A 72,089-nucleotide genomic window follows, 5' to 3' on the forward strand; every position below is an offset into this window, starting at 1 on the left:
TCTTCAGTAGTTGGTTCTTGAGGTGGCTCTCCTTTGTAAGGCTTTAATAGGCTCACATGGAAAACATTGTGTATGAGCCAATGATTGGGCAACTTGAGTTGATAGGCCATCTCATTGATTGGCCTAACAATCTCGAAGGGACCATAGTACCTTTTTGCTAGTTTAGCATAGAACTTTTGGTGTCCCGTAGGATTCTTGTCCGTCGTGTGCCTTAATCAAGCCTTGGGAAATTTTATTAAGACCCAATCATTTTCTTTAAAGGCTTGGGCTCTTCTGTGCTTGTCAGCAGCAGCCTTTTGCCTTTGTTGTGAGATAGAGATAGCATCCTTAATCTTTTGAAAAGATTCTTGTAGGTCTCTGCTATACTCATCTGCAGCGAAGATCTTCCCATGTACCTTAAGTAGCAAGGGACGTTTTGATCTTCCATAAATTACCTCCAAAGGTGCTTTTCCTGTGGAAGTATGTACAGTGTTATTGTAAGCATACTCCACTAAGGGTAAGTACTTCTCCCATTGGGATCTTTGATCTACTTCCGTTACATAGGCTTTTAGTAGATCGAGAATTGTTAGGTTAGCTATTTCACTTTGGCCATCCGTTTGTGGATGATAGGCCGAAGAGAAGTTTAGCCTTGTCCCTAAATTCTCAAAGAGACCCTTCCAGAAATTACTGGTCATTCTAGGATCTCTATCCGACACTATGGACATTGGCAAGCCATGGTACTTGAAAATTTGTGAAATGAAGAGGGTTGCCATTTGATGGGCTTTGATAGTCATTTTGACAAGTATAAAATGAGCTTGTTTACTGAACCTCTCTACTATCGTCCATATTCACGTATTCCCATGGATAGACTTAGGCAATCCAAAGATAAAATCCATGGATATGCTCTCCCATGGTGAATTAGGGATTGGCAAGGGTTGAAGCAATCCAGGTTGCTTCCCTCTATCAAATTTTGTCTTTTGGCATACCACACATTTAGAAACATACTCTTGTATGTTCACTTTCATGGTAGGCCAATAAAAATATGTTTCAATTCCCTTTAGGGTAGACTGAATCCCTCTATGCCCCGCGTAAGGAGGAGCATGAGATTCATACATTACTTTCTCACGTAGTGAGTTAGTAACGCATAGTCTATTGCCATAGAGAAGATAACCATCTTGTAAAGTAAATGGTTCTTCTTTCTTCCCTAATGCAAGGGTTGAAATCACATCTCTAAAATCGGCATCAATAGCATACTCATCTATCATTGAAGATAGATCATTGTGAGTTGCTATGGAAACCACATTCACTCTCGGCCGTCTTGAGAGTGCATCTACTACTTGATTATGCTTGCCAGCAATGTGAACAATATGAAAATGAAATTGCAAAAGGGAATTTTCCCACCTCATTTGTTTGTCAGAGAGCTTGATCTGCGTCATGAACTACTTAAGACTTTGGTGATCCGTTCGCAGAATGAAAGGAGTCCCCAATAAATAGTGCTTCCATGAGTCTAAGGCATGTAGAACTGCAAGGAGTTCCTTTTCATATATGCCTAGAGCTTGCTCAACAGGGTCGAGCCTTCAACTTTCATAGCCTATGGCGTGCCCTTCTTGAAGCAAAACAGCTCCAAGGCAATCACCACAAGCATCACATTGGACCTCAAATGGTTTGTAGTGTAAGCACAGGTTGAGAGATAAGCTTTTCTTTAAGCTTTTCGAAAGCATTGTTCTCCTTAGCAGACCATGTACACCTAACGCTTTTCTTTGTTAGGTCATGTAATGGTCCCGCAATTTGTGAGAACTTTTCTATGAAGCGTCTATAGTATGCATACATACCTATAAAGCTTCTTAGTTCATGAAGATTCTTTGGTTTAGGCCATCCTCTTATTACCTCTAACTTTGATGGATCCATTTGGATGCCATCTTGAGAGATAATGTGACCTAAATACTGAAATTCACTTTTCTTTTTATTAACATAAAGTTTATTCTCTCTTAAAACTTGAAATTTTATCTGGAGGTGTTGCTTGTGTTCGTCTAATGAATTAGAGTAGAAGATAATATCATCAAACAACACTCCATTGAAGGTTCGATGAGGCCTGAACAGCTTCTCCATCAAGCGGTTGAATGTGGCCGGTGCATTGGTCAAGCCAAAAGGCATGACAATGTATTCGTAAAGACCAAACGTGGTGCAAAATGCGGTCTTTACAATGTCTTGATCAACTATCCTTATTTGGTGATAGCCACTTTCTAGGTCAATCCTATTGAAGTAGGTTGATCCTTGTAGGTTGGTGATAGCCACTTTCTAGGTCAATCCTATTGAAGTAGGTTGATCCTTGTAGCTTATCAAAAAGGTCTTCTACCCGTGGAACGGGAAACCTATTCTTGATAGTAATCCTATTTAGTGCTCTATAGTCGACACACATACGATATGTGTCGTCTTTCTTTTGCACTAATAGCACTCGTGAGCAAAATGGAGATGAGCTAGGCCTAACCATGCCCTTCTCAACTAACTCATGCACTTGCCGCATAATCTCCTCTTGCTGAGCTTGAGAAACTCTATAAGGAGGTTTGTTAGGCGGTGAACTTCCTGGAAGAAGTTCAATTGCATGGTCATCATTACCTCGTTTAGGAGGTAGCTCACAAGGGATGTCATGAATAAAAACATCTTGAAACCCCTTGAGAAAATTGGATAACTCTAATTTCTTTTGGTTGCTTTTATTTTCTTTTGCTAAAGCATTAGGTTCATTTTGAGAATCTTTAACAAAAATCATGTACACGGAAATAGAGCTCTTTATTGACTTGCTAAAAGCTGGTGTATGTACAATGGGAATAGTGTTACCCATTTCCTTAGCATCTATATACATATCTTTTTCCCTGAACTTAAAGGAGATTCTCCTTTCAGGGAATTTAACATTGCTCTCATGTCCTCCATGTATAAGATCTTTTCTAGCATGATCAGCATGCTAAAACCCTTTATGCTCGATCTCATCAATGCTTAGACAGTTTTTGTACAGGATTGTTGTATTTTGGATAACATCTTCACTTTCTATGAAGGCAATTGAATGGGCTCATGAGACAGATCAGTCTACAGTGTTCATGCTTCTTGATTTTGAGAGAGCTTACGATTGGGGCTTCTCGGAGGGCACTATTCAAAGGATGGGATTCCCCTTGCGGTGGATCAGAGGTGTATCTGCATTATATTGTACTATTTCTAGCGTTGTCACCATTAAAGGCCACATTGGACGACGCTTTCCTCTATCTCGTTCAGCTTGATAGGGATGTCCCCTGGTAGCCTATTTCTTTCTGTTTTTTTATGAGGCCATGTCTCTCTTCTTGCACAAAAGAACACCATAGTTAAGAGGTCTTGCTATGGCTTTGGCAAACTGGCTAGATTTGAAAGTGTATCGATGATACTATGCTCTTTGTAAGATATGACACATCCACTTTGAATTGTCCATGGGATGCTCGTGCTACCTTTTGCTTGGCCAGTGGTGATCTCATAAATCGACACAAGTTTTTTGGTTTTCTTGTAGGAGTGGATGCGGATTGTCAGGGGGTACACATGAGAATTTCACTTGGCTACCTAGAGGGCAAACTTGCAGATATTTGGGTTTTCATGTCGGTATTGATATGTCAGTTGAGCAACAGTTTTCACCCGTGCTGCAATCTATCAAGACGAAACTTTGTCAATGGTCATCTTTGCATTTATCTATGGCCGACAAAGCCCTTGTGGTGAATCAGGTTCTTCTTGCAACGGCTTGGTTCACCACATCCTGCATGACTCTTCACTCATGCATCGTGGCACGTTTGAAGCGCCTTGTACGCAACTTCTTGTGAGGTGGCCTAGATGGCGCTACCGACAAGACTCCATTGTTGCACATTCATTTGGTCTACATAGGGGGGAGGACTATGGATTATTGATCTAGAGATGCAAAGCACGGCATTGCTTGTTGCAAAGATGATAGTTCGTTGATTGTTTCTAGGGGCATAGCCTTGAAAACAATTTCTGCGCCATGCTTTGTCTCCTCGTTTTTTTGGATATCATTTATGTGATGCTTGTTACCTATTTGGAAGGAATTACGTCTTGCTTTGATTTGCCACCCCCCCTTTGTGTGTCGAGGAGGTAGCGAGGTAGCCACTTGTATGGAGTTCATATGTGACATATTCATAGGGTCATGAGCTAGGGGATTAATTAGTCTAGATGGGATGATTGGCCAACGGGCTCTTTACAGCATTGGTCAGATGCCTCCTTAGTTGGGGCACAGGTGATTGGAGCTACCTATGGGATCCGCACAAGGGTTGCTACCCATATGTGAGAGATCAATGGGCTCTTTACAGCATTGGTCAGATGCCTCCTTGGTTGGGGCAAAGGTGATTGGAGCTACCTGTGGGATCTACAGAGGGGTTGATACCCATATGAGAGAGATTAATGAGGCTATTCCACTAAATTGGCACGTCCTTATCAGACGATAGACTCTTTTACCTTCTCGTCACGGATGGTGGTGTACTTTGATCCCCACTCAAAAGACCCGATTGTTGCTCAACAAGAGAATCTCGTCTTTAGCATTGCAAAAACTTGGCATCATGGATGTCACACTCAAATGGAGTTTCAGGGTAAAGTTTCACCTGATCAGCAGCAGTTGACTATGCATTCGCAGCCTATTAGAGTGGTAGGTTCTTTCCAGACGAGGTCCTGTGTTTACCCTGTTTTCACTATACTGAGGAGGCACCACTTTGAAGACTGTGGATTTGGTAGGGAAAGCCAGTGGTTCAGTTGAGGTGGGATCCTTGAGAGAGGGAGTGGCCTTCGTTGAGTGATGTCGGAGCCCCTTGGGAGGAGAGTTCTTTTGCAGATTCGGCACCCTCCTCACCATCCATGTTAGTCAGAGAAATGGAAGGATCAGCACGTCCTCCAAGCTTTCCAAAGATAGTTTTGGTCATGCATTTCGATCGTCCGGATGAGTGGCGGGTTTTTTTTTTTCATGTGGATGATAGCACATGCAAGATTGATTGTTGGTACTTGGTCGACAGTCACTGAACATGACCTAACTTGTCAAAGATGCACTTCAAAGCATGAGTCTTTGAGGCGCGGATGCCCGCTCTAATCAACAAACAACAAACTACCATCCAAAACTTTTTTCAAGGCTTGCCGACAGATCCAATCTTCCTGCTTACTCCCTTGGGTTATAGAGTAGGCACTCTATAGATGATTCCGCCGGTCATGTATGAGAGAGAGAGAGAGAGAGAGAGAGAGTCTGTGTGGAGAGACCAAGAGTGACCGGGGGAGAGAGAGAGAGAGAGAGAGGAGGTGGTTGGGGTGGCAGTAGGCAAGCATGGCCGACAGCAACGAGAGGCCGTGAGAGGAGCTACCAACCTAAATAAAAACTGGCTTCAAAGAACTCGTTCCATTGCCATCCCCGCCTTTGTTGAGGTGAAAACTTTCCAGCCTCTCTCCAGTCACTATCTGGTTGAACTTCTAAGTCTCATTGCCTTGTAATTATGTATGTCTAACCTCTTGTTTCATGATCATGAGCATCCTAAGCACATAGCCTCCTCGGTAGGAAAGGTACCAAAGGGGTCACTGGCATTCGTAGGTCTCACTTGAAGTTGGCACCTTTATGAACCTATCACTATTTTTGGGCCCAAAGTTAATAAATTGAATACATGCAAGACGATCACTATCTTTGGGCCCAAAGTTAATAAATTGAATACATGCAAGAGGAAAATGCGTGTACTTCTGATGAGGGAAGATTGTATTGAGAGCACAATGCTCATCTTGTCTTTGTTTGCCTCTATTTGTCACAATATTTCTCCTCCTCTCTTGTACAGAAATACTCCTCTACATGCTTGCACACCAATCCGCACGATCAACTTGCTTCTCCTGCAGTTTTGTAGAGGACAAGTGACAAGACAAGGGAAGCCAAGAGTTCTTACAGTGTGTTCGTGAGTCATGATCATATTTTAATGAATAAGTTGGGCTCATTCAACTTCATGTATTGATTGTAAAGAGATAGAGAAGGATCAAGCTTGAGCTCTTGCAAGAACGTATGCACACAACCAAGAGAGCACACGGAGACACAAACTTATTTCTTTTTCTGCACTACTCAAAATGATAATAAGATCTACAAAACATAAGTGAGAAATGCAACATATTAAGTACTATATACAACGATCAATGTGAACTCGCTAATGAGTGAGCTAGCAAGATAATTTGCCATCACTATTGGTAGGTAGACCGTGCCGATGAAGTTGTAGTACCACTAAGGCAATCCTCGTGTCTGCTACCTCATGCGAATGATAAATGTACACAAGTAGTCACATGAACGTGCCATGTGTTGGGCTTAACAACTCAACAGTCCCCCTCAAGCTCAACGTCGTCTCTTGTACGAGCATAGCTTGAAATTACCTTAGCATCTCTGCTTAACGGGACTTTGTGAAGACATCTGCAACTTGCTAACTATCCTCACGCACCTAAGACCGATGTCGCTAGCCAATACCATGTCTTTGATGAAGTGGTAGTGCACCTCAATGTGCTTTGTCCTTGCATGGAACCCTAGGTATTGTGTGAGTTGTGTGTTGCTTTTAACCTCACATGCTGCCACTGCAGCACCGCTATACTCAACATCTATGCTCGACACTTGTTGTGGCATGTGATAGCAGCACTCATAAGTGAGAACATGAACCCGCTAACCTCAAGTCATACTGAGCTCCAATCTTTTCATCACTCAGGCTCAACTCTTTCCTTCTCCTTAAGCCTAGTGTGAGATCATGCCCCATCACACAATCGTGCCATACATCCTATCGAAAGAAGGGTAATCGCACCCAATTAACCTACATCGGATCCAATCCTTGAGTAGTCATTGATTTCATGCACACGTAAAAATTACCCTCCCCATTACACTGCATTCTACAGAATCCAATTTTGTAAGCACTACAAATATCCTAATCTATCTAGTCGTTTCATATTTTTGGAACTCCTGATGCACTAGAGAAACCCCTCATTTTGTTTCTACATCTCATCCTTTTGGAGCTTTTATGCACTAAATAGTCTTTTTAAGTAAAATTTCCAAAAATGATGCATCCACGAATGCAATGTAGTTCACAAAGTATCCTTATATGAAAAACAGAGGGTTTAAAGGCAAGCTCAAGTAGATGAGCTCTTTGTCAATTTGATTCGAAGGGTGATTGCTTTTCTATCCTGTTGGAGTGTAAAAAAGGTCCTTGTCTCTGCCTATTTGGCAGGATGTTGCTCGGCTTGTAGTTAACTCTTAACACAAGTGTTAGGAGTTATATGCTTCCAAAACATATTCCTTCATGTTTTAGAGTTTCTCTTTGCTTCGGAGTGAGTAAAGGACGACGTGGTTGAAGGCTTTAGTGTTTTCGAGCTCAAAAACTAGACTACCACTCCTTAGCTTTAACCAATTACTGCAAGTTCTTGCATTGTGGTGACCTATTGTGAAAGGAAACAGTCTTATAGTGGTGAAGGCAACCCAATAGTGTATACTTCGCATTGATCTTCCATTGCTAAGATTTTAAAGAATGAAACTGTCACACATCCCAGAATCTTTGATAGTAACCATCTAGTGTCAATGGGAACCATCACACAAATTTCCGAAATCAAGAAGTTGTGCTTCGAGATAGACGCGAGTTAACTCCAAGGAAAGCTATTCTTTAGATTCTTCAATACAATTGACAGAGAGAATATGTATCAAATTCATGTATCAAGAAACAAAACTAAAACCTCTACAGAATTTCGGGCACATCCACTCCGCTCGCCAAGCGTGCACCTTCATACCCTACAATTAACCCCATAGTACTACTCACATACTCGCCTATAGGCTACTCACGTACTCGCCTATAGGGACATACTCACTCCAATCTAAAGAAAATCTAATATCCTCAAAGATACCCTTGTTATAAGATTCCCTCTCCCCTGGCCTCTTATCGCCTACGGCCCTGCACTCTGCTCATTACGGTAGCACGCCCAGCTGGTTGGCAAACTTTGCCTGCAGCCTCGGGGCATTCTTCACATCCGGTCTTCACATCCGGTCGAGATTGCCAATCTGCCCCAGATCGTGAGAGAGAGAGAGAGAGAGAGAGAGAGAGAGAGATTCCTGTGACGGCAGCTCACCACACACTTGCACAACGGCTGCAGTCCCATAATTGCACAAGCGAGCAAGGCAGCCTGAAAGAAACCTCTGATGCCTCTTGGTTGGGGGGGGGGAGAGAGAGAGAGAGAGAGAGAGATTTGCTTGAGAGACTTCGATGGGTTGGCGCCTGTTCAGAGAGACATGCCAACTCCCAGTTTAGCAAAAGTAGACTACAATGCTGAACCGTTAATTTTAATGATCTCCAGAGTTTGCAGGAGGGAAAAGATGTGGGGTAAAAGTATCTCAATAGATTCGTACTAATAAGGATTTTTTGAAATCGTGGCCACATGCTCACGTGTACAGGGAAATTGATGTATTACTACAGCTCCATTAAAGTCTTACCAAATTCAATTTTTCCATTAGGGAGCCTACATTGAAGACCTTCCTCAACCATAGAATAACACTTCAACAACATAAAAACTACCCCTGCTATTGGAGGTACGCATGCATCTTCAACCAACCTAAAAGACTATCAATTCACAAGGTCGAAACCAACCGTCCTTTCCATACACCTTAAAGATTGTAGTACTTGGCAATATTAGCTGCACAATATTGGGTTACCAGCAATTTCCAGTAGAGTACCTCCACAGAACGAGTTTAAATTCCTTCAAATTGTTGGCCCATTAGTAGTGAGGAAACAAAGGAAGTGATATCAAACAGGCAGTGGTGAGATAAGTGCAGGTGGGCGGCAGACATGGGCCATCCCTGTCCGCCAGCCAAGGGACAATAGCCCTTGGAGTGTCCCACCATACACCAAATTAAGCCAATAGCGAGAACACCTCACACAAATAAATTGCACAATTGTGGTCAGAAATATTACCAAGGCGCAAAACCACCACAGATGTATGAGCAGCAAGAAGTAATAGATATCAAGAATACATATACAACATTTGCAGCATACGAATTTCGAATACTGCCTCCTCCAGTAGCTGACACCATCAACTGGAACAAACAAAAAGTGCCAATATGAAGAAGTCTCTTAGGGCTCTTCTTTTTCTGAGGAAACCTAAAAAAAATCTCTTTATCAGTAGAAACGAAAGTCTCTGCTATTGCTGTACAAAATCCGCTCCCGATTTCAAAGGGAATAATGCTTCATGACAAAACGAAGTTTACAGCTTGTCAAAATTCATCATCCTGACTTTGCTCAGGTGCTGTTCTTAGCCATTGTAACCATCTATAAACATCCCTAAGAGCCTGCAAAAACAAACGGAAGTAAAGAGTAAAAACCCGAGTTCAGGTTATGACATCCCAACTGTCCATGCCTGCATACCCCTTAAAATGTGCAAGCACATTGCATGCGTGCATGCCTCTGTGTGTGTGTGTGTGTGTGTGTGTGTGTGTGTGTGTGTGTGTGTGTGAGAGAGAGAGAGAGAGAGAGAGAGAGAGAGAGAGAGACCTTGTCCCTGCCTAAAGTGGGACCATTGACATCGTCCTGCCACTTGTAAAACGCAGCCTCGGATATCACCTGTAGAAGGTTCAACCAAGTTAGAATTAAGCACATCAATGGATACCACTGATTTAAGCTGACATACCTCTTCCTCGTAGAAAGAGGTAAACAAGTTGGTCATTAAGCCGGCTGGATGACCAATATCATGTGCATACAGTTGCATGGCAACAATATCTGCGGCACACGCACCACCAAACAGAATATTAGTACTGACGAAATCAATTTAAAAACCACAAAAGTCTTATCCTTCTGCTACTCAGATCTCTTCAGACAAGCGTGAAGATGAGTACCAAGAACAGTACCTAGGGTAAGAGATAAACTAACAGCATTGCAAGACAATTTCCAAAACCATGCCAAAACTTTACATGGCGATGCCTCACAGGCATGACCAGTGGAGTGATTTCACATTTAAGGGAAACTCTACCGATGCTTTCATGGACAAAGCCTGCCCAACAATGGGTGCAGAAGCAGGTATCTCCCGGACATGATACATGGGCGAAAAGAACTGATACAGCTAGCTCACATGGGCTTAAAGGTGATTTTGTTGAGAGCTCTATAATCGATGCACATTCTCCAAGATCCGTCTTTCTTCAAAACCAACAACATTGGAGAGCAGTACGGTGAAGTACTAGGCTAGACAAGACCCTTTTCCAAGAGGTCTTCCACTTGGTTCATAATCTCTTCATTCTAGGCTCGGCTCACACGGTAAGGTCGCCGGTTCGGTGGTGTGCTTCCAGGTATCAGATCAATGGTATGATCTTCAGGACGAGTGGGTGGTAAGTCGCCTGGCAGGCCCTCTGAGAAGCAATCGGCATGAGTGGAGAAAATCTTGGTGTTCTTTATCAAGTTCAGACATATTTGTCCTATCCTCATCACTCAACTCTTTTAAAAAGATCGAGTAAACAAACAAACTGGATTTCATTAATTTAGAAATGGCCGAAGCCGATACAATAGGACAGACTCGCCATTAAGCTTTAAATCGAGTACAATGGTTTGCCCTTCTCTGTGGTCAAGCCGCTTTCCTCGCCCGATAATCGACCACAACGTTGTTCTTGTGGTACCAGAATATTCCCAAGAGGACATCACAACCTTCCAAAGGCATTATGTAAAAGTCCTCATGCCACAAATACCCCTGACAATGCAACCGAAGGTTGCCAATGACAGGTGCAATGGCTACGTCCCTGCCGGGTGCCGCTAAAACTGCCTCAGCAAGTGGTCCCATCTGGTCTTCGCTCAAGTCAAATGAGCTAGAAGAACTGTCAAAAGAAGAAGAAGAAGAAGAAGAAGAAGAACTAGGTACTCCTTCAAATCGAACACGCTTCTTCTGCTTTCTTGCCGATTCGAAAGTAGATTGACGACCCAATTAACCCGGGAAGTCAGCGCCTTTCTTCTGCTTTTCGTCGTGCCTTTTAGCTTTGTTCTGCGCGGCAAAAAGCTGAGCAATTCGTTCATCAACCACCTCTTCTAATTCTTGCTCTGTGTACATTCTGGGCGTAGGAGGTTTCTTGAGAGCCGGTTTGAGGGGTGGTTCTGTGGTCCACTTAAAGGATCCGATTTCCCGTAGAAGAGAAATCGGTTGTGCTTTGATACCACTATAACAAACTTGGACACTCCAAGTCGAGAATCTACCATGGCACCACAAATAATTACTTCAAAACAATTCACAGTTCGCAATTGATTTGACACTGGCCCGGCGGAGTTTCGTGCCTAGAGATATTGGCCCCAAAGACTGGCGCCCCTTTCAGTATTTCTTTTTGTATTAATCTGCAACTCAAAGTACAAGCAAGTCGCCAGGACTCACTCTCAAATTCTGCATCGAGATGCTCTGAGAAGTGAGAGCCCAAAGACTCTTTTAAAGATTTACAAGGGATGCCAAAAGCAGAGCCCAAAAGCTGAAAATCAAAAGCTCTGTAAAAAATAAAGCATGTTCCATCTTTTCTCTCTCAAGCCATAATTGGCACAATAAAGCAAAGCTTTTTAAATAAAAACTCTCTCTCTCTAACTCCTGATTGCATAGAGTAAAGCAACAAAACTGTTGCAAATATGGCCGCAAAAAATGCTGCAAAAAGCGGGTGTCCTTACAGCTTGCCATTTTCGCAATTGGCGCCACAATTTTCGGGGCTGCCGTACAACCAGCCTCGTCAACATTTCCGGCATGTCGATTGTGTATACCGGGCAACCACGTCACCAGTTTAGGTCGTCCGAGAAGCTGTCTTGTAGACATCTCTTGACGCGATTTGGATCTCATGATATCCGCTCTTCAAATCGATCCTGCTAAAACAAGAGGATCCTTGTAGTCGTCAAGAATATCATTGATCCTCAGAATCGAAAATCTGTTCTTGATGGTGATTTTATTGAGAGCTCTATAGTCAATGCACATTCTCCAAGATTCGTCTTTCTTCAAAACCAACAACACCGGAGAGAAGTAAGATGAAGTACTCGGCTGGATAAGACCCTTTTCCAAGAGGTCTTTCACTGGGTTCATAATCTCTTCATTCCGGGCTCGGCTCACACAATAAGGTGGCTAAAACCGGCCCGTGGGGCGATAGGCGTTGGCTTTCACCCGAAATTCTTTACTTTAGACACACAGAACACTTTGCAAAGGTAACCTGTAACTAGGATTAACACCTAAGTACACACACGGCTCGGAAGCTAGAATGCTCCAAGCAGACGCAAACAAACTGTAGGCCCCAAAATTGGCGCCCCTTTCGGTATTTCTTTATTCTTTAACAGAGGGAATAAAACCTGTGATCTCCTACTACCCCGCACAATCTAGGCCAAGAGACACCTGTTCTGGCTCGATTTCGGCAACATAACTGTAGGACGCTTCACAACCAGTATCCCCACACAATAGAGTATCCCCACACAATAGATGACTTTCTCGACCCATACGACACTTTGCAAAACCTGGCGAGAATCTGTAGCACGCTGAATTCTCTGTTTTCTGCCTAGAAAATGCCCAGATCACCTGTACAACGGTCCCCTCGCGTCCCCGAACCTCCTGGAGGTATTAGGCTCCTGGGGCCAAAACCCTAAACCTGCAAAAATACACAACAGGCTGTAATTCCCTGTTTGGGCTCCGTTTCGCGTGCCGGTCGTATCTGTAGCAAGACCTCGAGCTTTCGCACCTGTAGGGCTACTTGCCCTTTGAATCGGACGAGATTTCTCACGTTAAACCTCTCCGAATTCACCTGTACCTGCAAGGGATTAGCCGCTAGCTAATCCAGTACATGTGCAAGAGGTTCTTGCCTTGGCAATCGCGCATGAACCCACACAATTGTACATCAGTCAAATGAAAAGCCCTCTTGTGGGGCATCACATAACTGCACAGTGTGTAGCGTGCAAGGCATCACTCCTAGCACCACACTATACATAGAGAGAAAGGAAGCACTCCATAGCTCTTAACCTTGGCAAAGAACAAAGTGAGGCTCTTCCTAGCTTAAAAATTCAGCGCCAATTTTTCTAGAAGGGACAAGTTCATGAAATTTTGCCACTTGGCACGTTTACAAGCATTTTCCCGTTTTGGGTTTGCCGCCTAAAAATCTCCCGACTTGCTCAGTTGACTTCGCGGCAAAGTTGTAAAATGTTCCCCTAATCATACCGGAGGTAATGACACGAACACATTTCACGGCCCAAAATAGCAGTTCCCTAAATTTTAGGAAATGATTCTGTTGGGCTCCATGTGGTCATCTGACTATCTATCCTCATTGGGACCGAATCCAAAAATGCAATGTGGCCCAACTGTCGGATACTTTCTGATGGTAGTCACACCTTGACTTAGGCCTTTATTGAGTTCACTTCCTAGTATCCACCCACTTGCTAAGTGCGACGGGGGGACCTATATGATCTTGCTCTGAGCCTAGACATCCTCTTACCATACGAATTCCAGTGCCGACCACTACCCATCTGCGAATGAAACTACCGTTCACATTGGCCATACAATGTCCAATCGTTTGCTACTTCAAGAAGAGGGTCTCAAAAATAAAATAAAACCCATTGGAAAGAAACCAACAACTAAAGTTAGCAGTTGCCACGTCCTCGTGACATAGTTAACAGCTACCACGTCCCCGTGACATACCCCCCTCTTGAAATCGCACACGTCCTCGATTGCATACCATAAAGACACGCAATGATGATCTTGTGCTATCAACACTCTTTTATCATCGCATGTATCCGCAAGAAAGGTCGTAACACATAGATACAAATGACTTAATGAGACCTTCATACTTTTGTCATTTCCATCTATTACACTGAATTCATATGTACATTTGATGTACTAGCTCTATCATTACCCCTCCTTTGCACACCTTGGGTTGGGGCATAAGTAGGCTGTAACCCAAAGGCTTCAAGGTAAAGCTGCAATACATTTGGTGACTCTGACAGTTCATGCTCTTCCATCCACTTTGCATCCATAGGCGGATAGTTCTTAAACTTCACCAAATAGCATCTTGCAACTTGTCCTTTAAGTTTTATGTCCTTATGTACCAAAACTTGCTCAGGTACCAGGATCTCATCAACTTCTAGCTGATCCTCATCTAGCATATCTTCTCCCACATCACCCACGAAGGGTCTTAGAAGACTCACGTGAAACGCATTATGAATCTTCCATGCATCAGGCAATTTCAGCCTGTAAGCCACATCGCTGATCTTGTCAAGCACTTGGAAAGGCCCATAGTAACGCATGCTGAGCTTAGGAAACAATCGTTCCTTGCCCTTCATCTTCTTTAACCTTATATACCTTCATAAGTTCAAAATAGTCTGAACTCACGAATTATAAGAGGGAATAAAGCACTCACAAAACTATAAAAGCAAGGGACACAAGAAAAGAAAAACAAAAACAAACAAATAAACAAACTAAATCACTTTGTTTGCTACGAAACAAAACTAGATAAAACAAAACATTATTAACTTAAAAATGTTTTTAGAAAAGGCATGTGTAAAATAAGTTGACGCAACTTACTTGGCTTAAAACAAGTACTCAACTTTAAGCAAAAAAAGGATAAGACATCTTAAAAACTTAATCCTAGAAATCAAACTTCACACAGCAACTTCTAACGGAACACATTCTTAAGTCCTCAGGTAAGCTAAATACGAAATCGAAAAATGAATACTACTACAAACCTACGAAGAGCAAAGAACCAAACTTGACAATATGTGATCTCAACTTCATTGCTTGTCCAAACAGGAAGAATAAGATTATCACCTTTATAATGCATAGCTTGGACAACAGCTATGACATCTTCTTTAACCTTGCCTTTTCGAACCTTAACGAACCCAATCACCAAGTGATAACAACAGTTCACAACGATGACGATCAGCAGCCTTTTTCTGCTTTGCCTGAGTCTTCTCCAAGGCAATTTTAATTTTCTTATACATCTCATCCATGTTCTCAACATATCGATCTGCCTCAAAGATCTTGTCCTTTGTATACAAAATGGGAGAAACCTTTTTGCCGCCTTCAATAATTTCAAAAGATGCTTTGCCAATAGACGAATGCACCGTATTATTGTACGCATACTCAAGCATAGACAAATATTGTTCCCACTTGCTCTTATTATCTGACACATAGCATTTCAACAGATCTAAGACAGTAGAATTAGCCTCTTTTGACTGTCCATCAGTTTGTGGATGAAACGAAGACGAGAACTTGAGCGTAGTGCCTATGTTCTCCAACAATCCTCTCCAGAACAAACTGGTCATGCCAGGATCACGATCACTGATAATCGATTGTGGCATACCATGGTACTTAAACACATTGTGCATGAACAAGCGTGCCATCTGATCAGATTTTATCTTCTTCCTGACATGGATAAAACAGGCCTGCTTGCGGAACCTACAGATAAATATCCATATACCATCATTCCCTGTTGGCGTTCTTGAAAGATCAAAGATAAAATCCATAGCAATGCTTTCCCATGGCTTATCCGGAATCGGCAGTGGTTGTAACAACCCTGGTGCCTTTTGCCAATCAAACTTGCCACATGCATAATCTGGAAGTGGCATGGAAAGAATGTTTGCCCATCGCATATGCTTTTCGGATAACTTTGACTGTGTCAAGAAGTATGGACAACAAAATCAGCACCTAAGAGGTAGTGCTTCCAACTAGAAAGCCCATGAATCACGGCCAAGAGCTCTTTCTCATAGACTTGAATAGTCCTCTCTGGCCCTTGCAAAATTCGGCTTTCATAAGCTACTACCGTCCATCTTGCATTAGCACTGCTCCGATGCTACTGCCACACGTGCCACACTCGACAACAAATGACTTCCTAAGATCTGGTAAAACAATTATTAGATCTGAAGTCAACTTTTCCTTTAAGAGACTAAAAGCTGAAATCTCTTTTTGAGTCTATATGAAAGTGAACTCTTTCTTTCGCAAAGCGTGAAGAGGCGATGCTATCTCTGCAAAATTTCTGATAAACCTTCTATAGTAGGAACACAATCCCAAGAAGCTTCTGACATCGTGCACCGTCTTCAAGTCTGGCCATGTCTTGATAGCTTCGACCTTTGCGGAATCCATTCTAACACCATCCTTTGAGACTATGTGGCCAAGAGAGTGGATCTCTTCGAGGAAGAATTCACTTTTCTTAGGATTGACAAGTAACATGTGATTGTGCAGCTCTTCGAACACAATGGTCAAGTGACGCCTATGCTTCTCTTCATTCTTCGAATACACTATCATGTCATCAAAGAACGTCCCAACAAACTGTTGATGCGAGCGGAAAATCCGGTCCATCATTCTGTTGAACCTGGCAGGAGCATTTGTTAGCCCAAACGGCATCACAAGAAACTCATAAAGACCAAATGTCATTCTAAACGCAGTCTTGTGCACATCCTCTGGCCTTATACGAATCTTATGGTACCCACTCTTAAGGTCTATCCTGCTGAAAATTGCAACACCCTCTAAACGATCGAGAATATCATCAATTCTAGGAATAGGAAACCTATTCTTGATGGTATTCTTATTCAACGCACGGTAATCAATACACATGCGCCATGAGCCATCCTTCTTTTGCACTAGGAGCACTGGGGTGAGAAAGGGTGAAGAACTAGGCTGAATCAGCCCATTCTCTAATAACTCCTCAACCTGGCCCATAATCTCTTTCGACTGCGCCGCACTAGCCCAGTAGGCAGGTCTATTTGGTGGGCTACACCCTAGCACCAACTCTATCTGATGGTCCTCAGGTCTCTCTGGCGGCAATTGCGACAGTAATGAATCAGAAAAACAGTCACTAAACTTTTGCAAAAATGCTGACCTTTCTTTATCTAACACAGATAAATTTGACTGAGCACTATCTGAGACATCACGTGCAAAAATCAAGTGCACAGAAAGATGATTCTTTATTACAAAAGTGATAGCAGAAGCAGATACAATAGGGACTAACTCTCCTTTAAGCTTTACATCCAAGATGTAAGTTTTGCTCCTATGCTATACAGTGATCTTTTTGTTGTAGACATCCAAGACTCCATGCACTCGGAACATCCACGGGATCCCCAACAAGGCGTCACATCCTTCCAACGGCATGATGTACAACTCTTCTGCGTCCACATACGACTGAATATGCAGACGCGGCTTTCCAATGATGGGAGTAACACATTCTGAGTAGCCAAGACATGCCAACCTTGCCTCTGCAGTGTACGGTCCAGAGTTACCCGGAACGCGGAACGGGAACGGCGACGGTCCTCCCTACGGAACGGGGAAACGGGAACAGGCCCGGAACGGGAACGGTGCGGAACGGGAGGCTGAAAAAACACCCAAATATTGTTTTTTTTAGCGTTATGTGTTTGAATACAAGTAGTACTAGAGTCCTTTGACTCTAATACCCACAAAAAACACGATTCGAAGACCATTCAACCTTATTATGACTTGATTGGGATGTGCGGCGCCCAGAGTACATAACACATATACAACATTGAGCAAACACAATGCCCATACACATTGCTCTCAAATAATTGCAAGAGTAGTAGTCAGAGATAACACTTTGGAATTAATTATGGCTAACAAGCCTCAAGGGCCGCCAAGGTGCTACAAAAAAAACAAAGGGGAGCAAACAGTACCAAAAGACTGAAGGTGACAAATACCATAAAGATGCTAGTAGCTACAAATGGCAAAGAGGGCAAGGCTCAAGCAACCATACAAAAAGGTAAGGATAAATGGCAAAGACTCAAGACTCAAGAGCCACTAGCCTGAGAGGCCTCCCAATCTGTAGTAGACGGCTGTAAATCATGCACATCCTCCCATTCCTCATCATCGAGGTCTAGGTCCGGCTCAATCTCAGCCACGGATGAAGTACCTGGTGTTGGTGGATGTGCATCTCCACCTACCTGAGGAGCCTCTTGATCCATCTCCCACTGTGTAAAAGGATCTGTCTGTTTGTCTGTACTCTTGCAAAGCATTTTCAAATTTGCGCTGACGAAGACAAGATCATTAGCCTTCTCCACTCCAAGCCGATTCCTCTTCTTGGAAGCAATGTGGCTAAAGGTACTCCACAATTGCTCCAAGCATGAGGTACTAACTGACTGGCTGAGAATACAGATCGCCAATCTCTGAAGCTCAGGGCCATCATAGCCATAGTCCTCCCTCCATAGCACTAAACCTATCTTCCTACGATCAATCTGAGCATCTGGACTGCCAAATGACCCCCGCATCTCTCTGTACTGTCTCAACTGATCTCTGACAATGCGTCGACCATCTCTGTCTAGAAGCATCTTGTTTAAGATCTCTGTAAATTGGTTCATGACTTCCCTATCTGTCTCTTGCCCTGCACCTTGGAACTCTGGATTCACCATGTACGCTGCCCCGTGTAAAGGAGAGGCATATGAATTCCACCTTGAGCTGCAAAGCGCATGGATCTCCTCATACCGCTTTGCGTTCGGCTCAAGTTGTGCAACCTGCTCAATCATGCGGTCCATTGCCTCATAAATCTTGCCAATGCAAGGATCCATGCCATCCAGAACTCGAAGCAAATGAACCACCGGTTTTACCTGTGCGTCTAGACTCTTGAGCTCCTTCCAGAACTCAAGATCCTCTACCTTATCCTTGCACAAAATCCCTGCAACTGTCTTTGCATAGGGAGAGGTGGTGAACTCATCACTGATGAAGACTTGTCGGACTGCATTTTGACATTCAGACAACCTGCGCACAAGAAGAAAGTTGAATGCGAAGCGGGTGTCTGAATACTTTAGAAGCACTTTCCCGCCTGACCTCTTGAGGTACTCACTCCGAACCAAGTTGTGATTGTTGATGAAAGTAACAATCTTCACTGCATCAGCAATGACTGGAGCGATCCAGTCTAGCTTGCTGATGTCTTTTAGAAGGTTGTTCAAGCAGTGTGCCATGCAAAAGCACACTGTCACATGCGGATAGTGGCCCTCCCCATCTGTGACAAAGGCCACCACGTGTTGCTCACCGATGGTTTCTATGGCCGTTGTCCACTCTGCAGAGAGGACATCGGCGGACTTGCCACTCTCGGTGGCATCATGAGAGTGCACAAAGTACATCTCTCCACTCGAGTATGCGACGAGACCATGGATAGATCTCTTCCTTGTATCGCTCCACCCGTCGGCAATGAGGGAAACGCCATGTTTTGCCCAAAGACGCTGAATATTGAGTGTTGCTTGCTCCACGATAGCCTTCTCTCGATCAAGCAAAGTGGTCCGGAGAGCCTCTGAAGATGGCGGCACATAGCCGGTGCCATACTCTCCTATCCGTTGCACCATGACTTTCCAATACTCCGACCTATTTCGATCAAACATAGAAGAGGTTAGTATCAAAAAGGTGGAACCGACGATAACGGAAGAAATGAGAGAGAAGATTGATAAATCATAAAACAATGAACATACCTCGCCGCGACAAAAGGGATATGGTCATGATAGAAGAATCGAGCCACGGCCGCATCCACCTCTTCCTTCTTCTTTGGGTCCCAAGAGGTGGCAAGGGTCCTTTGGCGACGTTTTGGACCTTGTGAAGATGCACCAACACCACCGGGTAGAGAGGAAGAAGGGAAAATGAGGGTCTTTGAATAATACCTTTGCGTACGGGCTTGGCTTTGTGGTTGAATTGCCGATCCTTTTCCTCGAGATCCTTCCTCTTCTCGATGGTTACGTTGGAGCAAAATCTCACCTCATGTCCCGGCACTCGAAGAAAGTGTGCCCTCACTTTGTCATGCCCCCCTTTCCGCGTGTAGGAGCATAGCTTGCATGCCCATGCACGAGAACCTCCCGCCGCCGACAAGGTGCCCTCCGAGGTCACTTCATCCCACCATGACCATTCCTTTGCCTTTTGAGTGTTGCCCGCATGAACGGAGGGGGTTGAACGAGAAGAAAAGGCCATGGAATCAAGATGATGGAAATTGGAAGGAGACTCGAGAGAGCTTGATCAAGGCTTAAAGCCTTGAGACTCGAGAGCAAGAGAGAGCTTGAAAGTTGAGAGCCTTGAACTTTGAAAGCTTGATGCTTGAGAGCTTGAGAGCTTGGTAGGTTGAGAGCTTGAGAGCTTGGAAGTTGGTAGCTTGAGAGCTTGAGAGATTGAAGCTTGAGCAATGAGCCTTGAGAGCTTGAGACTCAAGAGCAATAGAGCTTGAAAGTTGAGAGGCTACTAGCTAGAGCACGAGAGCTTGAGAGCAAGAGAGCTTGAGAGCTTGTGAAGGAAAAGGGTGTGAGGGCTTGGCAATATATAGCTTTTGAGGGCTAAACTACCCGTTTTCTAAACATTAGAAAGTTTCAAAATTCTGCCCGTTTATGAACGTTGTAGTTCCGCCATTTCGGATGCTCCGTCCGTTCCGCCATTCCGGCCCCGTTCCGAACGCGTTCCGATCGGCCTTTCCGGTATGAGCCCGATTGTCGGAACAACAGTCCGTTCCGGGGCGTTCCACTCACTGCCGACCGGCCGGAACGCCGAAAGTTCCGCCATTTCGGATGCTCTGTCCGTTCCCCCCGTTCCGGCCCCGTTCCGAACGCGTTCCGATCGGCCTTTCCGATATGAGCCCGATTGTCGGAACAGCAGTCCGTTCCGGGGCGTTCCACTCACTGCCGACCGGCCGGAACGCCGGAACTTCCGGCGTTCCAAGCATGGATATACCCGTTTCCCGGTAACTCTGAGTGTAACCCATCTCTTCAGCTCTAATGCCCAGCTTCATAGCTACCTCTGGTGAGATAAAGTTGGCTTTGGCACTTGGATCAAAGAAGATGAGTGTCGTCTGATCCCTAACTTTACCCCATGCCTTGCATAACTCACTGGCATCTGTGTTGGGCCTGTCAGCCACCATGTCTAGCACTAAACCTACCGTGGGTTTAAACTTCTTGCCTTTCTAGTCTTCTTTATCCTCTTAGTCAGCTGGTCTTTTCCTTTGTCGACAATTGATAGCAAAGTAACCAGGCTGCTCACATATAAAGCATTTGTTCTCAGCCATTAGGACCTTCTTTTCCTCGAGCGACTTGCGCACAAAAGGCTTCCTTTTCTGTTTCTTTGCCTACGCTAAAGAAGTCCCGACTGAATCCTTGTCTTTGGTGGCCCTTTCTGACCCCTGCGACGCATCAGGAGCCGTTTTCACAAAGAGCTTCTGCACTGAATTTTTCTTTTGCTGCCCTCCTTTGTCGTTGCTCCGAAATCCACTATCCTCTCCTTTCAACAAGGCAAGACCAGTGTTCGCAACTTCCATAAGCTGAGTGAGGGTAGCCACTCTGTTCTTTGTACAGTAATCGTGAAGCCCTTTAGGCAACCCACAACAGTCCTTCTCTATCTGCTCTGTCAATGGCACAAATCTGTAGGAGGTCATTGAGAGTAACGCTTTACAAAACCTCCTATTGTATTCCAACAAGCTCTTGCACAAAGATGAAGTAAGTTGGTGCCAATCTGTCATGACGTCGGCTTCAAATTCATTTGACAACCAAGTACATGCAAACATTTGCTTGAAGTAAACCCAAGTGGCGGGTGCCTGTCCTTGCAATAACAATGTCGTCCACCATGTGAGCGCATTGTTCTTTAAGAAAGTGGCATCTTTCCTGACTTTCGAGGCCTCTATAAAATTCCCTCCTGCATTTGCTGTATCAAATTGCTGGAGGAAGGTAAGAGCCTTTGTCTTATCCTTGAAACCACTGAAGGTACTAAACTTTAAAACTGCACCACCTTCTTTGTAAGCCTTCGGCTTCTCTAGTGCCCCCAAGTTGTCATAAGGGATGGTCTGTAACATGGGCACTGTAGTAGGCATGATCGGCACATCTTGGCCATTGACATTTTGCGTCAGAGGTGCGATATCTAGCTGCTGTCCAGAAAAACCAGCCATGCCAAAATGACCCTGTGGCACCCCAAACTGGCCCTGGTTGCAATGAAAGCCTTGTTGCATGCCGATACTTCCATACATGGGGTTTGGCATGATGCCTTGCATACCCCCGAACACTGTTCCTGGCATGTACGGCTGACTTCCAGACGCATAACCAGCCATACTTTGGAACACTGATCCACCCCCGAAATACCCAGGATGTACTGTGGGTGGTGGAAAAACTAGGTGCATAGCCTGGTATCCAGTTCCCTGTCCATTCAAGACAGCATGCTGGCTCTGAAAGGTGGCGGACTGAACTGGTATAACCTGTGGAATAGGCGTTCTAAACACCTGTTCAAGGACGGGAGGAACCTGTTTTGGAGCCCCTGTCTCCACAACATGCGAGTGTTCCCTATCCTCCTGAGCCACATGAAGTACCTGGGCTTGAGCCTCAACAAGCTCCGTACGCGGCGTAGGTTGCCTATTTTGTTGTTGCACTAGTGGCGCTTGCAAGAACTCCATAAACCTTGGATTCTGCACCAGCTGCGAAAAGACATTCACCGCGGCAACTAACTGAGTCTTAAACGCATCATCCTCAAGTTGCCCAGTCATAAAGCCCTGTACTACTAGAGGGACATTCACATTGACAAGAGGTACAGACTGACGTGGCCGTGAGCTCTCGCCAATCTCGAAAACCATAGGGATCTCCTGCCTGTCCTTTGAAGAGGAACCCTCTTCCATAATGCCCTTCCCCTTGTCGGCCATTGTGTAATCCCACATTCCTACACTCTGTGTCTTTACCCAAAACAACCGAGGCTCACTCTTTAAGGAAAAAGTGATTGATGTCTCTGCAACGGAACCATGAAACCGGCCCGTGGGGCGGTAGGCGTTGGCTTTCACCCGAAATTCTTTACTTTAGACACACACAGAGCACTTTGCAAAGGTAACCTGTAACGGGGATTAACACCTAAGTACACACACGGCTCGGAAGCTAGAATGCTCCAAGCAGACGCCAGCAACCTGTAGGCCCCAAAATTCGCGCCCCTTTCGATATTTCTTTACCCTTAAACAGAGGGAATAAAACTTGTGATCTCCTACGAGCTGCCCCGCACAATCTAGGCTAAGAAACACCTGTTCTGGACTGATTTCGGCAACATAAGTGTACTAGGACGCTTCACAATCAGTATCCCCACGAAATAGATAACTTTCTCGACGCATACGGACACTTTGCAAAACCTGGTGAGAATCTGCAGCACGCTGAATTCTCTGTTTTCTGCCCCGAAAATGCGCCAGATCACCTGTACAACGGTCCCCTCGCGTCCCCGAACCTCCTGGGGGTATTAGGGTCCGTTTAGGGCCGAAACCCTAAACCTGCAAAAATACACAGCAGGCTGGTAATTCCCTGTTTTGGGCTCCGTTAAGCGTGTCGTTAAGCGTGTCGGTCGCATCTGTAGCAAGACCTCAAGCTCCCGCACCTGTAGGGCTACTTGCCCTTTGAATCGGACGAGATTTCTCACGTGAAACCTCTCCGAATTTACTTGTACCTGCGGGGGATTAGCCACTAGCTAATCCAGTACCTGTGCAAGAGGCTCTTGCCTCAGCAATTGCGTATGAACCCACACAATTGTACATCACTCAAATGAAAAGCCCTCTTGTGGGGCATCACATAACTGCACGTAAGGGAGAGAGAGAGAGAGCAGTGTGTAGCGTGCAGGGCATCACTCGTGGCACCACATTGTACATAGAGAGAAAGGAAGCACTCCATAGCTCTTAACCTTGGCAAAGAACAAAGTGAGGCTCTTCCCAGCTTAAAAATTCAGCGCCAACTTTTTTGGAAGGGGCAAGTTCATGAAATTTTGCCACTTGGCGCGTTTACAAGCATTTTCCCGTTTCAGGTTTGCCGCCTAAAAATCTCCCGACTGGTTGCTGAGTTGACTTCGCGGCAAAGTTGTAAAATGTTCCCCTAATTATACGGAGGTAATGACACGAACACATTTCACGGCCCAAAATAGCAGTTCCCTAAATTTTAGGAAATGATTCCGTTGGGCTCCCTCTGGTCATCTGACCATCTATCCTCATTGGGACCGCATCCAAAAATGCAATGTGGCCCAACTATCGGATACTTTCTGTTGGTAGTCACACCTTGACTTTAGGCCTTTATTGAGTTCACTTCCTAGTATCCACCAACTTGTTAAGTGCGACGGGGGGACCTATATGATCTTGCTCTCAGCCTAGACATCCTCTTACCATACGAATTCCAGTGTCGACCACTACCCATCTGCGAATGAAACTACCGTTCACATTGGCCATACAATGTCCGACCGCTTGCTACTTCAAGAAGAGGGTCTCAAAAATAAAACAAAACCCATTGGAAAGAAACCAACAACTAAAGTTAGCAATTGCCACGTCCTCGTGACATAGTTAACAGCTGCCACGTCCCCGTGACAGTGGCCAGTTCGGTGGTGTGTTTCCAGGTATCAGATCAATGGTATGATCCTCAGGACGAGCTGGTGGCAACTCACCTGGCAGTCCCTTAGAAAAGCAATCGACATAAGTGTGGAGAAAATCTTGGCGTTCTTTATCAAGTTCAGACATATTTGTCCTATGTTCATGATTCAACTCTTTCAAAAAGATCGAGTAAACAAACAGACTGGATTTCATTAATTTCGAAACGTTCGAAGCCGATACAATAGGGACAGATGCGCCCTTCAGCTTCACATCAAGTACAATGTTTCGACCTTTTTCAGTAGTCAATGTTGCTTTCTTCGCTCGATAATCGAACACGGCACGTGTAATGGCCACGTCCTTGTCGGGTGCCGCTAGAATTGCCTTTGCTTGTGGTCCCATCCAATCGGGTGTAATGTCGAGCCGCGTCGCCAATTCATGTGAAATGAAGTTGGTCTTGGATCCTCCATCAAAGAAAATCACGGCTTCTTGATCTTTTACTTTGCCCCAAGCAGCACTTTCATCAATCGTGCTTGGGTCAATACACGTGCAATCTGGAACCAGTGTTGCTTTCATCTTGCCTTTTCGTCCACGTTAATCAGCTGGCATGTCTTCATTCTATTCTTGTTGTCACAAACGGGAGCGCATAACAATATAAAATATACTCAGATAAATAGAATTTATCTCTTATTATTGAAGCCAAAGGATATAGAGAGAAATAGATAGAGAGAGAGAGAGAGTGAGAAGATCGACACAGTACTAGGGACCAGAAGATGGGTTGGTCCCCCCCCTTAAAGAGAATTCTTTATTAGGGAGAATCTTTTTACAAGCACAAGAACCGGAGAAAACCCCTCCGTTCTAAATCTCTGACTCGATGGTCGTTCCTTCCCATAAGGGAAATCCGAGTGACAAGCTCTCAATCCTTTTTCCGTCTGTACTCGCAGTTGAGACTCCGCAGACAATTTCCGAATTCCGTTTTCGGAATTCCCAAGCGTAGGCCGAAGCCTTCTCGCTTCTCCTTCGCGATGGAAGTACCTGCAAACACACACGCAAACACACGACAACAATTCGTATGGCGAATCCACAATAGGTACCTGTCGCTCTTGCGCGAGAAAAGCGACTTCCGTGCTTCGTAGTCTCGCGATCTCTCGCATCTTCTGGCGGCAGAGTCTTCTCTTGCTGGCGCTGGCAACCTCCCTTCGGTGAGGGCATGTGGTGCTTTTATAGCTCCTTCACCACGGCACGAATAGCTGCTCGCGGAGAGATCGCGGCCGGGTTTTTTTTTCGTTTTTTTTTTTCTGTTCTACCTGAAATAGGGAGAGAGAATTCGCTGGCTGGTTTTGTTGCTTTATTTTCTAAGTGGCTGCCCACTTATTAAGTGGACGGCCGGCATATTTTTAAAATTGGTCTGAACCTGCCCAAAAACTCAATAAAACCTTATAAGTTAAAATCAATGCTTTCACAGCACTTCCCAGGCATCCCTGGATGCAACCACATGCACGAATGCAATGCAAACATAGATTCCTCGCGGGAAAGCGTTTGCTCTTCCCGGAAAACTCGTTCAAATTTTCCGCTTTTTAAGAAAAGCTTCTCAGAACCCATCTTTATTCTTGTGCTTGCGTCTTTACGCGTATTCCTCTTTCCAGTTCGGATTTCCTCTCGACTATGGATATCCCCTTTCCAATGCACCCGTCACCCACCTTGTGACGCATCAGGAATACCCATCACCTAGTCCTTTCCTACCGAACTTACGGTACAATCCCCTTCACGATGCTCTATGTTACCCATCCTATGACGCATCAGAGATGTCCGTTCCCGGATGGTCGAATACTCCTTCCCAATGCTCCCTGTCACCCATCCGATGTGACGCATCAGAAGTACCCATTCCTGGTGGCCTTACAGATATTCCCGTTCACAGTGCTATCGTCATTACTTTGAATGACGCACTAGGAATACTCAGTACTCGGATGTCTCCAGTGAGAAAAACCCTCACTTAAAATTCCAATAATTCATTTAGAATTATTTTTTTCCTTGATGTTCCAAGCGAGAAAACCCTCTCACTTATAAATCCAATAATTCACTTAGAATTATTTTTCTGTCAGATAAAGCCAATTTAGCAACACTTGTTGTGCCTCTTTAGGGCACTTCTCATGTTCCCCGCATCCAAAACACTTCCCCTCTTTGATGTAGTTGGCCCTCTCCCGAAGAGAGAGCCGGGGTCGTGAATCCTTATCTTTCTTTTCTTGGGGGCTCTTCTTCTTTCTACTTTCATTATTAGAAGTCTGTTCGGTTTTGAGTCATGATCTCATCTGTGGGGTAAAGTCAGATTGGCTGAATGTATGACAAAACCCCATTTCTCATGACCCAGCAATTCTTGAATAGAATCTGACTTTTGTTCTAAGCAGTGATCTCAGATCTCTTTAGGAAGTCCGCAACAAAACCGCTCAATTTGTTCTTTAAACGAGATCTTCTTAAATGAAGAAGCTGGTAGAAAAGAGCTCCAAAATCTCTCGCAATATGCGTCCAAAGAATCTCTCTTGGTCATCCGAAGATGATTCCAAGCAATTCGTATATCTCTTCGTACTCTTGAGTCAGCCAAGAAGAAATAAAAAGCCTTTTAAATTTCAACCACTTAATTGGTGCTTCCTTGTTCAGTAGAAGGGTGGACCACCATGTTCGAGCATTTTCCTTAAAGAGGTAGCCTGCCGAATCTTGGAGTGGTATGAGTAATGCCCTCCAGACTCCAGAGAAAGCTATATCAAACTATTGTATAAAGGCCAAAGCCCTCGAAGCATATCGGATGCAAAAAAAGACACTCAACAATCTGTGACCAAACCTCTACTCGTGCACTCGCCACATTGGACGCATATATGTTCAGGAAGCCCACAAGGCAACCCTGAACCTGCATAGTGATCCACTGAGCCCTACCTGGCACAATAATCCCTCTGTCCACAATGGCATGCTGCAAGGAATCCGCAATAGTCATACATACCCCACCCTGGATGCCTCCAGGTCCAAAAGCAGCTCACCAAAAAGTATCATATCGTCCACGCAAGAGCTGACCACAACGTCTAATGCAGTTCTCACACAATTAATGCTCCTGTAGCATAAGGAGATCAATCTCTCCTCCCACAAGACAACGTTGAAGCTCCTGACGCAGTCGGCCCCGCTGACGCTAAAACTGGGGCCCACCAAGTCCCTGCACGTTCCATGAGACGATCCTCATGGGAAGCGAGAGAGAACAGATGCTGCCGCAGCAGCTAAATGTGCTATCTTCGAGGCTGGCTTGGATGGGGAGTAATCCGCATCCGAGCGTCCTCTAGATAGGCGTGACTGCAACGAGTATCTGGCCCAAGTAGAGCGAGCCGTACGTAAAGCAACCTCCTCTATCCAAGAGTCCTCATGAATGTATACATAGCATGGCGAGCACTGAGTATCAGCAAAGAGGTGAACCACAATGTGTCTACATCCTGCTGCATCTGGAGGAGTCACCGCAAACTTGGCCAATGGCCAGAGAGGGGGATAGAGGCCTTGGACTCAGCGGTTGGCTTCTCTTTTTCCCTTTGCGGCAGGGACCAGACTGAGTGGACTCTCAACTCAGTGTTGAAGTGGTTGCATACATAGGTCTTAGAGTTCTCTCACCACATGGGAGATCTAAGAGCTACAGACTTGCTTTCTACTCCTCAGCAGACCATGAGGCAGCCTGCTTCAGGGTTCATGTTCTGTTCCTTGCAGCTCGCCGAGAAAACGTGTAAAGTCGTAGTCAAAGAAGTCCCATCGACGCCGAATGTCGAAGCTCGTCAGACCACGAGGGATTGTTGCAAAGGGAGACGTATGTACCTGTAGAGGGGGTCGCAAGAAAGGCTGTCCCTCTCTCGCGAAGTGACTAGTGGCAAAGGCGCTGCCAAGAGATCTCCTAGCAATCGGAGATGGCCCTATCCCCCTGGGTCGACTATGGAACTGGAGCGGGAGGGGGGGGGGGGGTGTGTAGGAGCAGGGGGAAGAGAGGGAGGAGAGGGGCGAGGGGGAGTGGCAGAGGTAGAGGGGCCAGGGGAAGAGGCGGCGGGTGCAGGAGGCGGGGGGGAGGATGATGAAAAGAGGGGGAACTCTTGGGGGGGAGGGGCTATCAAGGGTGAAGCTGAGGTGAGGGTTGGAGCCGAGACCTCATCCTGCTCAAGAGGACCGAAGCGGTTCCCCGTGGAAACCCACTGCTGCTGGGCACGCGCCTGAGGACCACTCTAAGTGCCAAGCTATCGTTGTGGCCCCTGCCGTCGTCGACCACGAACCTACTGCCATCCCGATCCGTACGTACGTTTTGATCCAACCTTGTCCTAGACAAGAGTGGTAGGTACTCCCTCCGCAAACCACGAAAGCAGACGGATATGGGGAAGTCTGCCTCCTCTACCAGAACATCTGAAGCAGGGTCAAAACCATGTCTCCACTGCTCGGATGGTCAATGGACTCATGGCAATGACCTTGGACACCATCTCTGGGGTCTCGAACTCGATCTAGTAGTAGCTTCGTCCGAGGATCTAAACGTCCTAGATCTTGTCGACCTCTACAAGAGAACGAGCCTGGAGAAGGTCACGCACCTCTCCTCTGCTGGGTCTGGTGCCGAGAATCTTGCAGATGACGGAAGTCGCCTGCAGACAATCCACCTCTGCGGCTAGGCTCGCTTGCTCTGTCGGAGTAAGAGCAAGTCGAATGGTGGCCTCAGCGGGGTCGAGCGAGGGGACTTCATCAGGCTCCCTCTGGCGGAACTTGAGCCTCCATCTGTGTTTGCTGATGTGTCCGAGAAGAAACAGATGGAAATTTTCTCTACAAAAGAGCCCCAACGAGCACTGTCCGGAAACCAGCACTTGGCAGAGTCAATCACAAGAAAACTTCGACGCGAGAGAGGTAGAGAACGAAGATAACCGGGAGGGTGGCGCGGGGCGCGGATGTATCAACTTTGTTGCCAAGAGGCTGCAAATCAGCCCACAACAAAGGAGTTGGGCAAGCAGGTGGAGAAGCGCGAGGCGGAAAGGGGTTGGCGGGCTACCGAGGACAGCGCGAAGTGGAGAGGGTTGGCGGGCTGTCGAGGGCAACGCGAGGCTAGTGGGCTGCTGAGGGCAGAGAGAGGTGGAGTGGCGTGCTGCTGAAAGCAACGCAAGGAGGGGAGGGTATGCTGGCAGGCAAGTGAGGGAGGCGATGGCGAGCAAGGAGAAACAACAGCAGCGAGCGCGCGTCCATCTTTCTATCGGAGCCATGCCTACTTATTTATAGGTTACAAGGGATGCCCATAAGCAAAGCCCCAAAAGCTGTAATCAAAAGCTTCTAAAATTAAAGCACCAAGTTGCAAAAGCTGTCCCAAAAAAAAACTCAGCCAACACAAATTCCGTACAGCAGCATAAAAAGCGAAATTCATATGCTCTGCCACGTCAGTAAGTCAACGCAAAAAGCGAGATCTTCCGTACGGCAATCAATGTGAAAAGCAGGGCTCCGTACGATACTGCCACATCAACACTGTCTCCACGTTTTGTTGGCTTGTACAATGTTGTGAATGTGTCCGGGCATGCCACGTCACCAGTTTGCGACAGACAAACTAGCAAAACTCTCTGAAGACGAAGACAAATCTAGGTTATCGAACACGCTTCTTGAATCTGCTTACCACCTAGAACGTCGACTTCTGGCCCAAATAACAGGCAAAATCCATTGAGTGCTTTGTGCTTTTCACCGATTGGTTTGTCTTCTTTTCAAGAGCTTTGTCAAACTCTTTCTGTGAGTACAGTTTCAAATTTTTGCACTCGGCTTTTCATTCTGCTTCATTACCAACTTGAGAGGAGAATTGACTGCCTCTCGCCATCTAGAGTGAATCTCGTCCAGCGAGTAATCCTTTAGGTGATTCACATACTTCGGGTCCTCGGAGTACTTGATCAATCTTGTCATACAGGTGTCAATCTTTTCATACACGTGTCAAGCTGCAACTGATGTTTGTACTCCGCTCTAGCCAGATTCGTTGATAGAATTTGCCAAAATCTCCATTGGTTTCTTCTCTTCCCATGTTGGGACTAAGCTTTTCTTCATCTTCCCGGCCACCAATTGTCCTTAAAAGATGTCGTCTCTGTCCGATTCTCCACGAGAATCAATGCGTGGAGAATCAATGTCGTGGAGAATCAATGTGTGTCCCCAAATGCACTGGCGCCAAGGATTGGCACCCCTTTCGGTATTTCTTTGATGCTTTGCAAAGGAGCAACTCCATGAGGGTCCAGCTTTCTCGAGACTACGTCCAAATGCTCCCCGAAGAGTGGCGGATGCCTAACTACCCCCTCCCAGATTGGAATTGGGAGCATCCGTTCGTCATCGTCATCATCCTTCTTTCATTATGGATCCCCCTCGACGGTGTCGCCTTCATGGTCTTCCTCCTTGTCATCCTCATCCTCTTCGCCCTCATCTTGGCTTGTTGTCAAGTATTCTAAGAGTGTTGGGCACTTATAAATGTACAAGGAATGCCCAAAAGCAAAGCTTCTTAGCCAAGAGCACTTCATCCCAAAAGCATCGGCTCTCAAAAGCATGAAGCCCACACAAATCAATAGCACAAATCATAGGAAACTATACAACAAAGTCACATGGTAGCCAACCAGCACGTTTGTCACAAAGTGATGACGTGGCATGACCAACTGCAAGAGAGTGGACAAGAGAAACTGAGCCAACCAATTGAAAGAACTTATGGAGCACTGACCGAAGGGACAAAAACCCTAAAGAACAAAAGCTTGAACTCTACGAAGGATTTCCGTAAAATGAGCTGACATGCTGACATGGCAGTCCGTCTGATCGATGACGTGGCAAGACACTATGGATCAACATTTTTTGTTGTTGGTTCCACGTGGCATGCTATACGGATTTCTACAAATTACGCTAGCTGATTTCAATACTAGCTTTTAAGAGCACATGCTTTTGGGAGAAGTGCTTTTGAACCTAAAGATTTTGGAGCTCTGCTTTTAGGCATCCCTTATAAGGTTATAAAATCCCTAAGGCCTCACTGTATAGAGCATCTGAACGCTGAGTCTGAGAGCAGAGGACCCTCGGAAGTTGTACTTTTGTTGTGAGCAATAATAAAGAAATACCGAAAGGGGCGCCAGTCTTTGGAACCAGAGCTTCTGTGTGCGGAACTCTATCGTGCCGTGTCGACTCTCTCTCTCTCTCTCTACCTCTAGTAAAGTTTAGTGATTTTGAAGTTTCTGTTCGTGTGTTGCTATTGATTTCTCGCTTGGAGTGTCCAATCATGTAAGAGTGGTATCAGAGCTAAGAAAGATTCTTCTTCTTCGAAGGATCTGATCTCTTCTGCAGCACACGCAGGTTCTTGAGGAGAATCTGATAGAACAGTATTTTATTTTGCTCGTAAAAGAATCTTCGTGTCCCTTCTTGTTTGTGACTCCCACCCTTAGTCCATTGCGCATCGGGCTCGCTCACGTCTTCATCGCTCTGTCTTAAGGGACATAAGCCATAAAGAACCCAAGACTACACATGGCTTCTCGCGGAGAATCTGACAAAGATAACACTTCTCACGAGGGAGACGAAGAAAAGTTGAAATCCGACACAGGACCTATAGAAAAGAATGAAGAATTGGGTAAATTTTCGGCGGAGAAGTTTGAAAGAGCGGAGTACAAACCTCAATGGCACGTTGAAACGTGTGAAAAGATTGATAAAGTACTCCGGAGACCCGAAATTTGCTGAAGAATTACTTGATGGATAAGATTCACTCGAGATGGCGTGAGACCATTGATTCTCCTCTCAGGTCGAGAAGAATGCTGAAGGACACACGAGTGCAGAAAAGCAAAAATTGTACTCGCAGAAAGAGCTCGACAGCGCTCTTGAAAAGAAGATGAACCAAATAATGAAAGGCTTGAAGAACTCTCGAAGGAAGAGGAAATTGGTGGATTTCCCGGTTATTTGGGTTGGAAGTCGGCTTTCAAGGTGGCAAGCAAATCCAAGAAGCAAGTTAGTTTCAAGGATGACCTTCTCTCATATTTAAGTGTTTGAAATGTTAAAGTGTGAAGCTTGTAGTTATTGCTGTGTTTCCAATGAAGCATCATCGGAAGTGATTACAAGGCAAGAGACAAGAATACTAATGATGTCTCTCTTCTTGAAGTCCTCCCTGAGAAGAGGACTCGCATTGATAGGCAGCTCGATCTCGATTAAGCCAAGTGAACCAAACAAGGAGGTAGTATCCTCTTTGATGTATGGAGCGAGAGGGAGAAGAAAGGTATCATGAGCTTACTCCTGTTCGCACATACTTCATGGGCACAATTGATTCTGGCAAGGCAAAAAAGACAATGTTTGGAACCTTCATCTATGAATATATTCGCCAAGCAATAATAGAAATGCGCATTTTCATTTTTAATTTATATTTTAGTCTCTACGGTTTACATCCTTTAACATGCTTTAAATATGTTCACGTTTGACATGTAGATTAAAACGGAAAACATTGTTGAAGTGGTAGCAGAAAACGCCTCCCATTGTGCATCCATGGACCACATGCTTCAAGAGGAGATCCCCACTACCGAATAGAACATCTCATTATCTTGATTTACTTTAGCAGACGTAGGTGGGATGTCACAAACTGATGACGTGTTACTGTTGCTTGTAAACAGACTGTACGGATGGCTGACATGGACAAGCTGTACGGAATTCCGCAATTAGCGTTGGCTTCTTTTTGTGGCAGTTTTTAAGACCAGAGCTTTTGGGACTATTTGTTTTTGAGTTAGAAGCGTTTTGATGTAATTGCTTTTGAGGCCAATGGCATTTAAAAAGAACCCAAGGCCCCTCACTCTTCAAAGCATCTGGACACAGAGTCTAAGAGCAGAGGGCCAGGGCCCACGGGAGTAGTACTTCGCTCAAATATTAATATAGAAATAAATAACAAAAGGGGCGTCAACGCCAGCTTTTGGGGCCAATATCTCTGGGCACGGAACTACGCAGGGCCGTGTCAAGTGATTCTCTCATTATCGTGTGTGATTTCCGACTTGGGGTGCCCAAGTTTGTGACAGTGGTATCAGAACAACAGGCATGTGCTTTTCTCAAAGCATACCGGTCCTACCAAAGAGGAGAAAGCACTTGAGCACTTTGGAAATTGTATGTAAAAGAATATTCATGTCCCGACCTCGAACTTATTAGCGACTCCCACCCTTACTTCATCGCGCATCGGGCACGCGCTCGTCTTCATCGCTTTGTCTTACAGGACTAAGCCATAAAGAATCCCAGATTACACATGGATTCTCAAGAATCTGACAGAGATAACCTCTCAATGGCAAGCAAAGAGAAGTTGAAATCCGGCACGAGAACTGAATACCTTTAAAAATCTTTTCAACGATCGAGAATTTGGATACATGACAGAAGGTAAAGTTGATCCTCTCAACAAGCTCTATACAATGACACGAACGGATCTTACATCCAGCAACTTTGAAAAATTAGGGCTTTTTGCAAAAAAACATCAGTATGCGTGGAATTAATGTTTTTGGAAGTACTAGGAGCGAGGAACATGCATATGAAAGCATTTGGAAGCATGGAGACGGACATCGACTCTTTCGCAAACGAGGTGAACCATTTGCTTGAAATTTTGTATGTTTTGAAGGTGAAATCGAGGATGACATAGCAAGGAGCTTGCATCTGAAAGCAATCAAGAGCAATGGTAACTAAGAAATAAATCCGTCGATTCAAGATGAATTTTGTTTTGAAATTTGAATGATGACGACGCATAAGGAAATCAAGATTCCCATATGAATGAGATGACTAGAAACTGTGGTGAGCGCATCAAGAGTTCTTGCGGGATGAAATGGCACACATGGATCTAGGTGCATCAAGACTTCTAGACAGATGAGATGACTAGATGATTGAAACACTGTGTTCAGTATGACTAAGTGTGTGATTTGTGAACTGCATGGAAATTCCCCAAGATAAATTTGATTCATATATGAAATTAATGTTTTCTAGATAAGAACTTGCTAGTTGTGTGCAGATGACAGGTGAAGATAGAGAATGAAATGATGACGAATTCGAAGCAGTGACAATGACAGCTCTAGAATGAAACTGATAACGATAAGAATCATAAATTTTGAAATCATACTGAATGTTGAATGAAATTGTCGTGAGCGCATCAAGAGTTCCTGCGGGATGAGATGGCCACACAGCTAGAACTGAATGATTGAACCACTCTGTTGGGACTTGGAGTAGATGATGATATCATCGAAGAACACTCCAATGAACTTGCAGTAGGGTCTAAATATTTTCTCCATCAAACGATTGATTGTGGCAGGTGTATTGGTCAAGCCAAAAGGCATGACTAGATATTCATAAAGACCAAACGTTGTACAAAACGCGGTCTTTAGGATATCTTCCTCCACTATCCTTATTTGATGATAGCCACTTTTAAGGTCAATCCTACTGAAGTACGTAGAGCCTTGTAGCTTATCAAACAGATCTTCTACCCGAGGTACGGGAAATCTATTTTTGATAGTGTTATGGTTTAGTGCGAGATAGTCCACACACATGCGGTATGTACCATCTTTCTTTTGCACGAAAAGGATTGGAGAACAAAAGGGAGAGGAGCTAGGCCTCACCATCCCTTTATCTACCAATTCTTGTACTTGCATCATAATCTCCTCTTGTTGAGCTTGGGAAACTCGATAACTCAGTGTGTGATTGATGGATTGGGATCCCCGAAAATGATTACACGCACATGACCATGCTTGAGTGCAGATGGAATGATTGACCAAATGATTGCAACATTTCGGTCTCCAAAAATCTATGGACATGATCGCCATACGGGATTAGTTAATCTGACATCAGTGAGATCTGATATGGATCTACATGCGATTACTAAATATGTTGCCATGAATCATGGTCCTAGATTAGAACAAATCAATGGACATGATCGCAATTTGGGATTAATTACTCCGACATCAGTGAGGTCCAATGCAGATCTAGATCCGATTGCTAAATACGTTGCTAGAAATCATGGTCCTAGATTCTATGTGATGTGATGTGATGTGATGTGACTACCGTCTTTGTATAAGTGTTGGATTTGTGTCGTCTAGTGCGTCGGTACTTAAAGTCGGTGTCTACTGCACTTGTTTACGGCTTATGTGCAGGCGTAGTCGAGGGCGATTACAATTCTTTCAAGAGGGGGGTATGTCACAAACTCATGACGTGGCACTACTGCTTGTGGACAGACAATACGGATGGCTACCGTGGACAAGCTATACGAAATTCCGCAATTAGCACTAGCTGCCTTTTGTGGCAGTTTTGGGAACCAAAAGCTTTTTTGGAACAAGTTTCTTTTGGGACTATTTGCCTTTGAGTTAGAAGCTTTTTCATGTAACTGCTTTTGAGGCCAAGGGCCTTTAAAAAGAACCCAAGGCCCCCTCACTCTTCAGCATATAGACGCACAGTCTGAGAGCAGAGGGCTCGCGGGAGTTCTACTTCGCTCAAATATTTATTAAAAAAAATACCGAAAGGGGTACCAGCTCTTGGGGCCAATACCTCTCGGCAAGGAACTACGCCGCGTCGTGTCGACTCTATTTTTAAGGTTGTGATATATTTTAAGTGATTCTCTCGAGCGTCATGCCCGATTTATGACTTGGGGTGCCCAAGTTTATAACATGGGATGGGTGGAAGAGGTGTTCACAAAGGCCACTTCTATTGTCACCTTCTTGACGACCAAGCAAAACCGCTTAATATGTTTCGAGAACATAGTAAACTTGAGCATAAAAAAACCTCCTTATGCTTTGCATCTTTATAGATTCTCATGGAGAGGCTATAAGGAGTGAAGATTCCTCTTCATCAAGCACTGATGTCTACAATGAGGACTTTTGGGAGAGATCGTGATTTAAATAATGCCTTGTACAAGTTCTCCGCACGATGGATATAGAACTTAGTGCGTCCTCGAGGTTTCTTTTACTTCATAAGAGAGATGTGCAATAGACTAGAGAGAGAGACAAGAGAATGATACTAAGAGAAGGTTCTGTGAGTGATAGAGAGAGAAGAAGACTAACAACGGATAAGGTTGGTCTTCTAGCATGAGGCTTTTAAGGAGGTGAAGACAAGAACTCTTCTTGAACCACATGTCTTTGCCAAGACAAAGGCGAGGTGGAAATGGATACAAAGACCTATTCAAATTTCATGGTCTTGTGGCATCACTTTATCCAATATACAAATCCCTCAATCTCTTCAACAATACAGAGTTGTTTGCCAATAGAGATACCTCTTGGCCAAAAGGCATTGCCGGAGAAGAATTGTCTAAAGGGATGAAAAACAAGATCATAGTTATCACGAAACTGAAACACAAACTAAAACGGCTCTTACAAGTGAAAGAGAAGCACCCATCAATCCAAAACAGAAACAGGGTTAGAAACGCAACATCATGATATAGTGTGCACTGTGTACTCACGTTTTTGTAGGAGAGAGAGAGAGAGAAGGCACATCATTGAAAAAATATGCCAAACAAATTGGTGTCAATCTCTCTCTCTCTCTCTCTCTCTCTCTCTCTCTCTCTCTCTCTCTCTCTCTCTCTCTCTCTCTCTCTCTCTGCCGCCTTCTCTCTCTCTCTCTCTCCCTTCTCTCTCTCTGCTGCCGCCTTGCTGCTCCCGCGCGCTCTCTCTCTCGCTCCCGCGCTTCCCTTGCGCTGCTGCTCCCCGCACCTCCCGCGCGCTGCTGCACCTCTGCAAACCTGCGCCCACCCGTCTCCCCGCTTGCTCGCGCCCTACTCTTGCATTGCCCCCCCCCCCTCCCCGTACTGCCTTGGCAACCCCGCCCCCACCCCTTCCTCTACGCGTAGCATGTCTCCCCCCCCCCCCCCCCCCCCCCCCTTTTTCTTTAACGCGTAGGATGTCCCCCCCCCCCCTTCTTCTACGCGTAGGAATTTTTTTTATTTTTTATTTTTTAAATATTACTTTTTTTTTTGGACATGGTTTCAAATACCCTAGGTTGTCTTAGCTTGGTCTAATAGGTCAATTTGGCCGTGTGAAGACGTTATTATATCAGTATATCGTTTTATTCCCCCTTCCTTTTGGTACTCCCCCCCCCCCTTCCCCCTTTTTTCTTTGTCGTCTTTATCACTCCCCCTCCCTTGCCATACCGTCCCACGCTCCCCCACTCGCTCAGCTACCGCGCCCGTCGCTAGGGGGGGTGCACACGTTTAGTGACTCCTTGGCAGACGGCGATCAAGCATGAGAACGATAAACGATAAAGCCGACCCTCTAGAGGATGCCATTCAAAAGTGCAAAGAGGAAATGACGGAGACCATTACCAAAGATGAACCGCAATCTTTGGGGCACAATAAACATGCTCGAAGGACGCGTGCTGATCCAAGAGAGCAAGATAAGCACGCTCGGAGACCGAGTGATGACCCAAGAGGAAGAGATCGCGTCACTCAAGAAAGATCTCGCCGAAGCACGATCAAGAAACACACTGGAAGAGGGCGAACTGCAACCCTCAGTAATCGAAGAAATCAACACGATCAACGAGCAAGTACGGGCCATCAAAGAGGGAGAAGAGCAGCACAAAGAAATGACGACTTCTTGGGTGGATGTTCTGACCAAAACTCAACAAAAGGCGGACGAAGCCGAAAAATGGATCAAGGTGGCCAAGAAAGGAAAAGACGAGGAGATAACGCCCACGTCCACACCCAACAACATCATTAATCAAACACTAGAGGAGGAGCAGAGGAGAAGGGTGCGCGCTTTACATGTGAGAATTTGCGGTCTTAAAGACAAAGGCAATGTGGACGAAGAAGTAAAAGAACTCAGACCCTTGATGGGGATTCATAAGCCGACGCACACAAGGGCATGGAGAGTGGGCAACATAAAGAAAAATGAAAGTAGTGGAGAAACCTCAAAAGAAAGAGCACTCATCCTCCGTTTTCCCTCTATGGAAGCAAAGAAGTCATTCTTGAAGAAAAGACCAACTCTTAAAGAGACTGGCATCTTTCTTGGGGATGATCTCACCCTCTCGCAGATCGCTCATATGTAGGAAGTAATGCCGGAGATTAGAGCGGCAAGGGGAAAAGGCAAGATCGCTTTTTACCGAGACGGAAAAGTGGTAATACTAGAGCGACGCTCCACATGACGGTGCGAGACTTATGGGACCACACTCAAAGTGGCTGCTTGGAATTGCAATGGATCTATGCGTCTTGATGTGGGTGCTTTTGAGGATAGCTTTATTGGAAGAGACATCATCTTTTACTCTGAGACACACCAAGCCCTTGGGCAATCCATGCCCCACATCAGTGGATACAGATGGGAGACAGCCTACACACAGGAGACACGCTCAGAGCACAGAGGGCGGGGCTCGGGGGGAGTGGCACTGTTATTTAGAGAGGATCTGCAACCACTGATACATATAGCCCGCAGGGACGAGCAAGCTAGGTACATGTGGGTGAGACTGAAAGCAAAGACAGGCAGATACCTCTATCTAGCTATTTGCTACTTTCCCCCGAGTACACCAGTTTATGCATCACCTAGAGGACAGTCCCCTTTCTCCATTTTGGATGATGACATATGGGAGTTCTCTAGGGACGGTGACATTATCATCCTAGGGTACTTCAATGCTAGGACTTCCCATCACCAGGCAGTGTTTTATGATACTTCAGAGGAGATGCTAAGAGAGATAGATGTTGTAGAGACGGGCCTTTCCAGACTATCACACGATGTGGAATACACTGAGTATGGGCGACACCTTATAGACATGGGCACTGCACATGGATTGGCCATCTTGAACGGCCTACAGAGATTTCTTGCTGTGGGAGGTTTTACATGCTTCCCACACAGACATGGAGCCAGCACAGTGGACTATGTCATGGCACATCCGAATCTCATCTCCAGTATCCAGGATCTCACAGTTGGGCCCAGACCGGTCGGGGTGGCAGTGGATCATGCTCTGGTGTCGATGACCATCTCCTTCCAGTTCAATGTAGCACACAGGCCACGAGTAGCAGCCCCTACTCGCTACACATTCACACGGGAGACGGACTCTGTATACATGGACGGAATCTACAGACGCCTATGCACTGAGGACCCGGGGCGACCTCTGGAGGAGCTAACTACTATACTGACACAAACATTACATGAGGCAGCAGCAGAAGCATACCCACACACCCAGCCTGAGCAGAGCCGCCGATCTGGGAGCATGCCTCAGAACAGCTGGTACGATGAGGAGTGCCGCCAGACTAGAGCCAGACTTCAAAGGGAGGTGTTGTTGGGGAACGTCACTCACAGACCGTCACAGATGGACTTCCAACGCCTGGTGCGGCAGAAGAAGAGGGCTTTCTTGGCTCGACTCGAGCAAGATCTATATCAGGCTTCAACTATTCTTGAGTCAAGACTCGCGTGAGGCGTGGCGGCTCTTTCATGGGCAGTCCCCCCCTCTGCTATTTCCTCCACAGAGACCTGGGGCCAGTACGCATCATCTTTGTACACAGTACCTGGACAGCCGCCCCTCCCCAACCCCCCCGACCCATGCCCACACACATGTGTCTTTTCACCGCTGAGATGGTGAAGAAAGCTATTGACAAGATGAAGACTGGAAGAGCATATGATCATGAGGGCCTAGTCGCTGAGCATTTCATGCATGCCAAAGACCTACTAGCAGAGCTTCTAGCAATTATGTTTAAACCGTGCCATGTGTGAGGGCCTACCGGACACTTGGAGCCTATCTACGATCGTACCTATCTTCAAATCAGGAGACCCCATGGAGCCTGGGAATTATCGCACTATTATGATTGGGCACACACTGGCACGGTTGTATGCATCCATTCTTGAGCAACAGCTGAGTAGATGGGCAGAGAGGGAAGGAATACGTGCAACTAGGCAGGAAGAATTCAGGAGAGGCTTCTCTACTCTTGACCATATCCTAACACTCACGGCCATCATCGAGGAAGGCAGATCTCATGGGAGACGGATCTACAGTAGCTTTGTGGACTTCTGCAAAGCTTTCGACACGATACCCAGAGCTAGACTGATGCACAGATTACACGAAATGGGAGTACCCACAGAACTCATTTGGGGGATTATGGCATTGTACAGATCAGTAGTAGGACATGTACGCACCCCGGAGGGACTTTCTACACCGGTTCACTCCACCATTGGGGTGAAGCAAGGCTACCCGCTCTCTCCCACTCTTTTCGGTATGTATGTGGATGAGGTTTCTGACTACATTGACAGCGATGGGGATAAAGGTGCTCAGTTGGCAGGTACATGGATTCCACTTTTGTTATATGCTGATGACATAGTGTTGATCTCCGAATCCCCAGAGGGAATGCAACGTCAATTGGATGCTTTGCATACGGTTGCCCACAAAAGTGGTTTGTCTGTCAACTTGGGTAAAACCAAGGTTATGGTGTTTAATACCACCCCACAGTGGATCAGGAGGTCAGCACCTACATTCACATACAGCCAGGAGACTGTGGAGTACACAGACGCTTACACTTACCTTGGAGTGGTTTTTAGCGGACCTACATTCTCACTCAGAAGAGCAGCAGAGACCAGACTTACTAGAGCCCACGCAACATTCGGTAGATTGGAGAGGATGTGTTCGCAGGTTCAGTTTCAAGAGCCCCGGACAAAGCTCTGGCTCTATGACACCTTGGTGGCTTCAGCATTGCTCTATGGAATCGAGATATGGGGACCTTCACTGGATCACCACGGGAGGCCGGGTCGCTCAGACGGATGGGGGAACGTGGAGAAACCTCTCGTCTCTATGATCTCGCGGCTCATTAGAGCCAAGGCATCAGTACCACGGGCCATTATCCGAGCAGAGCTAGCGGGCCCCCCACTTGTGGTGGAGGCGCTCACCAGATCAGTCTCCTTCATAAACCGCACATGGGAACTTCCTAGAGACAGATATGCTCGCCTAGCACTTGAATCCTCTCGACAGTTAGCCATACAAGGAGATACAACATGCTGGTATGGGGAGATGACATCATGGTTTCAGACACATGGGTTCAGCATAGACCGGCTGCCACCATTCCATTACTCATTGGATGCACCATCTCTCACTCTTACACAATCAGAGATCACCAAGCTCATACGCCAAGACCTGACCCAACTAGACACCAGGAGGACATGGATACAACCAGCACAGGAATTGGGCACGAAGATGGCTTTCTACAGAGACCACATTCTCCAGCTTACGGAAGATGGTTTTGTGGCGAGACCCAGATACATGGATACCCACTTGTCTCATGGGATACGATGTGCTATTGGCGAGTTACGCACATCTTCTCACCAGTTGCGGATTGAGACTGGGAGATACAACGGAGTACCAGCAGAGGACAGAACATGCCTCTTGTGTAACATGGAACCTGAGACATAGCTACACTATACATGTCGTTGACTCGTCTACTACGAGATACGAGGCCGCTTCCATTGCTTGTTCAGAGAGGGTTTTGGACCACTCTCAAGAGTCATGGGATACGAAAATCAGAGATGTCTGGGTTTGTTCTTGCTCGAGCTGCGTAGACACAAAGATAGCCTAATGAATGGCGAGGCTAGCCAGTCTCAAAGACAAATCACAGACTTCTTCAGAGCAGACACGGGACAGCCGCAAGAGCCACTCCCACAACAGAGCTCCCCCTCGTCTCACACCAGAGACACAGTGATTGACCGAGCGATTGAACTAGGGGAATCTAGGCGCCCGCGACTGCGAAGAACTACACAGCATCGACGGAGGCTACGACAGAAAATTCAGAGCACGCTGGCCAGGCATGCACGACGCTCGGTCAAACTACTAACCATGGAGGAAATTGATGAGATTCGCCAACGACTGATGCTAGATCTCTTGTGATTCAGCTATCCCAACAAGCCGCCCATTTTTAGCTTAGTTTTTTGCTTGGCTCACATCAACCAACTTAGGACCCCATAGTATATATCTTTGTTTTGTACTGTTGTTAGGTTATTTTGCTACTCTGACTTTGTATCAGATCCACCACTTAGTAACTTTCGGGTCTCATAGGTCATTATGGCCTTTTGAAGACGTTAATATAACATTTCATTTCTCTCTCTCCACACACACACACACACACACACACACACACATATATATATATATATATATATATATATATATATATATATATATATATATATATATATATATATATATATATATGTATATGTATGTATATGTGTATATATATGTGTATATATGTGTATATGTGTATATCTATATCATATATATATATATATATATATATATATAAGATTGTTTAGTCACCATAGGAATGCAACGTGAAAAGGTCACTGTTTCCAAACGTTTCCCCGTTCACACGAAATCCAACCATACCGTTTCCCGTTTCAAGCCCTAAAACGGAGTTTCCCGATAACTATGAACATAGAGAACAAGCATTTACTTCTCCACATCTTGGAAGGGAGTACCTCGTGAAACCCCTCTTTTTCGTGTGATTCATTTGGCTATGACTATTATATTCTTCAAAAAGTGGCTCTGAGGCTGCTTGCACAAGATTGCTCTTTCAAGGCATGTGTAAGGACTTGGTATTTTCTCCCTCATCCATACAAAAATACGCAACCAGTTGAGACAAGGCAATTAGAGTGTATATCAATGCCATCTCATTTCACACCTGAATTCCACACGTTTACATTTAGCACGAACACCAAAAGAATTCCCCACCTCTGATTATCGGTGCATGATTTAGACAATCCTGGCTTTCTAGAGACTAGCCTTAAGGTTGCCTCCCATATTGATACTGGTCAACCCATACCATCTATCATTTCCAAACCATTGCACCCAAGTAGCACACTAAAAATACATTTTGAGAAAGAAAATTACAAGCCGCAATAGGCAAACCCTTGTCCCATTTGACCTTTCAAATATCTTCAAGTAGTCATAATGTTAACATTATGCTACTATTTACTTACTAAATTGGACATAAGCTAACATACCTTAGGTATAATTTACAGAACTTGTATGCTTTCTCATACTCGATGTTAATAGAAACAAAACATTATTTACTTGAAAATGCTTTCTAAAAAGCCTCAGGCACAAGAAGTTAGAGAAGCTTACTTGACTAAAACTTTGATATACGCACATAGACGAAGGAAATTTAAGTAGAAGACCTCTACAGCCTTGTTGTACAGGCATGGGGAAGATACTCGCGTGTGGCTCGAGTCCTTACTTAGAAAGACCATAAGTTAATCATGCAGTAATATAAGCTGTCTTTACCTGTAAACTCTCATTCGTGCTCACATTAGATATAGCCTATACTAACTACCTACAATCCTTTTAGCTTTGACAGATCTCTATTCTAAGAAACGTGATTCCTAAGTCTGATTTTTTATTAGGCAAAAGTAGTAATGTAGAAAATGATCCTTGCATTCCTCAGCCATCCTAAAATAGCTAGAGTATCTCTATATAGATCAACACTGGGAGCGGGAGCTAGGAATGCATACAAACAGCTTAAATCATCAACACAACACCAAACCTGATTAAGCCATAATATACAGATTTGATAGAACACAAATTACTTCTTACAGACGACCAATAAAGAGAGTCAAATGAGGACTAGTTCATTAAATTTCATGGAAAACACAACTTTCATGAAACACCATAAACCAAACACTTACATTGCCTTTGCTTCTCTTTGTCAGTGGCAAACCTCTTGAGAAGTGTCCGATAATGAGAAATTCTTTCCCTTATGATCTCATTTCGTTGGTCTTTCTGTACAAAAAACCAGAAACCTGAGCACGGAAAACTTAAAATAAAAGAGAAAAATTTACCTTAATTGCACTATATACACTTTCCAATGCAAGCAAAGAAGCTAATATGGTCACAAAATTAGCACAAAGGACTTTAAGCCGCATGACCGTTACAGAGCAAAATTAAGGGACACAGCAAAGGGCTCTTGAAAGTGGAACCATTTCCATTTTAATGCCACACTGCCAAACCTGGGTCAAACTAGTAGAGTTCAGAAAATAGCTGAACTCAAAGCAGTGCCGCCCACTTTGCTTATAATCTCACAATCTAACCACAAAAAACTCCATCCACTCCAAATTGCAATACTACTTTGGTTAAAATACACGAGGATGGAAACAGCAATATTAATATTCCCGAACCCCAAGTAGTACTGAAAAGAAGCCATTGTGTCTCTGTATCTCCTACCTTATACAATAGAAGTTCTAAGAGATTCCAACCAAATCAAGTCTTCAATTTGTATTCCTAATTTGGTATGCTTATGCAACTGTCAATCTAGACTGACCATCAAGCTAGAAAAATCAAATATTCCCAAAACCTGAGACAGGTCATCACTGTCAAGCCCGAAACTTCCATCCTTGAAAAGGGTCCAGGGAGTATGAGCCAGGGAAGTAAGATGAGGCATAAGGAATTAGAATACATACCTCATAGCTCCCAGCAGGTAGTGAATGCTTAAGTACTTGCATCATTAGCATTTGTAAAAAGCTAGAATCTGACTGCATTTGAGGAGTAACAATTTTCTGCAGGGAGCAAACCAAGAAACGTCAACGAGGAGCTGACATGAGAAACCACAAACATCTCTACTACTGCAGAATAACAGAGAGCATACACGACTGTAACTCTATTCACCAAAATTTTCAAGATGTTTCTTGATTACCTCTAGCCACCTCAAAGTCTCTGAAATAGGTTCGTTCTTACTTAAATGCTCCAGCAGCTGTACCCCAACTGGTTGTAGATTGTTTATAGAACTTCCAGGATCTGACTCCTGAGTTGTCTAAAGAAAATGAGTTGAAAGACTTTACTCTCATAGCAATGGCATGTGCAAGCATGTTCAACTTACCGGCCCAAGACACTGCAAACTGTACTCTTGTAGAAACTCATGTAGGCTCTTGCTTCCAGGCTTGCCAGAAATCAAAAAGTCCTCAAGTTGCAATCCAGAACATCTGAACATGTCTAACAAAGACCTCTCCCCTCTATCCTCACGGAGACCAGCAAGTATTTTCCCAAATATATCAAGACCAAACCCACTTTGCAGCACATCTTTTTCCTTCATTAAATCCCCCACTTGATCTAGTGTGAGAGTCCCTGCTGAGATCAGCTGCACTAGCAATTGAACTAAGTAGTCTGGGGCCATGGGTGTGTCAATAATACAGTCTTCAAGTATCTCCAGGACCAATTGAAATCTGGAGCAATAGATCATATGGATAACCAGTCTCAGGATGTTACTTCTGCACAAAAATTGTGACTAAGCTAAAAAGGACAATCAAACTCACCCGTGAGAAATTTGTTCCTGTTTAAGAAGAGGAGTTTCCAATCTCTGCAAGCTTATTAAAAGTTTAGCCAAAAGCTCCCTGTCAGGGTCCTTTTTCTCAAAGGCGAGTACAATCCAACTAAACACCATTGTGGGGTGGAACTTTGGGGCCCTTAAATCCTCCACACATTGTGCTGCCTCCTTCAGGTCATGGGCACTGTCAACAAATCACCATATTCCTAAAAACATTAACCCTCAAATAGGCTCCACAATAAGCAAGCAACTGGGTTGTAATGGCAAACCTGAAGTATTCAAGCAGGGCAGTTTCACTTTTCTTTCTCAACTCCTCTTCGGTCAAAGGCACATATGCAGGTGCTGTTGACGGCCTGCTACTTAATCCCTGCTGCTGATGATGAGAATTCAGTGCTGCAGGTGCCTTGTCACTTAAAGTTCGCTCCAACTGTCGGATAGATTTGGTAGAATTTCCAGACGCAAACCTGTCTGCTGTTGCAGTGGCAGGCCTATCTAACAATGGCCTCTCAGGTGGTGTTACAGGCCTTTCAGCTCCCAAAGGCCCACTACCACTGTAAGCTGCCATTGACCCAGGACCAAACCGCCTGATCTCGCCAGCAGTGGCAAACCCAGATCCAGAAGGTTGGGTACGGAGGGACATCCCTCGACCAAGACCTCCCTGAGGACCTAGAGTAAGAGGGCCCTCATCTGCTGATCGCTGGGATAATGGCATGGGCGTAGACCTTTCCATAAGTAATTTGTCCTCCATGCGCACATCCTGAACATAAGAACCGCGGATGCCACCTTGAGGCTGAACTCCTCTCACAGTAGCAACTGGTGTGGTAGGAGAAAACATAGGAGACGGAGGACCTCGAGTGCTCAATTCAGGAGGTACAAGCCTCCTTCCAGATGACACTCCTATACTAGGGCCCCGAGACAGTCGACCAGCTTGGGCAACAGTTGCCTGCCTTTCCTGTACTGCATCTCTGTGGACCTCCTCTATCCTCTTGGGACCCTCCACCTTCCTTCGCTCCTGCCAACCATTCCTCCGCAAGTCAATCAGATCTTTCAGCATGAACCTGATCCTGGCAGACAGCTTTTGGTTGTTGGACAGTCTAGTTATCCTTTTCAGATAAGCATCTATATGTTCTCTTGTCATTGGTTGGTCAATCATGTACCCAATGGTGCTCATTAATTTGCACAGTGCCTCGACATCTTCTTCCTCTGGGTTCTCGTAATCTCCTAAGAGCGTACGTATGCATTCATGCATAATCCGTTCTGTTAGCATATGCTTCTTGTAAAGCTCTCCAATAAAGCGTATATTACCGAGCATTCGCCTTTTGGCCATAATACGTTTCTCCTCCCGTTCTTCTGGAGTCATACTCTCCTTGCCCTCTTCCTCCACAGCAGACGCTTCTGCCTGCTCCCTTTCCCCACGATGAAACTCATCTTGACATTTGTTCAACAAGACCCGCTTGAAGGTGACTTTGTTACCATCTTCAATGAATTCAGGCATATCTGTAGCAAGCTGCTTACAGAATGTGGCATACATCTCACAAAACGTTGGTTCAGTAAGAGCCTTGTCAAAAATCTGTGAAATAACTCCAGTCAGGGTGACTGCAGACTGAATGTTTACATCCTTCACTTGATCAAACAACTTTTGGAAGTTCTGCGGTGTCAGCTTGTTGAGAATCCCTTTTATTTGTCTCTGCTTGTGCTCTTCATCATCAGATGCTTTACCTACTTCATACCGCTTCTCTGCCTTGTGAACCGGAGGAAGAGGTGTAAGGGGAGAAGGTATAAGACCCTTCTGTCCAGTTGGCATTCTCTGCCACCTGTCAGAGTCAACAGTATTTGTCCTGAAGAGACCTGGACCAGCTCCAGGTGTCAATGGTTTCCCAGAAATCAAACCCGGAACTAAAGGTGGTACTGTGATTCCTGGACGAATGTTGGGAGGCATACGAGGAATCAAGCCCTGGGCATTACCAGGACGAAAACCACCTGCAGGACCCATGTCTGTGTCAGGCCACAGCGGTGAATGTAAGCCTGGGGACTGTCTTGCCCACCTGTCATCATCAAAAGAGGTAGAAGAATTACTCCTCCTGGGTCCACCGCTCAGCTGCCGATCAAGCATCCTTCCTGAGTCAGCAAGACGTGCAAAAGCTGCTTGAGGATTTGATAGCAACTCAGCTATATCTGGGCGCACCTCAAAGTCAGGAGGGATATCAACGTTTTGCTCTTTGAAAGTTAACAAGAAATCCCGTGTGTAGGTTTCTCCTACCTTAGCCTCCGATGCATGTTTCTCTCCCATTTTTCCATCACCTACATCTGTAGATGATACCTTGGGAGATGGAAGTTCAACTGCATCCTCCCAGTCATCAATCTCCCTTGGGGCTGCATTTTCATCTGGCTTACCTGCCTGCTTGGCAGGAAAAGTAACAGGAAGCATAGATCCATCATCTTTACTGTCTTTTGGAGGCACAACCTCATCCAGCTTCTTTTCTTCCGGGGCCTTGTAGGCATTATATAAATCAGCAGTTCTGCCTGCTGCATCTGCTTTGGCTAAAATATCTTTCAACTTCTTCTTTTTGCTACCTTGCTTTACATCAGGAGCTGCTGTAACACCTGTGTCTTCTGAAGCTTCTGCTTTAGGGGAAGAAGACCGATTTGAGTGCAGTTCAACTGCCTCAATTTGAGATTCTAATCCTCCCTCTTCTTTACACCTTTCACCAGAGGAGAAGGATTCTTCCACATAGTTGACTTCTGGAATGACAGCAGAGTCCTGGCAAACCTCCACTTCCTTCGATGTACAAGTGTCAGCTTCTTTCACTTCACAAATCTCTTGGTTTTCATCTACCAAAGCCTCTACACTGTTTGCCTGTGCTTCCATCACAATTGCACTTTCAGCTGTATCTACGGCATGGGAGAGTTGTGAGCTTAAATCAATAGAAGCAACCATAGAAGAATTGACTAGATTCTGGCAATCTACTTGTACAGAGAGCTCATCACTTTGTCTTTCTGTATGCTCATCACTTTGACTTTCTGTATGTTCATCACTTTGTCTTTGGCAATCTACTTGTACAGAGAGCTCATCACTTTGTCTTTCTGTATGTTCATCACTGCCGATGGCCAGATCAGCGGCCAAAGCTTTATGTACTCTATTTACTGAAGGCTCGATGTCTAGAGCAGACTCGGGCACTGCCTTCGCTAATGGACCCAACTCTTTTGCACTATCACATTGAATTTCATAATTCACTGAGATATCTGTTACAATGCTAGGATTATCAATCGCTAGTTCACCATTGCAGTTATGTGCTTGTCCAGCTGAAGTTGTCACGTCAACAGCTTTGGACATTGTTTCTGCTGAAGTGGTCACATCAATAGCTTCGGGCATTGTGTCTGCTGCCACGGATGTGCATGCTAGGCTTGTATCAACTTGATCTACAAGTTTATGTATTTCTGACTTGGCCTTTTGAGGCTCCAAGGTCTTACTCTCACCCTGTTTCTTAGCTTCTAGAGCCCTAGACACCTTTGAAGCATCCCCTGAATTGGCTCTTGAAGGGCCTTCTTTTTTCTTCTTCTTCTTGCTATTTTGCCTCGATTCCGAAGCAATGATAGTTGTAGAATCTGTTTTGTGACAATCATTCAGAGAAGTCAGACAAGAACTTTCCTCTTTAGCTTCTTTCACTGACATTGCAGGATCTTTAACAGTGACACTGGCGCCTTCTATGGACTGGACTTTCACAGGTTTTTCCTCAACATCAGCCTTCGATTCCTGAACTTGATCCACTGTTCCCAAACTAGGGATGGCGGGTGATAATCCCTGCTTTTCAGAAGTAGCACGGGGTGGCACAGTGTTAGAAGCTACAGAAAAACTTGGAGTACTAGCCTCAGCAGTCACTTCCCTTGATGATGCTGTGTTTATATTGGATACTGGTTGCATCTTGCTTGGTAATGCACCTTCTGACCCCATAGCATTCTTGCTCACCACAGCTGATGGAGGAGAAGGCTGATAATAATGCTGCATTGGAGGATTGTAAGGCCCATTTTGCTGTGCGGCATACACATTCTGATTCACTGAATGATGGCCTCCACTAGCATAGCTTAGAGGCGGCCTTGTGTGGGAGGGCCCATTTGCTATCATTCTACTTTGCGGGGCCGCTGGAACAACACCTTCGTAAAAGTTATCAGGTTTTGAGCTTTTGTAATCAAACTTTAACTCTTCATGCGTCTCTGGATGCACAATCTTCACAGCACTACTTGTTCTGAGCGGTATGAAAGGGGCTTGCACTGGAACCCCATAAGGTGCGCCCGGCATTCCTGGACCCAAACCCCCAGGCAATTGATGAGACATCTGACTCAGTTGAGTCGCTGGCATTGGACCAGGCAGAGGAGCCAGGGGAGGCCCCATTAGAGGTGGTCCTGCCATAGACTGTGGATACTTCAATACTTGTCCCCCGTTATGCTGCAACTGAGGTTGCAAGGAATGCTGCGAATAAGGTATTTGAACTAGTCCTTGCTGTTGCGGTTGGGAAGAGATGAGATGAGCTTGCATTGGCAAATGAGCTTGAGTAGTTACCACAGAGGTCGCTTGCAGGTGCGAGTTGGATTGTGTAACCTGTACAGGAATGGGGTGCTGCTGACCCTGTTGATGATAAGGCGGCTGAGGGATTCCTGCCGATATAGTAGTTGCAGACTGCTGCGGTTGAGGCCTGAAACTTGAGGGCTGCTGCTGCTGCCCTCCTGATTGCTGCACCTGCGACCTTGGTCCTTGCTGTTGTCCTCCAGTCGGGATTGGCACCTTAACTGGTTGCACATTGACTGCCTCAAACCGTAAAAGATCTTGCTTTTGCTCGTCAAGATTGGGAGGAGCTGAGCTTGTTCTAGCAGGAATCTATCAAAGCACAGAAAAATGAACAAAATTCCCAAAACCATCAAAAGCTAGATTGCATGCAAGATGTTAGCGACAAACCTGTACAAGTGTCCCTATAGATGGTCCTATAGAACCAAACTGAAATGACAATTGAGGCTGGGTAGAATTCCAAGGTGTTTCTAAAGATCCACAAATAAAACAAAGAATTAAAAGCCATCAAATCATCATGGAAAGCGAGGTAGTGACAGCCAATGCAGACCTGATTTAGAAACAACCGTTGCAGCTTCTGTGGCAACAGAAGAGCTTGATGGTGTTGCAGGCCTAGACAACCTGGGCACGGCACCATTGGAAGACTTGATCCCTGTACACCCATAGGTTGTTCCTTAATTCAGACAATATAGTATACCATACATGCCTGCACGCTTCAATGTTTACCTGGTTGCACACTACTGACTTGCGGGGTTTGCTGGTGGGCTGGTGTATTCTGTTGGGTACGCAGACCCTCAGAGCTGTCAAAGTTTGCAGGGACATGTCCTCTAGCCTGGCCATTGACTCCACCTGATCGCTTAGAGCTGCAAGCAAATCAAAGGTACTGAGCATAAACAAAGCCAATGGGAGAGATACCCTGCCCATCAAGGACAAGAAGCTTTGGCAATCAAGCCTACTTTGCCTTCTTTCCAACTGCCAGGTTCCAAAAATAACAAACATTATGATGTACATTTGACTCTAATGCGTTCCACCTTTTCGAGCATTGAAGCAACAGAGAAACTTAGGCAGCTAGATGCGCAACCATGGACCAGCACTCCATACTACAACACTCATCTTAAAAGACAACATGTCCTTCGCTCAATTCACATGCGCAAGCTCATTGCAGCACTCCTGAGGGTGCGAGCATAAAAGCACAGTAACCAAGAGTCACATCCCTCTTGTAATAGATGCAAGAGGTTGCCTGTTAAAAAGCAAGCCGTATGCAAAGATCTCTCTCTCTCTCTCTCTCTCTCTCTCTCTCTCTCTCTCTCTCTCTCTCTCTCTCTCTCTCTCTCTCTCTCTCTCTCGTGTATGCGGGCGTGCAGGTACGTGTGGTATTGGATTTACAAGGCCTACCTGGCAACAGGTGCAGGCTGAGAAGCTGGAGACAAAAGAGCGCTGGCAGAAGGGCCTTGCCCTCCTCCGCCACCACCCTTTCCTGCTGAAGTTCTCTGATGAGCAGCACCACCGCCTGACCTCGCGCCTCTCCTTTGCTGCGAGTCGCTCCGGTCTGCTCTAGATTGGTGATGGGACATATATAATGGCGTGAAAAATCCTCCTCCTCTTGTATTGAAGACGTGCAGCAGCAACAGATCGGGACAAAGGGTTCCCGATCTGTCAAGAAGCTCCTCTGCAGACGGAAAACTTAAGAATGCTCGCTCCAGAAAGAAAGCACCATCGCTAAGGGAGATATGCGATTCAACCAAGGGACAGAAAGAAATGTAAACAATAAAAAGAGAGAGACGTGCCTGATGCTTGCTGGAGACCTTGCAGCAGAGATGAAAAAGCCTGCTTTTTTAGGGTTCCAAGGTTCTGCGTTCGGTCACTGCTTCTAGAAGAAGACGGTGCAGATAGGGTTTCTGCTTATTGCGTTTGGGGTCGATGGAAGAGAGGAGAGGGAAGGGTGTGGGGGAAGTGATGAGAGAGAAAGAGGAGGGCGGGGGAGGAGGCGGGGTGGAGGAGAGGGAGGTGGGGAGAGAGGAGAGAGGGAGAGGGAGTTCCTAGGTTTGCCAATTATTTTTGGAGGAAAACAGAAGCGAACTTGGTGAGGGAAACCATGCTAATGGAGAAGGTGAGTCATATGTATACTGTGTATATATATATATATCTATTACTATTATGTACGTGGAATAGCATACATACATATTACACATGTATTTGGGTGTCCTTATACATACGTGTATGTATTAACACATCTATCATCTATGTGTATAAGCCACTGATACATACTCATGGTCCATGAGTCTCTGAAAATTTCTAGCCCAGCATCGAATTTCTTTTTCCACACGAAATAAAGTTGTGGATGTAGCCATCACCTAAACAAGCAAAGGTTTCCTTTTCCCTACCTTTATGGGGGAGAGAAAAATTCTATTAAAAAAAAATTTAAGCAACCTCTTCTCAACGCCTTCCATCAAAATGGCAGTGAGGTATAAGTATGATAACTCTTTACATAACAAAAAGACCACTCATAAAGAGTCTATTTCGATTCTTGCACATGTCTACCCGATGGCGGCAGGGGGCTTGTGTCGGCACCCCCTTCCTTCTCTTGTTCCAATTGTATTTTGACAGAGTCTATGATAGTCCTCTGCTTGGATCCAGGAAGGTCTATGTGCTCGTTGGTTCTAGTTTGTTTTGTTTGTATATGTTTCTTATGTTCTTGGTGTCATAAGCACTATGGGTTGGGATGGCAGTCCACCGGGGGCGGTGGCATTCATGATCCGGTAGTGCTTGATTGATGTAAGGTCAGCTTTTGTAGATGCTAAGGCTATTAAGTTTAGTTTTGTATGGGTGGCAAACATCTTGAACACATCTGTGTTGTTGTCGGCCATGGCGAATGCCTGCACCTGATGTGAAAACTGCTTGAAAAGAGGAGAAACGAAGAGGAAACAACACGTGCTCTATAGCACAAACTGTAGAAGACTGTAAGGGACCTATTATGCAAAAAATGACACTGACAGAAATTGTGCACAAAATGACGAAATAGCCTACGTAGTACTGCCTGTAGTGGAAATGGAGGCTAAAATGAGCCCGAATCAGAAATCTGAGCAGACCGGTCTCTTTGAGCTCACCCCGCAAATTTGTCAACCTACGAACGCTCGCCAAAGCTCACTAAAATCGAAGAAAGTGAGTAGGCGTGTGCTAGAGCTGCTGTGGCGACTAAGCTTGGGAGGACGCAATCGGCCCGCATCTATGGACCCCAATTGCAAACTTATGTTTCCTATGTGTTATGTGACCCACGTATCTCGATTGGAGCATGGAGTTGTAGTCATTCCTTTTGGTTTTATATAATATATCTCCAAACTCTCATTTGAGTGACTACTGCTAAACAAAACAAAAGTTGGCTTTTGGTTGTCTCTACTTGTACGAGATGGAAAGAAGCAAATCAGCTGGCTACATAGTACAACATATATATGTATGTACGACTATTATGTACATGGAAGAGCATACATACACATGCATGCATTATTTGGGTGTCCTTATACGTATGTATATGTGGCATGAGCACTTTGTCAATACCTTCGATGGCTCTGTTGATTAGAAGTTGTTTACTAAAATTGAGATTATATTGGGTAGCCAGCTGATTTGCTTATTTCCATCTCTATACACAATGTGCTCAATGTTAGGATTTTAAGGGCTCTGTATGTGTTGACTCCTCAAGGCAATGACTTTGCTTGGAGCTTTATGTACATTCTTTTTTGTGTTAATACAACACTTCTACTCACAATTGTATGGCCAAAACCAAAAAAAGGAAGATTTGAAGGGCTCCGTATTCTTCCAAAGGACATGCAAAGAAGTTGAATATCCATCTAAAATGCTGCACTTTTGCAAGAATTTCGTTGGAGCCTTTGTTGTCGCAACCTACTTCAGGGGCCACTACCACTCTCTGCTTGCCACCAACACACATTCCCTATGTTATTAATTCATACAAATTTGGTGGAGGCTTTGATTAAGCTTGTGCTAAAAATAGCCCATTGGTATTTTCAACAAACTCTCTCTCTCTCTCTCTCACACACACACACATTATTGAATCCATTGTAAGCTCATAGGGAAGTGCTATCGTTCAATTTCCACATGGCATTTTCAGCTCATGACTTGAGGTAGCATCAATGCCATGATACATGTAGTCAAATTGTACCAAAAGAGTTTGACCTTGTCTGCAGGTTTGCAGTTGCGTTGAGCTATTCTTTCTTTGTGCTGCTTGTGACCTCTACCGCTCTCTCTCTCTCTCTCTCTCTCTCTCTCTCTCTCTCTCTCTCTCTCTCTCTCTCCAAACACCACAACCTAAAAACGCAAAATCTTGGTGACATGGTACTGTGCAACACTTTAGGTTGCTATCGTCGACGATTGACGCACTTCAGGCTGCCGTTATGATCCATGCGTGCACTACACAATCTGCAAAATGAGGTCCAATAAAGCCTACAGCCCATGCACAGACTTGAGGTGGCATCGGGCTAGCAAATGTACAACCAAGTATAGATGCACTCAAGGTCTCATGAAGCCATTAGTACATGAGTTTTTTCTCATTACAAATTAGAATGGCCCTTTAACATCATCCAAGAATTTCGAACTCCCAAACCGGCTATCTCCTCACCCGAGCCCCCATAGGTTTTTGTTCTTTTCTTCTACCCTTTTGATGGACCCTCAGTTCTTAACTAATATGTATCAAATGTCCTTACATATTTGGAGCGATTGCTAAGATTTGTTTTTGGTCCCATGGGTCATATCTGACCTCCGTGGTGGACGATAATTCAATCTCTCTCTCTCTCTCTCTCTCTCTCTCTCTCACACACACACACACACACACACACACAAAAAGATGGTCATTGGTAGCACCACAGAGCTCGCAATCCGACAATGCTAAAAAAAACCTAGAATTATAGTCTTATAAAACTTACAAAAAAAGGGAATAAAAGTAGATTTTTCCAAAAATGTAGGAAACATAGGTTAATTAAGTTTGTCGCAAATTTTGGGGTTCAAGAAACCTAATACTCTTTCCTATACATTTAACTTTTCCAAAGAGTTTGAAAGCTCCACAAGTTGATTTTTACAAAAAGAACTATTCATAAAATTCACATAATTTCATAAACTCTTAAAGAGTTTCAATGGATATTGTAAATGAAGTATTACTTGCATGATTATATAAATAGTCTGTCGATAGTGCAACTTTGGGAAATACAGTTTCAAATGACATGATGTCTTTTTCTTCGAGACTTTTAAGACGTTCTTGAGGGACATGTGTCAAACAATTAGAAATCGATTACCTTCACCCATATGGATATTAAGGCCTGTAGTGGGCCAAAAAGAAATTTGATGTTGGGTTAGACCCATGAGTATGTATCACTGACTTATACGCATAGATGATATATGTGTTAAAAGGCGATGCTTGATTGGAAAGCCTGGCATTGGCCCGAAACGTCACCAAACCGCAAACAAAGAAATATAATGCAACCTTATGTTCAAACTAGATTGGTTCTCAATAAGCAATGGCGAAAGCATTAGACATCATCTAGATGGATGTCGATAACAAGCAACATATGGGACCCTCATTGTCCCCCCCCCCCGCTATGAAGATCTTCGTATTAGAAAAAGTGCACGGGGAGCTATTCCAATCAGGATCTAAATAGCAACCAGAGGGATGGATAGGCTTTTATAGATGTTGAGGGTGCAAAGCGGCTAGAGAAGATCCCCTTCTCTTGTTCTAACACTATCCAACTATAAAACGTCTCGTGAGCAAATTATGTAAATGGATATAAAGAACCTAGAAGGTTATGATCTTCAAGAACAACCTACTATGGGGAGGAAAGATTTCGAAAACCAAGACTTCCTAATATGCACACAGATTGTCCACTTCTGCCATCTCATATAAGTTTCGAAGCTTAAGAGCTTCTTTATCTTTGAAAATGACTACTCGACGACCAACTTGAAAGATATTATTCAAAAAAGCAAGGAAGTGATCGTTCGATTGGAAAACACAAGAACTTTAAAGAGTGAAACAAGCAATCAAAGCCGTCGACACTATTATCAACCAGCCCACAAAGTGTAGCTATCTAAGAAACTCTCGTACGTGGTTAATATAACACCTCCATTCAAAATTGTGAGTATGGTAGCAAAAAAAAAAAGGCTTTTGGTTTGATTGCCCATTGAGTAGAAAGTTTAGGGAGAGTCCTCGAAAGAAGACAATAGGGCACCCACAAGGTGAATACATCCCACTGATAGTGCATTGGAGTATGCCAAATACATGAAGAGGTATTGATTCTGTGCGTAGCAATACAAGAGTAGGTGTTTGTAGCAATACGTCTAAGCATCATTGGTAAATAACATTGTCACTTGCCACTTAAAATGCTTCTAGCAGCGCAAATTTGTGTTATGCAGCGTTACCTTGATTATAGCTTATGCATTGCATGGGACAACACTCAAGTGACGCAAATACAATATAGCCAATTTTGGAAGTAGCAATAAGTTGTTTTTTATTTCTTACCCCCCCCCCCCTCTCTCTCTCTCGGAGATGAGGCACCACCCTCTCACAGATTGTCCATATGCAGGAGGTAATGCCGGATATTAGAGCAGCAACGGAAAAGGAAAGATTGCATTTTACCACAATGGAAGAGCGGTGATATTGGAGCGACGCTCCGCATGACGGTGTGAGACCTATGGAACCACACTCAAAGTTGCTATATGGAACTGTAATGGATCCCTACACCTTGATGTGGGTTTCTTTGAGGATAGTTTCACTGGGAGGGACATCATTCTCTACTATGAGACACATTAGTCCCCTGGGCAATCTATGCCACATGTCAACGGATACATATGGGAGACAGCTTATAGACAGGAGACTCGATTAGAGAAAGCAAGACATGGCTCGAGGGGAGTGGCATTTCTATTCGTGGAGGAGTTGCAGCCATTGGTACATATAGCCCGCAAGGATGAGCAGGCTAGGTACATGTGGGTGAGACCGAGGGCAAAGACAGACAAATATCTCTACATTGCTATTTGTTGCTTTGCTCCGAGCACAATAGTATATGCACCACTCAGAGGACAGACCCCCTTTTCTATTTTGGATGATGGAATATGGGAGTTTTTGCAATGTGGTGACATTATCATCCTTAAGGGCTTCAATTCTAGGACTGCCCAGCACTGTATAAAATTTTATGATACTTCAGAGGAGATGTTGAGAGAGCTGGATATTGTGGAAATGGGCCTATCTAGATTATCGCAGGATGTGGAGCATACTGAGTATGGATGGTACTTGATAGACATGGGGACTGCACATGGCTTGGCCATCTCCAATGGCCAACAGAGATTTCCAATTGCGCGAGGTTTTACATGCTTTCCACATAGACCTAGAATTATAGTCCTATAAAACTTACAAAAAAAGGGAATTAAGGTAGATTCTTTTATAATGTCTTAATTCAAAAATGTAGGAAACATAGGTTAATTAAGTTTGTCGCAAATTTTGAGGTTCAAAAAACCTAATACTCTTGACTATACACTTAAATATTCCGAAGAGTTTGAAAGCTCCACAAGTTGATTTTTACAAAAAGAACTATTCATAAAATTCACATAATTTCATAAACTCTTAAAGAGTTTCAATGCATATTGTAAATGAAGTATTACTTGCATGATTATATAAATAGTCTGTCAATAGTGCAACTTTGGGAAATACAGTTTCAAATGACATGATGTCTTTCTCTTCGAGACTTTTAAGACGTTCTTGAGGGACACGTGTCAAACAATTAGAAATCGATTACCTTCACCCATATGGATACCAAGGCTTGTAGTAGGCCAAAAAGAAATTTGATGTTGGGTTAGACCCATGAGTATGTATCACTGACTTATACGCATAGATGATATATGTGTGTAAAACGCGATGCTTGATTGGAAAGCCTGGCATTGGCCCGAAACGTCACCAAACCGCAAACAAAGAAATATAATGCAACCTTATGTTCAAACTAGATTGGTTCTCAATAAGCAATGGCGAAAGCATTAGACATAATCTAGATGGATGTCGATAACAAGCAACATATGGGACCCTCATTGTCCCCCCCCCCCCCCCCCCCCGCTATGAAGATCTTCGTATTAGAAAAAGTGCACGGGGAGCTATTCCAATCAGGATCTAAATAGCAACCAGAGGGATGGATAGGCTTTTATAGATGTTGAGGGTGCAAAGCGGCTAGAGAAGATCCCCTTCTCTTGTTCTAACACTATCCAACTATAAAACGTCTCGTGAGCAAATTATGTAAATGGATATAAAGAACCTAGAAGGTTATGATCTTCAAGAACAACCTACTATGGGGAGGAAAGATTTCGAAAACCAAGACTTCCTAATATGCACACAGATTGTCCACTTCTGCCATCTCATATAAGTTTCGAAGCTTAAGAGCTTCTGTATCTTTGAAAACGACTACTCGACGACCAACTTGAAAGATATTATTCAACAAAGCAAGGAAGTGATCGTTTCTATTGGAAAACACGAGAACTCTAAAGAGTGAAACAAGCAATCAAAGCCGTCGACACTATTATGAACCAGCCCACAAAGTGTAGCTATCTAAGAAACTCTCGCACGTGGTTAATATAACACCTCCACTCAAAATTGTGAGTATGGTAGCAAAAAAAAAAAGGCTTTTGGTTTGATTGCCCATCGAGTAGAAAGTTTAGGGAGAGTCCTCGAAAGAAGACAATAGGGCACCCACAAGGTGAATACATCCCACTGATAGTGCATTGGAGTATGCCAAATACATGAAGAGGTATTGATTCTGTGTCGTAGCAATACAAGAGTAGGTGTTTGTAGCAATACGTCTAAGCATCATTGGTAAATAACATTGTCACTTGCCACTTAAAATGCTTCTAGCAGCGCAAATTTGTGTTATGCAGCGTTACCTTGATTATAGCGTATGCATTGCATGGGACAACACTCAAGTGACGCAAATACAATATAGCCAATTTTGGAAGTAGCAATAAGTTGTTTTTTATTTCTTACCCCCCCCCCCCCTCTCTCTCTCTCGGAGATGAGGCACCACCCTCTCACAGATTGTCCATATGCAGGAGGTAATGCCGGATATTAGAGCAGCAAGGGAAAAGGAAAGATTGCATTTTACCACGATGGAAGAGCGGTGATATTGGAGCGACGCTCCGCATGACGGTGTGAGACCTATGGAACCACACTCAAAGTTGCTATTTGGAACTGTAATGGATCCCTACACCTTGATGTGGGTTTCTTTGAGGATAGTTTCACTGGGAGGGACATCATTCTCTACTATGAGACACATTAGTCCCCTGGGAAATCTATGCCACATGTCAACGGATACAGATGGGAGACAGCTTATAGACAGGAGACTCGATTAGAGCAAGCAGGACATGGCTCGAGGGGAGTGGCAGTTCTATTCATGGAGGAGTTGCAGCCATTGGTACATATAGCCCGCAAGGATGAGCAGGCTAGGTACATGTGGGTGAGACCGAGGGCAAAGATAGACAAATATCTCTACATTGCTATTTGCTGCTTTCCTCCGAGCACAATAGTATATGCACCACTCAGAGGACAGACCCCCTTTTCTATTTTGGATGATGGAATATGGGAGTTTTTGCAATGTGGTGACATTATCATCCTTAAGGGCTTCAATTCTAGGACTGCCCAGCACTGTATAAAATTTTATGATACTTCAGAGGAGATGTTGAGAGAGCTGGATATTGTGGAAATGGGCCTATCTAGATTATCGCAGGATGTGGAGCATACTGAGTATGGATGGTACTTGATAGACATGGGGACTGCACATGGCTTGGCCATCTCCAATGGCCAACAGAGATTTCCAATTGCGGGAGGTTTTACATGCTTTCCACATAGACCTAGAATTATAGTCCTATAAAACTTACAAAAAAAGGGAATTAAGGTAGATTCTTTTATAATGTCTTAATTCAAAAATGTAGGAAACATAGGTTAATTAAGTTTGTCGCAAATTTTGAGGTTCAAAAAACCTAATACTCTTGACTATACACTTAAATATTCCGAAGAGTTTGAAAGCTCCACAAGTTGATTTTTACAAAAAGAACTATTCATAAAATTCACATAATTTCATAAACTCTTAAAGAGTTTCAATGCATATTGTAAATGAAGTATTACTTGCATGATTATATAAATAGTCTGTCAATAGTGCAACTTTGGGAAATACAGTTTCAAATGACATGATGTCTTTCTCTTCGAGACTTTTAAGACGTTCTTGAGGGACACGTGTCAAACAATTAGAAATCGATTACCTTCACCCATATGGATACCAAGGCTTGTAGTAGGCCAAAAAGAAATTTGATGTTGGGTTAGACCCATGAGTATGTATCACTGACTTATACGCATAGATGATATATGTGTGTAAAACGCGATGCTTGATTGGAAAGCCTGGCATTGGCCCGAAACGTCACCAAACCGCAAACAAAGAAATATAATGCAACCTTATGTTCAAACTAGATTGGTTCTCAATAAGCAATGGCGAAAGCATTAGACATAATCTAGATGGATGTCGATAACAAGCAACATATGGGACCCTCATTGTCCCCCCCCCCCCCCCCCCCCGCTATGAAGATCTTCGTATTAGAAAAAGTGCACGGGGAGCTATTCCAATCAGGATCTAAATAGCAACCAGAGGGATGGATAGGCTTTTATAGATGTTGAGGGTGCAAAGCGGCTAGAGAAGATCCCCTTCTCTTGTTCTAACACTATCCAACTATAAAACGTCTCGTGAGCAAATTATGTAAATGGATATAAAGAACCTAGAAGGTTATGATCTTCAAGAACAACCTACTATGGGGAGGAAAGATTTCGAAAACCAAGACTTCCTAATATGCACACAGATTGTCCACTTCTGCCATCTCATATAAGTTTCGAAGCTTAAGAGCTTCTGTATCTTTGAAAACGACTACTCGACGACCAACTTGAAAGATATTATTCAACAAAGCAAGGAAGTGATCGTTTCTATTGGAAAACACGAGAACTCTAAAGAGTGAAACAAGCAATCAAAGCCGTCGACACTATTATGAACCAGCCCACAAAGTGTAGCTATCTAAGAAACTCTCGCACGTGGTTAATATAACACCTCCACTCAAAATTGTGAGTATGGTAGCAAAAAAAAAAAGGCTTTTGGTTTGATTGCCCATCGAGTAGAAAGTTTAGGGAGAGTCCTCGAAAGAAGACAATAGGGCACCCACAAGGTGAATACATCCCACTGATAGTGCATTGGAGTATGCCAAATACATGAAGAGGTATTGATTCTGTGTCGTAGCAATACAAGAGTAGGTGTTTGTAGCAATACGTCTAAGCATCATTGGTAAATAACATTCTCACTTGCCACTTAAAATGCTTCTAGCAGCGCAAATTTGTGTTATGCAGCGTTACCTTGATTATAGCTTATGCATTGCATGGGACAACACTCAAGTGACGCAAATACAATATAGCCAATTTTGGAAGTAGCAATAAGTTGTTTTTTATTTCTTACCCCCCCCCCCCCTCTCTCTCTCTCGGAGATGAGGCACCACCCTCTCACAGATTGTCCATATGCAGGAGGTAATGCCGGATATTAGAGCAGCAAGGGAAAAGGAAAGATTGCATTTTACCACGATGGAAGAGCGGTGATATTGGAGCGACGCTCCGCATGACGGTGTGAGACCTATGGAACCACACTCAAAGTTGCTATTTGGAACTGTAATGGATCCCTACACCTTGATGTGGGTTTCTTTGAGGATAGTTTCACTGGGAGGGACATCATTCTCTACTATGAGACACATTAGTCCCCTGGGAAATCTATGCCACATGTCAACGGATACAGATGGGAGACAGCTTATAGACAGGAGACTCGATTAGAGCAAGCAGGACATGGCTCGAGGGGAGTGGCAGTTCTATTCATGGAGGAGTTGCAGCCATTGGTACATATAGCCCGCAAGGATGAGCAGGCTAGGTACATGTGGGTGAGACCGAGGGCAAAGATAGACAAATATCTCTACATTGCTATTTGCTGCTTTCCTCCGAGCACAATAGTATATGCACCACTCAGAGGACAGACCCCCTTTTCTATTTTGGATGATGGAATATGGGAGTTTTTGCAATGTGGTGACATTATCATCCTTAAGGGCTTCAATTCTAGGACTGCCCAGCACTGTATAAAATTTTATGATACTTCAGAGGAGATGTTGAGAGAGCTGGATATTGTGGAAATGGGCCTATCTAGATTATCGCAGGATGTGGAGCATACTGAGTATGGATGGTACTTGATAGACATGGGGACTGCACATGGCTTGGCCATCTCCAATGGCCAACAGAGATTTCCAATTGCGGGAGGTTTTACATGCTTTCCACATAGACCTAGAATTATAGTCCTATAAAACTTACAAAAAAAGGGAATTAAGGTAGATTCTTTTATAATGTCTTAATTCAAAAATGTAGGAAACATAGGTTAATTAAGTTTGTCGCAAATTTTGAGGTTCAAAAAACCTAATACTCTTGACTATACACTTAAATATTCCGAAGAGTTTGAAAGCTCCACAAGTTGATTTTTACAAAAAGAACTATTCATAAAATTCACATAATTTCATAAACTCTTAAAGAGTTTCAATGCATATTGTAAATGAAGTATTACTTGCATGATTATATAAATAGTCTGTCAATAGTGCAACTTTGGGAAATACAGTTTCAAATGACATGATGTCTTTCTCTTCGAGACTTTTAAGACGTTCTTGAGGGACACGTGTCAAACAATTAGAAATCGATTACCTTCACCCATATGGATACCAAGGCTTGTAGTAGGCCAAAAAGAAATTTGATGTTGGGTTAGACCCATGAGTATGTATCACTGACTTATACGCATAGATGATATATGTGTGTAAAACGCGATGCTTGATTGGAAAGCCTGGCATTGGCCCGAAACGTCACCAAACCGCAAACAAAGAAATATAATGCAACCTTATGTTCAAACTAGATTGGTTCTCAATAAGCAATGGCGAAAGCATTAGACATAATCTAGATGGATGTCGATAACAAGCAACATATGGGACCCTCATTGTCCCCCCCCCCCCCCCCCCCCCGCTATGAAGATCTTCGTATTAGAAAAAGTGCACGGGGAGCTATTCCAATCAGGATCTAAATAGCAACCAGAGGGATGGATAGGCTTTTATAGATGTTGAGGGTGCAAAGCGGCTAGAGAAGATCCCCTTCTCTTGTTCTAACACTATCCAACTATAAAACGTCTCGTGAGCAAATTATGTAAATGGATATAAAGAACCTAGAAGGTTATGATCTTCAAGAACAACCTACTATGGGGAGGAAAGATTTCGAAAACCAAGACTTCCTAATATGCACACAGATTGTCCACTTCTGCCATCTCATATAAGTTTCGAAGCTTAAGAGCTTCTGTATCTTTGAAAACGACTACTCGACCACCAACTTGAAAGGTATTATTCAAAAAAGCAAGGAAGTGATCGTTTCTATTGGAAAACACGAGAACTCTAAAGAGTGAAACAAGCAATCAAAGCCGTCGACACTATTATGAACCAGCCCACAAAGTGTAGCTATCTAAGAAACTCTCGCACGTGGTTAATATAACACCTCCACTCAAAATTGTGAGTATGGTAGCAAAAAAAAAAAGGCTTTTGGTTTGATTGCCCATCGAGTAGAAAGTTTAGGGAGAGTCCTCGAAAGAAGACAATAGGGCACCCACAAGGTGAATACATCCCACTGATAGTGCATTGGAGTATGCCAAATACATGAAGAGGTATTGATTCTATGTCGTAGCAATACAAGAGTAGGTGTTTGTAGCAATACGTCTAAGCATCATTGGTCAATAACATCGTCACTTGCCACTTAAAATGCTTCTAGCAGCGCAAATTTGTGTTATGCAACGTTACCTTGATTATAGCTTATGCATTGCATGGGACAACACTCAAGTGACGCAAATACAATATAGCCAATTTTGGAAGTAGCAATAAGTTGTTTTTTATTTCTTACCCCCCCCCCCCTCTCTCTCTCTCTCGGAGATGAGGCACCACCCTCTCACAGATTGTCCATATGCAGGAGGTAATGCCGGATATTAGAGCAGCAAGGAAAAGGAAAGATTGCATTTTACCACGATGGAAGAGCGGTGATATTGGAGCGACGCTCCGCATGACGGTGTGAGACCTATGGAACCACACTCAAAGTTGCTATTTGGAACTGTAATGGATCCCTACACCTTGATGTGGGTTTCTTTGAGGATAGTTTCACTGGGAGGGACATCATTCTCTACTATGAGACACATTAGTCCCCTGGGAAATCTATGCCACATGTCAACGGATACAGATGGGAGACAGCTTATAGACAGGAGACTCGATTAGAGCAAGCAGGACATGGCTCGAGGGGAGTGGCAGTTCTATTCATGGAGGAGTTGCAGCCATTGGTACATATAGCCCGCAAGGATGAGCAGGCTAGGTACATGTGGGTGAGACCGAGGGCAAAGATAGACAAATATCTCTACATTGCTATTTGCTGCTTTCCTCCGAGCACAATAGTATATGCACCACTCAGAGGACAGACCCCCTTTTCTATTTTGGATGATGGAATATGGGAGTTTTTGCAATGTGGTGACATTATCATCCTTAAGGGCTTCAATTCTAGGACTGCCCAGCACTGTATAAAATTTTATGATACTTCAGAGGAGATGTTGAGAGAGCTGGATATTGTGGAAATGGGCCTATCTAGATTATCGCAGGATGTGGAGCATACTGAGTATGGATGGTACTTGATAGACATGGGGACTGCACATGGCTTGGCCATCTCCAATGGCCAACAGAGATTTCCAATTGCGGGAGGTTTTACATGCTTTCCACATAGACCTAGAATTATAGTCCTATAAAACTTACAAAAAAAGGGAATTAAGGTAGATTCTTTTATAATGTCTTAATTCAAAAATGTAGGAAACATAGGTTAATTAAGTTTGTCGCAAATTTTGAGGTTCAAAAAACCTAATACTCTTGACTATACACTTAAATATTCCGAAGAGTTTGAAAGCTCCACAAGTTGATTTTTACAAAAAGAACTATTCATAAAATTCACATAATTTCATAAACTCTTAAAGAGTTTCAATGCATATTGTAAATGAAGTATTACTTGCATGATTATATAAATAGTCTGTCAATAGTGCAACTTTGGGAAATACAGTTTCAAATGACATGATGTCTTTCTCTTCGAGACTTTTAAGACGTTCTTGAGGGACACGTGTCAAACAATTAGAAATCGATTACCTTCACCCATATGGATACCAAGGCTTGTAGTAGGCCAAAAAGAAATTTGATGTTGGGTTAGACCCATGAGTATGTATCACTGACTTATACGCATAGATGATATATGTGTGTAAAACGCGATGCTTGATTGGAAAGCCTGGCATTGGCCCGAAACGTCACCAAACCGCAAACAAAGAAATATAATGCAACCTTATGTTCAAACTAGATTGGTTCTCAATAAGCAATGGCGAAAGCATTAGACATAATCTAGATGGATGTCGATAACAAGCAACATATGGAACCCTCATTGTCCCCCCCCCCCCGCTATGAAGATCTTCCTTTTAGAAAAAGTGCACGGGGAGCTATTCCAATCAGGATCTAAATAGCAACCAGAGGGATGGATAGGCTTTTATAGATGTTGAGGGTGCAAAGCGGCTAGAGAAGATCCCCTTCTCTTGTTCTAACACTATCCAACTATAAAACGTCTCGTGAGCAAATTATGTAAATGGATATAAAGAACCTAGAAGGTTATGATCTTAAAGAACAACCTACTATGGGGAGGAAAGATTTCGAAAACCAAGACTTCCTAATATGCACACAGATTGTCCACTTCTGCCATCTCATATAAGTTTCGAAGCTTAAGAGCTTCTGTATCTTTGAAAACGACTACTCGACCACCAACTTGAAAGGTATTATTCAAAAAAGCAAGGAAGTGATCGTTTCTATTGGAAAACACGAGAACTCTAAAGAGTGAAACAAGCAATCAAAGCCGTCGACACTATTATGAACCAGCCCACAAAGTGTAGCTATCTAAGAAACTCTCGCACGTGGTTAATATAACACCTCCACTCAAAATTGTGAGTATGGTAGCAAAAAAAAAAAGGCTTTTGGTTTGATTGCCCATCGAGTAGAAAGTTTAGGGAGAGTCCTCGAAAGAAGACAATAGGGCACCCACAAGGTGAATACATCCCACTGATAGTGCATTGGAGTATGCCAAATACATGAAGAGGTATTGATTCTATGTCGTAGCAATACAAGAGTAGGTGTTTGTAGCAATACGTCTAAGCATCATTGGTCAATAACATCGTCACTTGCCACTTAAAATGCTTCTAGCAGCGCAAATTTGTGTTATGCAACGTTACCTTGATTATAGCTTATGCATTGCATGGGACAACACTCAAGTGACGCAAATACAATATAGCCAATTTTGGAAGTAGCAATAAGTTGTTTTTTATTTCTTACCCCCCCCCCCCTCTCTCTCTCTCTCGGAGATGAGGCACCACCCTCTCACAGATTGTCCATATGCAGGAGGTAATGCCGGATATTAGAGCAGCAAGGAAAAGGAAAGATTGCATTTTACCACGATGGAAGAGCGGTGATATTGGAGCGACGCTCCGCATGACGGTGTGAGACCTATGGAACCACACTCAAAGTTGCTATTTGGAACTGTAATGGATCCCTACACCTTGATGTGGGTTTCTTTGAGGATAGTTTCACTGGGAGGGACATCATTCTCTACTATGAGACACATTAGTCCCCTGGGAAATCTATGCCACATGTCAACGGATACAGATGGGAGACAGCTTATAGACAGGAGACTCGATTAGAGCAAGCAGGACATGGCTCGAGGGGAGTGGCAGTTCTATTCATGGAGGAGTTGCAGCCATTGGTACATATAGCCCGCAAGGATGAGCAGGCTAGGTACATGTGGGTGAGACCGAGGGCAAAGATAGACAAATATCTCTACATTGCTATTTGCTGCTTTCCTCCGAGCACAATAGTATATGCACCACTCAGAGGACAGACCCCCTTTTCTATTTTGGATGATGGAATATGGGAGTTTTTGCAATGTGGTGACATTATCATCCTTAAGGGCTTCAATTCTAGGACTGCCCAGCACTGTATAAAATTTTATGATACTTCAGAGGAGATGTTGAGAGAGCTGGATATTGTGGAAATGGGCCTATCTAGATTATCGCAGGATGTGGAGCATACTGAGTATGGATGGTACTTGATAGACATGGGGACTGCACATGGCTTGGCCATCTCCAATGGCCAACAGAGATTTCCAATTGCGGGAGGTTTTACATGCTTTCCACATAGACCTAGAATTATAGTCCTATAAAACTTACAAAAAAAGGGAATTAAGGTAGATTCTTTTATAATGTCTTAATTCAAAAATGTAGGAAACATAGGTTAATTAAGTTTGTCGCAAATTTTGAGGTTCAAAAAACCTAATACTCTTGACTATACACTTAAATATTCCGAAGAGTTTGAAAGCTCCACAAGTTGATTTTTACAAAAAGAACTATTCATAAAATTCACATAATTTCATAAACTCTTAAAGAGTTTCAATGCATATTGTAAATGAAGTATTACTTGCATGATTATATAAATAGTCTGTCAATAGTGCAACTTTGGGAAATACAGTTTCAAATGACATGATGTCTTTCTCTTCGAGACTTTTAAGACGTTCTTGAGGGACACGTGTCAAACAATTAGAAATCGATTACCTTCACCCATATGGATACCAAGGCTTGTAGTAGGCCAAAAAGAAATTTGATGTTGGGTTAGACCCATGAGTATGTATCACTGACTTATACGCATAGATGATATATGTGTGTAAAACGCGATGCTTGATTGGAAAGCCTGGCATTGGCCCGAAACGTCACCAAACCGCAAACAAAGAAATATAATGCAACCTTATGTTCAAACTAGATTGGTTCTCAATAAGCAATGGCGAAAGCATTAGACATAATCTAGATGGATGTCGATAACAAGCAACATATGGAACCCTCATTGTCCCCCCCCCCCCGCTATGAAGATCTTCCTTTTAGAAAAAGTGCACGGGGAGCTATTCCAATCAGGATCTAAATAGCAACCAGAGGGATGGATAGGCTTTTATAGATGTTGAGGGTGCAAAGCGGCTAGAGAAGATCCCCTTCTCTTGTTCTAACACTATCCAACTATAAAACGTCTCGTGAGCAAATTATGTAAATGGATATAAAGAACCTAGAAGGTTATGATCTTCAAGAACAACCTACTATGGGGAGGAAAGATTTCGAAAACCAAGACTTCCTAATATGCACACAGATTGTCCACTTCTGCCATCTCATATAAGTTTCGAAGCTTAAGAGCTTCTGTATCTTTGAAAACGACTACTCGACCACCAACTTGAAAGGTATTATTCAAAAAAGCAAGGAAGTGATCGTTTCTATTGGAAAACACGAGAACTCTAAAGAGTGAAACAAGCAATCAAAGCCGTCGACACTATTATGAACCAGCCCACAAAGTGTAGCTATCTAAGAAACTCTCGCACGTGGTTAATATAACACCTCCACTCAAAATTGTGAGTATGGTAGCAAAAAAAAAAAGGCTTTTGGTTTGATTGCCCATCGAGTAGAAAGTTTAGGGAGAGTCCTCGAAAGAAGACAATAGGGCACCCACAAGGTGAATACATCCCACTGATAGTGCATTGGAGTATGCCAAATACATGAAGAGGTATTGATTCTATGTCGTAGCAATACAAGAGTAGGTGTTTGTAGCAATACGTCTAAGCATCATTGGTCAATAACATCGTCACTTGCCACTTAAAATGCTTCTAGCAGCGCAAATTTGTGTTATGCAACGTTACCTTGATTATAGCTTATGCATTGCATGGGACAACACTCAAGTGACGCAAATACAATATAGCCAATTTTGGAAGTAGCAATAAGTTGTTTTTTATTTCTTACCCCCCCCCCCCCTCTCTCTCTCTCTCGGAGATGAGGCACCACCCTCTCACAGATTGTCCATATGCAGGAGGTAATGCCGGATATTAGAGCAGCAAGGAAAAGGAAAGATTGCATTTTACCACGATGGAAGAGCGGTGATATTGGAGCGACGCTCCGCATGACGGTGTGAGACCTATGGAACCACACTCAAAGTTGCTATTTGGAACTGTAATGGATCCCTACACCTTGATGTGGGTTTCTTTGAGGATAGTTTCACTGGGAGGGACATCATTCTCTACTATGAGACACATTAGTCCCCTGGGAAATCTATGCCACATGTCAACGGATACAGATGGGAGACAGCTTATAGACAGGAGACTCGATTAGAGCAAGCAGGACATGGCTCGAGGGGAGTGGCAGTTCTATTCATGGAGGAGTTGCAGCCATTGGTACATATAGCCCGCAAGGATGAGCAGGCTAGGTACATGTGGGTGAGACCGAGGGCAAAGATAGACAAATATCTCTACATTGCTATTTGCTGCTTTCCTCCGAGCACAATAGTATATGCACCACTCAGAGGACAGACCCCCTTTTCTATTTTGGATGATGGAATATGGGAGTTTTTGCAATGTGGTGACATTATCATCCTTAAGGGCTTCAATTCTAGGACTGCCCAGCACTATATAAAATTTTATGATACTTCAGAGGAGATGTTGAGAGAGCTGGATATTGTGGAAATGGGCCTATCTAGATTATCGCAGGATGTGGAGCATACTGAGTATGGATGGTACTTGATAGACATGGGGACTGCACATGGCTTGGCCATCTCCAATGGCCAACAGAGATTTCCAATTGCGGGAGGTTTTACATGCTTTCCACATAGACCTAGAATTATAGTCCTATAAAACTTACAAAAAAAGGGAATTAAGGTAGATTCTTTTATAATGTCTTAATTCAAAAATGTAGGAAACATAGGTTAATTAAGTTTGTCGCAAATTTTGAGGTTCAAAAAACCTAATACTCTTGACTATACACTTAAATATTCCGAAGAGTTTGAAAGCTCCACAAGTTGATTTTTACAAAAAGAACTATTCATAAAATTCACATAATTTCATAAACTCTTAAAGAGTTTCAATGCATATTGTAAATGAAGTATTACTTGCATGATTATATAAATAGTCTGTCAATAGTGCAACTTTGGGAAATACAGTTTCAAATGACATGATGTCTTTCTCTTCGAGACTTTTAAGACGTTCTTGAGGGACACGTGTCAAACAATTAGAAATCGATTACCTTCACCCATATGGATACCAAGGCTTGTAGTAGGCCAAAAAGAAATTTGATGTTGGGTTAGACCCATGAGTATGTATCACTGACTTATACGCATAGATGATATATGTGTGTAAAACGCGATGCTTGATTGGAAAGCCTGGCATTGGCCCGAAACGTCACCAAACCGCAAACAAAGAAATATAATGCAACCTTATGTTCAAACTAGATTGGTTCTCAATAAGCAATGGCGAAAGCATTAGACATAATCTAGATGGATGTCGATAACAAGCAACATATGGAACCCTCATTGTCCCCCCCCCCCCGCTATGAAGATCTTCCTTTTAGAAAAAGTGCACGGGGAGCTATTCCAATCAGGATCTAAATAGCAACCAGAGGGATGGATAGGCTTTTATAGATGTTGAGGGTGCAAAGCGGCTAGAGAAGATCCCCTTCTCTTGTTCTAACACTATCCAACTATAAAACGTCTCGTGAGCAAATTATGTAAATGGATATAAAGAACCTAGAAGGTTATGATCTTCAAGAACAACCTACTATGGGGAGGAAAGATTTCGAAAACCAAGACTTCCTAATATGCACACAGATTGTCCACTTCTGCCATCTCATATAAGTTTCGAAGCTTAAGAGCTTCTGTATCTTTGAAAACGACTACTCGACCACCAACTTGAAAGGTATTATTCAAAAAAGCAAGGAAGTGATCGTTTCTATTGGAAAACACGAGAACTCTAAAGAGTGAAACAAGCAATCAAAGCCGTCGACACTATTATGAACCAGCCCACAAAGTGTAGCTATCTAAGAAACTCTCGCACGTGGTTAATATAACACCTCCACTCAAAATTGTGAGTATGGTAGCAAAAAAAAAAAGGCTTTTGGTTTGATTGCCCATCGAGTAGAAAGTTTAGGGAGAGTCCTCGAAAGAAGACAATAGGGCACCCACAAGGTGAATACATCCCACTGATAGTGCATTGGAGTATGCCAAATACATGAAGAGGTATTGATTCTATGTCGTAGCAATACAAGAGTAGGTGTTTGTAGCAATACGTCTAAGCATCATTGGTCAATAACATCGTCACTTGCCACTTAAAATGCTTCTAGCAGCGCAAATTTGTGTTATGCAACGTTACCTTGATTATAGCTTATGCATTGCATGGGACAACACTCAAGTGACGCAAATACAATATAGCCAATTTTGGAAGTAGCAATAAGTTGTTTTTTATTTCTTACCCCCCCCCCCCTCTCTCTCTCTCTCGGAGATGAGGCACCACCCTCTCACAGATTGTCCATATGCAGGAGGTAATGCCGGATATTAGAGCAGCAAGGAAAAGGAAAGATTGCATTTTACCACGATGGAAGAGCGGTGATATTGGAGCGACGCTCCGCATGACGGTGTGAGACCTATGGAACCACACTCAAAGTTGCTATTTGGAACTGTAATGGATCCCTACACCTTGATGTGGGTTTCTTTGAGGATAGTTTCACTGGGAGGGACATCATTCTCTACTATGAGACACATTAGTCCCCTGGGAAATCTATGCCACATGTCAACGGATACAGATGGGAGACAGCTTATAGACAGGAGACTCGATTAGAGCAAGCAGGACATGGCTCGAGGGGAGTGGCAGTTCTATTCATGGAGGAGTTGCAGCCATTGGTACATATAGCCCGCAAGGATGAGCAGGCTAGGTACATGTGGGTGAGACCGAGGGCAAAGATAGACAAATATCTCTACATTGCTATTTG

At 44.0% G+C, this 72,089-nt stretch overlaps 1 protein-coding gene across 1 annotated transcript; it reads right to left on the reverse strand.

Annotated features, from left to right (window-relative positions):
• Nucleotides 1-8,971: 8,971 nt before the first annotated feature.
• Nucleotides 8,972-52,128, reverse strand: EIF4G (eukaryotic translation initiation factor 4G). The gene is made up of 14 exons (XM_086487436.1): nt 51,867-52,128; nt 51,475-51,748; nt 50,806-50,942; nt 50,630-50,731; nt 50,470-50,549; nt 45,788-50,391; nt 45,508-45,702; nt 45,075-45,417; nt 44,892-44,999; nt 44,659-44,754; nt 43,888-43,981; nt 9,658-9,746; nt 9,522-9,590; nt 8,972-9,319 (listed from the first exon to the last, which is right to left on the reverse strand). The coding sequence occupies exons 2-14, from the start codon at nt 51,651-51,653 to the stop codon at nt 9,245-9,247; spliced, it is 6,171 nt and encodes a 2,056-aa protein (XP_086343562.1). The 5' UTR covers nt 51,654-51,748; nt 51,867-52,128; the 3' UTR covers nt 8,972-9,244.
• Nucleotides 52,129-72,089: the final 19,961 nt, after the last annotated feature.

This window comes from Adiantum capillus-veneris, chromosome 17, assembly GCF_014529385.1.
Source record: "Adiantum capillus-veneris isolate H3 chromosome 17, ASM1452938v2, whole genome shotgun sequence".
Classification (NCBI taxonomy): Eukaryota; Viridiplantae; Streptophyta; class Polypodiopsida; order Polypodiales; family Pteridaceae; genus Adiantum; species Adiantum capillus-veneris.

Bases quoted from the DNA above. Each gene is read 5' to 3' on its own strand.
- EIF4G (XM_086487436.1), bottom strand. From the start codon at position 51,653: ATGTCCCATCACCAATCTAGAGCAGACCGGAGCGACTCGCAGCAAAGG. The intron at 50,943-51,474 runs GTAGGCCTTGTA...ATTTGCTTGCAG, and splicing joins CAGCCTGCACCTGTTGCCAG to CTCTAAGCGATCAGGTGGAG. The intron at 50,392-50,469 runs GTTTGTCGCTAA...GTGCTTTGATAG, and splicing joins CTATAGGGACACTTGTACAG to ATTCCTGCTAGAACAAGCTC.